The sequence below is a fragment of the Galeopterus variegatus genome, unplaced genomic scaffold (genome assembly GCF_000696425.1).
Source record: "Galeopterus variegatus unplaced genomic scaffold, G_variegatus-3.0.2 Scaffold4075, whole genome shotgun sequence".
Taxonomy (NCBI): domain Eukaryota; kingdom Metazoa; phylum Chordata; class Mammalia; order Dermoptera; family Cynocephalidae; genus Galeopterus; species Galeopterus variegatus.
This window is the reverse complement of record NW_007730186.1, coordinates 22,361-78,539: the sequence shown is the minus strand read 5'-3', so window position 1 is coordinate 78,539 and position 56,179 is coordinate 22,361. Positions and strand designations below refer to the sequence as shown.

The 56,179-nt window shown below is 44.6% G+C and overlaps 4 protein-coding genes across 5 annotated transcripts; 2 read left to right on the top strand and 2 right to left on the bottom strand.

The window, feature by feature from the left end:
• Window positions 1-11,721: 11,721 nt before the first annotated feature.
• BRD2 (bromodomain containing 2) lies at window positions 11,722-20,317 on the bottom strand. Of its 2 annotated transcripts, XM_008586667.1 has the most exons (12): window positions 19,589-20,317; window positions 17,704-18,007; window positions 16,974-17,111; window positions 16,112-16,250; window positions 15,814-16,028; window positions 15,340-15,714; window positions 14,692-14,820; window positions 14,252-14,497; window positions 13,863-14,128; window positions 12,926-13,230; window positions 12,589-12,711; window positions 11,722-12,481 (listed from the first exon to the last, which is right to left on the bottom strand). In XM_008586667.1, the coding sequence occupies exons 1-12, from the start codon at window positions 19,612-19,614 to the stop codon at window positions 12,345-12,347; spliced, it is 2,403 nt and encodes an 800-aa protein (XP_008584889.1). In that variant the 5' UTR covers window positions 19,615-20,317; the 3' UTR covers window positions 11,722-12,344. The 2 variants fall into 2 exon arrangements, with proteins under 2 accessions (XP_008584889.1, XP_008584890.1); XM_008586668.1 differs by lacking the exons at window positions 17,704-18,007; window positions 19,589-20,317 and adding an exon at window positions 17,358-17,467.
• LOC103602256 lies at window positions 20,295-23,555 on the bottom strand. The gene is made up of 2 exons (XM_008586669.1): window positions 23,433-23,555; window positions 20,295-20,926 (listed from the first exon to the last, which is right to left on the bottom strand). Exons 1-2 carry the CDS (start codon window positions 23,551-23,553, stop codon window positions 20,295-20,297), a joined length of 753 nt encoding a protein of 250 aa, XP_008584891.1. The 5' UTR covers window positions 23,554-23,555.
• A 14,420-nt stretch (window positions 23,556-37,975) lies between these two features.
• LOC103602254 (HLA class II histocompatibility antigen, DM alpha chain) lies at window positions 37,976-41,668 on the top strand. The gene is made up of 5 exons (XM_008586666.1): window positions 37,976-38,133; window positions 39,517-39,801; window positions 40,437-40,715; window positions 40,943-41,071; window positions 41,405-41,668. Exons 1-5 carry the CDS (start codon window positions 38,031-38,033, stop codon window positions 41,407-41,409), a joined length of 801 nt encoding a protein of 266 aa, XP_008584888.1. The 5' UTR covers window positions 37,976-38,030; the 3' UTR covers window positions 41,410-41,668.
• A 7,108-nt stretch (window positions 41,669-48,776) lies between these two features.
• LOC103602253 (HLA class II histocompatibility antigen, DM beta chain) lies at window positions 48,777-54,929 on the top strand. The gene is made up of 6 exons (XM_008586665.1): window positions 48,777-49,055; window positions 50,543-50,824; window positions 52,101-52,385; window positions 53,888-54,004; window positions 54,161-54,196; window positions 54,568-54,929. The coding sequence occupies exons 1-6, from the start codon at window positions 49,001-49,003 to the stop codon at window positions 54,582-54,584; spliced, it is 792 nt and encodes a 263-aa protein (XP_008584887.1). The 5' UTR covers window positions 48,777-49,000; the 3' UTR covers window positions 54,585-54,929.
• The last annotated feature ends 1,250 nt before the right edge of the window (window positions 54,930-56,179 follow it).

Sequence of the window (56,179 nt, the reverse complement as noted above, 5' to 3'; positions counted from 1 at the left end):
CTTTAAAAAAAAAAAAAAAAAAAAAAAAAAAGAAGTAGGGCCGGCCTGGTGGCGCACTGCTACAGTGCGCTGCTTGGGAGTGCGGCGGCGCTCCCGCCGAGGGTTCGGATCCCACATACAGACCGGCCGCTCACTGGCTGAGTGAGGTGCGGGCGCGACACCGAGGGTTGCGATCCCATTGCCAGTCACGAAAAAAGACAAAAAAAAAGGGGAAAAAAAAAAAAGAAGTAAAAGTAATTGAATTAAAACACTAATATTAAATTTGAATTAGATATGTTGATTTGAACTAGTGAATTACAAATATTATATATAATCCTGGCTCTAGCAAATGAAAGAGCCTAATAATAGCACAGTAGCAGTGAGCATCTTCAGTGCCCAGACTGTAGTTTCTAAATACCATTTCCCACTAAAAAGAAATAGAGCTTCTTGGAGAAGTGAGTGATTCCAGATCTGGGTCAAGAGAAATACAAAGCAAGTGTGGGTATCTTATTGTTTCAGAAAACAAGGCAGTGTTCAAAGACTAGTAGAGTCATGTCAAAAGAACAGAGCAGCTTTGGAAAACTTATTCTATTCTATGGCATGAAGTGTTGCCCGATTATGGAATCACAATAAAGCCAATTTAGATCTTAAAACAAAAACAAAAAAAGATATAGGACAGAGCAGCCAATTTGAAGGGGATCCTATTGGCCAAAATTGGGACAATTCAAGCATCAAAAAAAAAAAAAAAAAAAAATAGAATTAAACACACTGAGTGTGTAAAAATCCACGAGTCCCTATTAATAATCAAATAAAGATAAAACAAACAAGCAACAACAACTCTTTCCTATCACCACTGGATGTGGCATTCTAATTCCTAACACAGAAAATTAGTACTTAAAGAAAATAAGCATGTATCCTGACATTTCAGAAGACACTATTTCTCCATTAGGGAGAAAACTCTTCTTTTCAGATGAGTGTCAGATAATAAATATAGAAGAAATAATAGAATTAGGAAATCAGCATTTTGCAAACCCAATATGATCCTTGATTCAGGGAAGACATTATAATGTTTAAACCATTAGGAAAATGGATGATGGGGAACTGCAGAGTCACTTCATGCCAGAGTATGATGCCCACAGATTGTTTGCTCTTAACAAAAGGAAGAAAACACCTTTACAGAGGAGAGATCTGGCTGTCACCACCTCAACTCAGTGATCAGTCTCAGCCTCATCAATAAAGGGACAAGAGGACATTAAGCATATGCTTCCTGATGAGATGACATGTGAAGTACACAGCATCACCTATGAAGAATTATTGTCAAAAATCTTTAATCCAAATCTAATCAATCAAGCTTTTAGTTCAAAGTTCTAGTCTATAGAAAATACATTGGCTGGAGGAATAAGTCAAACAAAACCAAGAAGAAATAATTATACAAATTCAGAATGCAAGATATTCTATAAGACAACGGGCTTGGTCTCTTTAAATGATGATGTAAAAAGATGGGATGCAGTGGGATTAAAAGAGACATTACAATCAAATTTAGTGATGATTCTTGGCAATATCTTTGGGAGAAAGCAGATATAAAAACACTTTGACATGACACAACTGGGGAAATTTAACCATGAACTGGGCAATCGATGATATTAGAGAATTGTCTGCAGTTTTGTTCAGTATGATAACGGTAGTGTGTTTATGTAGCAAGACATCTTTATGCTAAAGTATTTAGGAATGAAATGCTGTGATATCTCTGATTAACTTTGAAATGAATTCAGAACACACACAAACAGTTGAAACAGATATGGCAAATTGTGACAGTAGTTGAATCTTGGTGATGGATGTTCAAGTATTCTTTGTAATTTCTCCAGGTTTGCTGTATATTTGGAAATTTTTGTAATTAGTTGTGTGTGTGTTTGATATGTTATGCCATACTTGAAAATGGAAGGAAATTAAATGAGAGATCATTGGATTCCTGAACCCATAAGGTGATATATATCACCAATTGAATGATTACTACTCTGTAATAGATATTTTATTTTATTTTTTTTATAAAAGGTGACCGGTAAGGGGATCTTAACCCTTGTCTTGGTGTTGTCAGCACCACGCTCAGCCAGTGAGCGAACCGGCCATCCCTATATGGGATCCGAACCCGTGGCCTTGGTGTTATCAGCACCACACTCTCCCGAGTGAGCCACGGGCCGGCCCTGTAATAGATATTTTAAAATTTAAATAAATAATTGAAATATTTTGTTTTAATTAAAATAAACATGATGTCATGACTTTAATTTTTTATTTCATTACATGGTTATGGCTATTAAATATGCACATAAAATCTGACCATTTCTTTCAGCAACTTTTTCCTTCATGGATTCAAAGTATAGACTCATTTTATCTTGGGAATCCTACAATGGCTTCATCAATATCTTATCCTTTGAAAAAAATGTTCTGCAGTCAAAAGTTACTGCAATACTGTTTATAGACATCTCAAGAATAAGTTCAACTGTAAAAATGTTAGGATGTTTTATAATTTTGTACTTTTCCCCATGTTTGATATTTTATTGCTAACCCCAATCAGAAAACAGACAAGATCAATAAAAAGTAAAACTGGAGAAGGTACAAAGTTTTCAAAATCTTACAGAGCCCCTGTCCTTTTTGTTCCTGGTGTATAATTTTAAACTCTCCTTTTTACATGGTCAATACAAGCCCAGACGCACACCTCCCCCCACCCCTGCAACCTGGTTCCCATAAGCCTCTTCCTTCACAAAGGTCTCTTAGCCGAGCCTGAAGGCACGGTTAGGAAGGCTGGTAGGTATGAATAGGCACCATTCAGGTAGTACTCAGTCCAAAGTGAATAACTTCCACTCAGCCTCGTTCCTCCTCATAATGGCAAAAGCCATCGTTGGGACTTCCCTCACCTATACTTGCAGAATGAAGTCATTCCATCTCTTCTTTGTGTCTTCACATTTACTAATAGGTCTTCAGCTAAGCCCAATTAATTAGGCTTGGTGAAAAAATAAATTTCCTACAGGAATTTGGGGCAGAAGCTACATTTAAAAAGATGACAGACAGAAAGATAGATAATCTGTGCATTTGGTGTGTTTGTGTCTAGCCTCATTCTTCAGTTCAGGTTGGTGGAGTTCATAATATCTGGATGTTTTTTCTAAGTTTCCCTTCTGAGTTCCTTTTTTTTTTCTTTCTTACAACCAGAAACTTTTGGTATAGAAGAATATAAACTTGGAAATCTGTCTGATCCCGTCTCACTGGATCTATGATCCTATGTACATTAAGTTAGAGTTTCCTCATCTCTAAAAAAGGAATAATAGTACGTATGTGATAGGAATGGTATATGGACTAAGAGATAACTTTGAAAAGTGCCCATCGAAATGCTATCTCCTATCAAAATGCCTGGCAGACAGCAAGATCTCAGTAAGTGTCAATTGTGTTTCCCTGGTTTTCTCCTTCTCTCTCAGCTTCTCCACACTCTGAAGGACAAACAAGTTCATTTCTATTTTGTTTTCTACCTGACTCTGAAGTTTGGGACCTTGGAAACCTCCTGCAGTAACACCAGCCACCCTCCCACTCACAGAGCTGCTCTCTGAAGCAGCTTCTCAACCCCAAGCTGCTCTCTCACTTGCTGATCTTTTTTCATGCCCTCGATTATTTGTCTTGGACACTCTCTGGCCAAATCACTGGTTAAATCGTTGTGTGTGGCCCTGCAGGGTCCATTTGCAGGACCAAGGGCAGTGATGGAAGAACATGAGAACACTGAGGACCAACCTGAAAGGCAGGAGATGAATTCAAAACAGCATATCAGTGGGTTAGGTCATTGTAGTTGGAAACAGGTCCAGAACAGGATGCAAAATTTTAAGGGGAAGTCTAAGCAGAGGGTCATGGCCAGCCCCAGCACCAGGTCACTGAAGACATTAGGGAACTGGGAGTCAAGAAAGGAGAGCTCCTATGGAAGGTAGAGGGTGAAACCAGAAACCTGACACAGGAACCAAAGGGCGCAGGGAGACTGGGCAGTTCCTGTGCTTTCTCAAGTCAAGAATGTAGGACAATATGTCATGGTAACTATGGATCTGGAAGAACAACTATCACTCTACTTTCCATCAAAGAGAACTAAGGGTCACTCAGGTAGAGATGCAGGACTTCCTGGCCCTTGTAACTATCACTTTGTTTTCAGTTTTCATTTCCCTGGGAGTTAAAAGCATACAAGCAAACTTAGAAAACCTTGAAACCTGCTTTAAAATTTTTTTTTTAGTGAAAAGACAACCAACAGAGGGGAGAAAATATTTGCAAAATATACATCTGACAAAAGAATAATATCTAGAATATACAAGGAACTCAAACAACTTTACCAAAACTTTAGCAAAAAACCAAATAACCCAATTAAAAAATGGGCAAATGGGCCGGCCCGTGGCTCACTCGGTAGAGTGCGGTGCTGATAACACCAAGGCCGCGGGTTCGGATCCTACATAGGGATGGCCGGTTTGCTCACTGGGTGAGCGTGGTGCTGACAACACCAAGCCAAGGGTTGAGATCCCCTTACCGGTCATCTTTAAAAAAAAAAAAAAAAAAAAAGGCAAAGGAGCTGAATAGGCATTTCTCAAAGGAAGATATATGAATGGCCAACAGACACATGAAAAAATGCTCAACATTACTCAGCATCTGGGAAATGCAAATCAAAACCACATTGAGATACCATCTCACTCCAGCCAGGATGGCTAATATCCAAAAGACTGAGAATGATAAATGCTGGCGAGGTTGTGGAGAAAAAGGAACTCTCATACACTGTTGGTGAGACTGCAAAATGGTGTGGCCTTTATGGAAAATGGTATGGAGGTTTCTCGAACAATTACAGATAGATCTACCATATGACCCTATTGCTTTGTGTTGCTTCATCCCCCAAGGATTTGTCACTCCCCTTCCCCTGGGTGATGGAGATGCAAAGGATTACTCAAAGCCCATCTCTTCTGAGCAGTGAGAAGCCCTGAAGTGGTTAACTTCCCTGGGAATGCTCCAGCAAGAGGCAACCCTTCCTTAGGAAATTAACCCCAAATTGGGGTTCTCTTCCTGCATTTATTTTCCAGACCAGGAAGTTACAGGAAGAGAACACAGGTGGGATTATAGTTTAGCAATATAGGCTGGTAACTCTCAGTGAAACAAGCCAGATGACATTCCAGTAGACAATTAAGTTGTCCTATCAACAACAGCTTGATCTTAGCAAACATTCCTTCTCCCTCCAGCAATTTTCCAGTATCTACACATATCAAGCAGTAACCTGTCTGTCCTTGAGCCAGCAACCTTGCTGTGCCACAAATTTTTGTCTTACACCAGAGACTTTGTATCCTGCGGAAAATTTCCAGTCCTCCGCAAGGTCAATATTTGAAACCACAAAGCTTTGGAAAACCAGGCCCTGTGAGGTACATTTGCTTTATATATTCCACATGACCTAGCTATTCCACTGCTGGGAATATACCCAGAGGAAGGGAAATCATCATGCTGAAGGAATACCTGTACTCCCATGTGTATTGCAGCACTATTTACAATAGCCAAGAGTTGGAACCAGCCGAAATGCCCATCATCAGATGAGTGGATAAGGAAACTGTGGTACATCTACACAATGGAATTCTACTCAGCTATAAAAAAGAATGAAATACTACCGCTTGCAACAATGTGGATGGACCTAGAGAAAATTACATTAAGTGAAACAAGTCAGGCACAGAAAGAGAAATACCACATGTTCTCTTATTTGTGGGAGCTAAAAATAAATAAATAGATAAATAAACAAACAAACAAACAAATAAAGGGTGTGTGGGGGGGTAGAAGATGTAACAATCACAACGATTCCTTGATCTTGTTAAGACAAGTGAACAGATATGATGTAGTGGGGGTGAGGGGGAAAGAGAAATAGGTAAAGGGTCATGAAAATCAACTACAATATATATTGACAAGTTAAAATTTAAAAAATTATATATATATATAAAATATATACTGAGCAAAAAAAATTTTTTTGAGAGAAAGAGATGAAAAGGTACAGGTAAAACTGTAAACCATCTCCTTTTTTGGAGCAACTTTGGATGAGAAACAAAAACTAGGCACGAGGACAAGGCAATAACCATTCTTGGAGAAACTCTCAGTGTCTCTGCAACCTCCCTTCATAGGGAAGCCGGTTCCAATACACATATTGCAGGGGCAGAAGAGGAGAACGTATTCATCAATTAACCAGTTTTACCTTCTCATAGTCTCAGCAATTATAATAGCAACGAACTCTCCGAGATCTGACAGTTGCAGCTAATAGAAGAGCACTTTAGTAACCCCTTTTTTATTTTTGTTTTGTTTTGTTTTACTTTTCTAGTACTGTATTATATGATAAAGGCACTGAATTGACTTTCTGATGGCTTTATTGCCAGATTGAAGCAAGCATCTTTTATATATCAAACATCTTAATTATAAGTGGCATTTAGACTCTGGAATATTCAGTGCCACTTTATAAGATACTTTTAATGCCATTCTATTAGTACTTCTAATACCAAGCACATTTTAAAAAAAATTTATGTATTAATTAATATTATTAATTTTTACATTCTATGATGTTGTTGTGGAGTGGTTTGGGGGAGGGGAAAGGGGAAAGGGGAAGGAAATAGGGTGGGAGAAGGAGGAAGGAGGAGGTGCAGAGTTGAGGCCTGTGGCACCCCCTCATTCCTGCAGGGGAGACCAGGGGGCTTCCAGTGGTGGCATGGTCATTGCTGGGCTAGGTGTAGATGTCAGGGGTAGATGTCAGGGGTGTGTGGCTGAAGCTCTCAGCCCCCATCACCCCAGCTCAGGGGCCCGGGGCTCTTCCTGCAGTGATTCGGTGGTCATCGCTGGGCTGGTTGCAGGTGTCAGGGGGACGTGAGTAATCCCTTTTTTACCCAAACAAATACCTGGCAAAAACCCTTTATTGCTGGAGCATAAACCCCTTTTCTCCTTCAACCTCAAATCAAACATTAGCTTATCTGAAAAGATTAGCAATATCCTCATTTGGCAAATGGATGTAAAAAGCACTTTATTATGTATCGATGTTAACTTGCTATTCAAGGACACAAATATACTTGAGGTTTGGGCTGTTTTGAAAGTTTGGCAAGGATGATGAATTCCTCTTACTTGACCAAGGAGCTACTCTTATCTTGACCACATTAGATTGAAGTGAGGTCTCAAAGAAAGTGACAGGCCTGGTACCTCAGAAAGAGAGGTTTTTATTGGCATGATGGGGACAGGGCACAGCATGAGGGAAGAAGTGGGTGATGGGCCCCTGGGACAACATGGGCAACTGGTCCAGGAAAGACGTGGACCAGTAGGAAGAGAGTTGTGAGAGTCCAGCCTGTTGGGGGCACTGTTAGAAGGAGCAGACTCAACAGGCCTCGACGACTGAACAGGGAGAGAGAGGGAGAGGGAGGGGAGAAAACTAGGCAGATCACCAGGTTCTGGTTCAAATGACTGCAAGAGTAATTACATGAGATAACTTCAAAAAGGTTAGTGGAAAAATAGAAGTAAAAGATGATGCAAATCTTTCCATGAACTTTTTGAAGTACCCTCGTACGTTAATGATCTTGGCTCTGCTACTTGTTTTCTGTAGAACTGTCATTAAATGTCTCTAAGCCTCAGTTTCATCATCTATAAAATGATGATGAGTACCTACTTCTTGAGATTATTATAACGACTAAACTGTAAAGTTCTCATAAGTGTCTGGCACAGAGTGATCTCTATATGAGTGCTTGTTACATAGACAGAGAACTCACTGAAAGGGACATATTTGGAGAAAAAGACAGGATCTTTTCTGGATATGTTGAATGCCAGGAGTCTATGGGACATTGCCATTAGGCAGTTGAAAAACAGACTTGGAACTTTGGCACAAAGTCTAAACAGAAACAGATTTTATTGCCTCCAGAGGAATGGGCAAATTTGCTTAGATATACTGTGAAAATAAGAAGAGGACCAAGGAAGGTATCATGAGGGACAACATCATACGGAAGGCTGAGGCAGAGGCTTTAGAGAAGCAGACTAAGGGTCTATCTGATAAGTGTGAGAGCCAGGAACACGTGGTGTCAGGGGAAGCCACCGGATGCTCCACAGGTCAAGGGAGGTAAGGACTAAAACGGCCTAATCTCCTTCTTCTATGGCCCTCTGGGTCATATAAGTGAAAGCCCAGATTTCACATTTCCAGAGCTGAAGTATAGGAAAGTAAGGAGGAAAGGGGCGAAGAACCTAAAGATGGAGGGGGGTGGTGCGGATGCAAAAATAATAGATTCAAGAAGTCATAGATAACGTGCCCAACAGGTGGCGCCAAAGACCCTCTGCGGCGTCCACGAGCGCCCCAGAACGGCCGCTCCTGCAAGCCTTGCTGGAGTCCTACTCAAAGCCGCCAGCCCGCCAGGTGGCACTCTTTTCTCTGTGCTAGGGACTCTGAGGGTTATGTACTTGTCTGTTTATGTGTGTCTGTGTCAGAGAATAAGTCCCAGTTATTTTATCTTCTACATAGCTTTCAAATCTATGTCTCTTCATCTACATTACTGCCTCTGCGTTCCAAACCACTGTTCTCACTTGCCGGGTCTAACTGCTCCAACTGCTTTCTAAATTATCCATTCTCAACTCCCCGCCGGCCCCAACACGATTCTCCTAGTGCAGTTTTTTTAGAGCATGTCTGTCTCCTAGCTCCCTACCAGCCCACAGCATTGGAAGTCTAGTGCAGTAGTTATAAATGAGGATCCGGGGGCAGGATTGCCTAGTTTCAAATCCCACCTCCAGCCGGCACCAGCTATGTTTGACTTTGGGCAAGTTGCTTAATCTCTCTCTGTGCCTCATTTCTTCACCTGTTAAATGGGGATAAGATTTTCCTCATAGGATTATAGTGAGGACCAAATGAGTTTACATGCTAAGTTTTTGAAACACTGTTTGGCACATAGTAAGCTATTAGTCTCTAGCATAAAAATTCAAAGCCTTATCCATATCGAAATGCCCCCTTGATCTAGCTGCATTTCTGACCTTATTTGAAAGCACTCCCCCTTTCATCCTTGGTGCTTCAGCACCCCCTGCATTCAGGCGGTTACCTTCTCAGTTGGTTTCTTCTTCCTTGATATAAACACTACTTCACCATTCCGAGGTGTCTGAACAGATCTGACTAGATCAGAATCCTCTCTTCTAAATTCTTGATGTATCTCTCTGCACATTGCCCTGCTAGAACTACTACTAATTTTTATTAAAAACTCTGATCAGTTGTCTAATATTGCCCCTTCCCCCGGCTCCCAGCATATAAACTAAGAGGTTAACGAACTGTCTCATCCCGCATGGAGACCAGCTAGTGGGATTTTGCAGACCTAGAACCAGGATAATCCAGGCAAGTGGAAAGCAGCGTAAGGTGGGAAATCTTGGTGACATTACAGCAGTTCCATTCTACCATTGTCACACCCTGTTCTCTACTACAGCCACTCTCTCATTGCTCGGGAAGACCTCCCTTGGGTTTACACAAGACCCAGAGAAAAACTCCATCCAGCCCTGGTCCTTGTCCTGGGAATCCCTAATGCTGGTCACTCATGGAAGCAGGGCCCTCCAATCGAAGTAGTCCTGAGGAATCCAAGAGCAGGAAGGTTGGCATGGGTGGGATTAGGGTCCACATGTTGAGGTGCAGTAAGGATGAATGGTCTGTGAAGACCAAGTCATGCCTGTATCTTGGAGTCAATCAGTATTATCACTCTTCCATGGGGGTTAATCATGGCACTCTTTATTGACACTCAGCAAACTACATGAGGACAAGACCTTGTCTTCTTCATCTCTCTACCCTGTAACCCCTGGCTTGGCAGTATCCAAGTCTATGAACCTAATAGCATTTGAAGCATTAAAGAGGAGCAAATGGTGAGGGGAGAGGGGAAACAAGCAGTAGCAGCAGTGCAACCCATGATTCTAAGAGTTGGGGAAGAGCATAGGAGGAAATAATGCCCACAGGACTCCTTAGCTGGTCCTTTTGGTTGTTCTGGAGACTGTTTGTTACTTTGGAAGTACTTAGTCAACCAAGACTCTGAAACTACTACAATGCCTAAGGGGGACAGGATGGGGTAGAGTGGGGGGCCTGAATGAGTAAATTCAATTAAGGAATTTACTCCCCTTTCCCACTCAGCCTGTCCTGCAATAAAGGATATGAGCCAGGCCTTCTCCATCTCTTACAGTATTTAGGGTCAACTGAGTTCAATTTATAGGGAACTCCAAGATGTGGTATCTGGAACCTACCTTTTGATGGTTACAATTTTTATTTTTCCAAACAAAGTCTTGAAAGTACAAAAGCAGAAGGGGGATCAGCCAGAGACTGACAAGATTATACAACTAGCCTCCTCCCCAAACTAATCCAACTCAAACCTTGCTCTAAAATGTAGTCATACATAGACATGCATTTCAATTAAAACTTCAACCTCAACGTTTGTTCCCATTTTTAGACCTTATAAGAAAAATACTTAAGTAACATAATTACTGCCCAATTACCCACTGCCTCCCAAAGCAAGCTCTATTTAATATTTATCACTTTGGAATTTACAACATCTTTTTTGACTTTTCCAAAAGGGGACCAGACCTCACTCATTGGTGAACTCCACAATTAAGTTAGCCAGAAAGCCCAGTGAAAGGTCTTTTCTTTAAAACTAAAGGCATTGCAAAAACAGTTAACAAGTGGTTCTCAAATCTGATTACCCAATAGCACCTCCTCCACTTTTGAAATTTTGTTCCAGGACCCAATTTAAACAAAACTCCTGAAGATAGGAGGGTTGAGAATTGCTGCTATAGTTCCATTTATTGCCACCTCCAAAGCCCTCACCACTTCCACTGGAGACTACCCTTGTTTCTGGAAACATTATTTAGAGGATAAACCATTTGCTTTACCACATATTCCTAATTCCCACTTCCAAAACTTCATTTCAAAATTCAGGTTTCCCACTTTGGCCCATTATACTGGGCCAAGTGCCTCACTACTGCATTATTAAAACTCCAAATTCCGGAACCCACACAACCCAGCTCCCTGAACTATGCAGCCCCTCTCCCCCTTAATCGACAGGGTATGTGGAAATGGCAGTTTTGCAATTTGAATTTGAAGAACTTTTGGAATACTCAAGTACCCACTGTTGGCTACCTCCCACCCCTTTCACATTTTAGTATGTTCTGGAGACAATTCCTACATCCAGCACCTAAAAGAAAATCTTAGTCTATCTCAAGTCTTGAGTTCTAGGCACAAACAAGCCATAGCTTGTTTTTCATCTAAACCAGAGCAAATTTAGGCTTAAAGATTATTTTGACGAAGACTCATTTTACAAAGGTCAGACACATTTACTTTATCAACACACCAATAGCCTACTGGTTTGCTTTAAAAATTAAAAACATAGGGCCGGCCCGGCGGCGCACTGCGCTAGTGCGCCGCTTGGAAAATGTGGCTGCGCTCCCGCCGAGGGTTCGGATCCCACATACAGACCGGTTCCCGCTCACTGGCTGAGCGAGGCGCGGGGGCAACACTGAGGGTTGCGATCCCGTTGCCGGTATGGGGGCGACACTGAGGGTTGCGATCCGTTGCCGGACACAGAAAAAAAAAAAAAAAATTAAAAACATAATCCAACTCAACAGCTACTCCTTTTTCTCACCTCAAGAATATTTTCCTCAAAACTCTCAAACAATTCTAATTAATATTCCTTTATAAGCTCTACAGAAACAAATATTAAGATAACCCGAAACTTGAATAATATTTTCTTTATTTACAAGTTAGAATCAACAGACAAAGAAAGACAGTCCAGGGGACCAAATGGGGAGATGACTGAAACCCCCAAGGCTCCAAATGGAGCGGAAGGAAAAAAGGAAAACAGTAGAAAAAAAAAAGACAACGTAAAAAAAGTTCCCCTTTCTTCCCTTCCCATGGAGGCTGAGAGGACCAAGGCCCCACCCCCCAGCCTTACCTAGCTTAAAATAAATTAGAACCACCAACTTCAAAACAAGGCCCTTAGAAGTGAACAGGACAGCTATGGCCTCAGGTAACCCCATTATCAGGGCCCTTGCCCACCCCCACCTTGTGTCCCTGCCCCACCTCAGTCATTTTGAATAGCGGGGCTCTGTGCCCTAGAGGTCACTCCCAATGGGGATGGGAACTCAAATCTTATTTTGTCCAAGTCTCTCCTTCAGTAAATGTCCCTGCATCTCTACCCCCTGCAGAGCCAGCTCTCCTACAGAGGGGGGAGAGTGAGATGAAGTATCACAGCAAGGGGCGGGTGTATGTGTGTGTGTGTTTGTGTGTGTGAAGGGGGGGCAGGGTGGTCTACGGGTCCGGTCCTGCGGAGCCTTCCTGCCCCAGCTGGCCTGGCCTCTTAGCCTGAGTCTGAATCACTGGTGTCTGAAGAGGAGGAAGATGAAGAGGAGGAGCTGGAATCTGAGCTGGAACTGGAAGCACTGAGGCGTGACACTGCTACTTGCTGTGCAGAGGATGATTCTGTTTTCTCATTCACTGCAGAACAAAATTAAGATTAAAAATACAAGTCTGTATCTTCATTTGTTAAGAAAAAAATCGAGAGCAGGATGCAATAAATCTGCATGGTATATAAGCATACTCACCTTTCTTGGGGGGCTTTTTGGTGGAATTGAGCTGCCCGCTGACATCTTGTAACCGCTTTTCTAATTCTCGCTTCTTCTCCAAAGCCAGTTCCTCCTTTGTCTTTCCCACAGGTTTCTTAATGGCTAGAAAAATACATCAGGATTCATTAAGCCTGCCAAGTGCATCCTAGAGTTATTGGCCCGTAAAGTTGCCAAATTTCTTTCTTGAACGCCAGGAGGCAACCAATACATCCTATCATCCTGAGAACTGACAAACACATACCACCCACCCTCCTTCCTGGAACTGTCTTCAGAACCACAGGATTGCTGGATTAACTGAACCTCAGTCCTTACTTACTGTAGGGCTTCCGGGGTTTCTTTCGTAGGCAAGATAGGACGTAGCGTTCAAGCTCTCTAAGTGTGGATGGTTTGAGCGTTTCAAAATCAATCTCAATCTCTTCTGGGTTTGAGTCACGTAAAGAGGGCTCCCTGGCTTGGATTATATGCACAACTCGACCTAGCTTCTCCCCAGGTAATTTGTTAATGTCCAGACTCAACTGCCGCTTCTCATCATAACTCATGGGCCGGCTCTCTTCCTCCTCCTCTGAATCATAACCTGCAGGTAAGGCAGGTGGGGCTGTCTTCGTGGCCTTTTTGGGGAGCCTATGGGAAAAAGAAAACTGTCAAGTGGAGAAGCTTTGTTAACCTTTCCCAACATGTTCCCACTGTTCAAACCCAGTAATCTGTATTTCCTGCCTGGACTGCAGCCTCTTTTTTTATACTAAGGCAAATGGCTAAATCAGAGATGGGCTATTGGGACATTATAGGAACAGAGCATTTTATTGAGCTCTTAAATGCCAACCATTTGGCATTTAAAACTTAATATAGATATACTGGCATGGATCCATCTTTGTGCTCCCCAAAGCACTATTTAACCTACCCCACCATGGAAAACAGATAAAGGCCTAGATTCATTCATTTAGAGGAATAAGCAAACTATGACCCAGGGAACAAATCTGGCCTGACACTTGTTTTTGTAAGTAAAGTCTTACTAAAGCATGGCCATGTTTATTTGTTTACATATTGCCTCTGACTGCTTTCACACGATACTGTCAGAGCTGGGCAGCTATGGAAGACCCTATGTCCCTCAAAGCCTATCTTATGTTACCTGGCCACTGAGAGAAAGTTTGCTGACCCCTGGTTTAGAGAAAACTTTGCAAGGAGTGGGAGGATAGCAATCCCTGGAGAGAGAAATATCCAAACTAGTATCTGCTTCCTACCCTGTTAGAACTCACTTGGTGCCATTTCCTCCAGAAGGTCCAAAGCCAGGAGGACCTAGTGTAGCAGCACTTCCACCTCCACTGCCACTCGCTTTCTTGGACTTCTTGGGCTGAGTTGGGCGGGGTGCCCGAGGCCCCTTGTCATCTTCCTCAACCCCAGCTCGGCCTCGATGCTTCTCTGCCTTCCGTTTCTTCTTCTTCTCCTTTTTCTCTCTCTTCCTCTTGGGCTTGGATATTGGACCCTGGGACAGGGCAGCCAGTTGTTCATGTACTGCCCTAAGCTAGAGGAAAACAAGAGTCAGACATGAGGAGAGAAAAATAAACTGCAAAGACTAAGGAAAAAACTAGAACAAAGACAGGGCACAAACCTCTTTACCAGTAAAAACTGAAGAGAAACAAAATACCTGTTCCTGTAGTTCTGCCAAGCGATGAGCCCTTTCCTCCTCTGAGTCTGAGCTTTCACTCTCTTCTTCTTCCTCATCCTCCTCATCCTCCTCCTCTTCCTCAGAGGAGCTCTCACTGCTACTTTCTTCACTGGAGGACTCTGAAGATGATTTGGCCAGGCCAGGAGGCAAGGCAGTAGAGACTGGTAAAGGTCCTGGTTCCAGTGGCTCATCTGGCATCTTGGCATAGCGGAACTCAAATACATCCTAGAAAAAGAGGCAGACTCAAAACTGCTGGTATATAGTACCCTGATTATACCCAGCCAACCACTGGTATAGCTCCAATTTACAACTACAGAATTAGGAGATCTTCATGTTGTGACTGTATGGCACAGACACAGATTTCTGTTAAATCTCTCCCCATACCCATTTATTCTTCAAACTCCAACCTTTACACTCACCTGTAGCTTTCGGGCCATGGCCACAACATCGTGGTCTGGGGGATTGTACTTATAGCAGTTGGAGAACATAAGCCGCACATCAGCAGCAAACTCCTGTGCATCACGGTAATCACGATTCTCCATCTTCCGCTGCAGAAGGAGGCAGCATCAGAAGCTGCACAGGCAGGGAGACTCACCTTTCCCTGCCAACCCCAAACACCACAAGAAGAGCTCTCTTTTGAGAGCACAGTGGGTATGACCTTAAAGATCTGTACCCTGGGGTTCAAATTTGAAGTCAAAGGAATTTAGGTGGGTTGAAGAAATATCTATGTCTACAAAAAGAAATCATTTCTAAGTAATAGGGGAGGAGAGGTGGCCTCGGACTATCCTTCCATCCTTTAACTTCCTAACCCAACATTCCAAGTAAATGGTATATAATTATAGATGAGTAGTGTTGCTCTGAAAAGAAATCCTACCTTTTGTTTCAAACTCCAATAAAATATGGGTTCTCATCAAATATTTAACCTTCTGCCCCATTACTACTTTGTAAAAATAAAACACCAAGAATCAAAGACTTCTGTGTGCCCGCAAGGAGACACAACTTTGTTTTATTGACCCCTAGGCTCCAATCGCTGCCTGAGCATCCCATCTGCCCCATGCAGTGGGTACCTTGACAGTGCTGAGGTCCATGGGGTGCTTAATGATGTCATGGTAGTCATGCAGGCCAAGAGCAGAAGCATCCACTGGTTTATAGAAAGGCCAGGCATAGGCAGCATGCTTCTTAGAAAGTAACTCCTTCAAAATGCCATTACAATGTTTTAACTGTTCTGATAGCTTTCCTTTCTTAGAGCTCTGGTGTTGTTGCTGAGAGTCAGGCAAGTCTTTGCGTGGGGGCTTGATGGGGCGGCCACTCTCTCTGCGCATAGGGGGAAGCCGTGCTGCCTTAGGCTCAAGACCCCCTGGAGGGCTAGCTGGGGAACCAGGAGCAAGGATGGCTGTAGGTGTAGGTGTGGTAGTATCTGCTTTCCGCTTTACCCCTTTTTTCTGCAGAGAAAAACAAGATAAGAGCCTATTACCCCAGGTCTGTCTCATTTAAGACCTTTCCCTCCCTCTTTACCCCCAAAGAAATCCACAGATCTATACCTTGGCAAGGGGCTGGGCTGGGGGAGCTGCAGAAACAGCAAGGAGTGGGGGTCCAGCAGAATGCAGGGTCTTGAGAAGGGGAGAAGAGATGACTGATGGATGGGGAATGTTCAGGACAGTGGTAGGTATCTCAGGTGGTGGAGTATACAGAGCTGTTTGTGACACAGAAGAAACAGCAGGCACCTGGTGGGCACTGGTAATACTGCCCTGGAGTGCTAGAAAAAAGAAGAAAAAACATTTAGTTTGATTCTTTTTCCTGTCTTTAGGTCTCCATTTACAAAACTGCCAATCTTCTTACCTGCCAACTTGGCCCCCTTCTTGTGGCTGTTTTTAGGGATGGTCACCACAAGCTCTTGTTCCTCTTGTGGCATTGATGCCACCTTCTGTAGAAAGATCTTTTCCAGTGTTTGTGCCATCAGGACAATATCATCAGTGGGCTAGAGGAACACACACACACACACACAAAAGGTTCAAATGCCTGCAGCAAACATACCATCTTTCCCAGAGAAATTCCTAAGCCCCAGGTCATCATCACCACCCCCATAGATGCCTTTGTTATCAAGTGCTAAAAATTACCTACACCAGGCCACTAATTGCCACTCTCTCTCTCAACTCCATCTCACAAAATACAAGAAAAAAAGCACATGGTCTCTTAAGAGTACAGAAATAAGGGAATGAAAGCTGACAAGAAAAACAGATCCTGCTCTACTCAGGTCTCTAGAGCTTTTTAAGAAACAGGGCCACCATCGCCAAGTATGAAGTGTTCTATTTAAATAACCTTTAACTCTGGAGCTCTGAAGTCACTTCACTGTGTTCAGCAGTATCATTCTGGAGCTCAGATTTTTGAGACCCTGACTACCTAATACTTTCAAAAGCAAAGGACTGGGCCGGCCTGTGGCTCACTCGGGAGAGTGCGGTGCTGATAACACCAAGGCCACGGGTTCGGATCCCATACACGGATGGCCGGTTGGCTCACTGAGTGAGTGTGGTGCTGACAACACCAAGTCAAGGGTTAAGATCCCCTTACTGGTCATCTTTAAAAAAAAAAAAAAAAAAAAAAAAAGCAAAGGACTTAAACTATTTGTAAACAAAATATCTAGCAATAATAATTGATAATGCCTCTTTCCATCTACTATACGAACAGACAGAGAAAAACTTACCTTGTTATAAATGTAACAGTTGGTGAACATGGTGTTAAAATCCTGCATACACTCTGAGGCAGCCCAATAGTAATTGTTCTCAAGTCTCCTCTTAATAGTACCCATGTCCATAGGCTGTTTTATAATTTTGTGATAATCCTAAATGAAGAAACGCTAGGTCAGAACCAATGAAAGTATGTACTCTCCTAGGGAAGCTACTCACCCCAACACACACACATCCCTTTATGCATCAAAGAAATATAGTTCCCTAAACTGCGGCCCCAATGAAACTAGTGGACAGAAAAAAAAAATAGAATAGGATCCTTAACACCCACAGGGAGGTCCCTACTGCCTTTCTCTACCCATCTCCCACCCACTCTGAAACTTCCCATCCTGTGACATTACCTCTGGGGCTGGCTATCCATGGGCTGCATGAGGGAAAGGAAGAAGCTAAGAATTTTGGCCACCGTGGTCCTCTCCCAACCCGGGGTGGGAATCTGTAAAATGGAGCCAGGGCACAAAAGTTAAGGAAGGACACATGGAGGGCACAATGAGAGATGCCAAGATAGCGATAGCAAGCAGTTGGATCAATCACAAAGGACCAAAAATCGAGAAATCTGGTGGCTATCTTCCCTACGGGGGAAAAACAGGAACTCCCTAGGGGCCGCAGCATCTATACTAGGCAGTCCACCCCCACTCACACACATTCTTGCTCATTCCCATACCTCCTCACACCAACTTCTCTACTCACCGGCAAGCCCAGTTTGACAGCATCCACAGGCTGCCGGAATGGCCATGCAAACTGATGTTTCCACAGAGCCTTCATCACCACCTTGTGTAGGTATTGCAGCTGGTTGGTAACCCGTCCCGGCTTTTTGGGATTGGATACCTCTGGGGGCGGTGGGTTGGCAGGAGTCAGTTGCAAAGCGGGCACTGAAGCCATCGTGGGGCTCTCAAATCCCTCGTACAACAGAGAGGGCTTTCGAATCCTTTTCCCTGGTGCTGCCGCCTCTGGTCCCAGCCCCAGTAACCCTGCATTCCCTTCCCCAGGGAGCCTGCAAAAATGGGAAACAAAAGCAGATGTGATAATCTTATGGAAATCAGGAAAAAATGCAATTGGTCCTATGTGCCGGATAGATCCAGGCTTTAGAGCTAATGAAATAGTTAACACTATTCAAGTGTGTCTCAACCAGAACCAATATCCCAACACTGTGAGCTTTTACTGTTGGCTCTGCCCTTTTTCTTTTTAGTCGACTCATCTAGACCCCGCCTCTGAAAAATCCGATGAACTGTTTTTTTAACTAAAAACACAAAAAACTCCAAAACAGTTTCTGATAGGGTACGTCTTCTGAGAATTACCTAAGGGAACGGGGCTTAAGCAAAACGAGTGGAGCTGAAAAACTCAAGGCCCAAGTTTCCTCCTCCTCACTAGGGGTTTGGTGGTTGCCATGGTGGTTGAGCCCAAGGGAAGCCGGAGAAAAAGAGGAAGAAAGACAGCAAATTAGGGAGAAAAATTTCATAAAATAATTGAGACACCTAAGACTCCACCTGAGTAGGAAATATCAGCATCCTCTACAAGCTCTGAGTAGTTTAACACCACAGCAAAAAATGGCCTAGAAACCTAACGGAAGAACCACCCAGCTCAAAAAGAAATCCAATCAAGAAAGCATTTATCAGACTTCACAGTCTGAAATAACCCCACCGGCCAGTCCCCCCCAATTGTTTACACCAAATCCAAAGTCTCCCTCCAAGGAACTGAAAAAAAGAGTTGCTCAAAGTCAAGGTCTGCAAGACCCATCCTGACAGTGAAAGTCCCCTCCACCCACCCCGCTAAAAAATACGATTCCACCAACAGTTGCCACTGTAACAACCCTGGAGACCAAAGACCGACAGTGGTTCAAGTTTACACTCCCTCTGGGGCTCCTCCGGATCAGGTGTTTCCCACCACCTAAGAATTAAGACACTACAACCGAAAGCTTATTGTTTACATCCAGAGCTGAACTACAGAAGCCTTAGCTCCACCCTCCCGACTTGAATGAAACTCCACTGCTATCAAAAAACGTACCCCACCAACAAACACCACAGGTAACAAACCACCGACCCAATCTCTTAAAGACAAACTAGAATTTAATGACCTACCCTAGACATTAGGAACCCACAAGCTGGGAATGATCTCCTCTACCCTACGCTGTGAATCCCCGTTACCAGTCCCTGAAACTATCGCCATGGCAACCTTAGCTAACACACGAGGGGTGACCATGAACCTCTCCCCGAGACTGACAAGTTGTCGCTAGACACCAGACCCACCACCGAAGACCTACTGCCCTCTTCAACTGTCCACCCCCACTACATTCCGCCGCCAAACTAGCTCTGCTTGGCTGGGTTAAGATGAACCAAAGCGGCAAAAACAGTGCGTACGTAAGTTGACAACCTGTACTCCCCCCATACGCAGTATCTGGGCCGCCGCCACCGTCCCAAAACTGTCCCTCGACCCCCTCCCGCAAGCCCAAGTCAACAAACAGCTGTGCCGCGAAACAGCAACGCGCCCAGTCGTTCGGTATGGCCCCCCGAACACGGAGGCCTCCGTGCTGCTGCCCCCAACGCCCCCTTCCCACGCGCGCCTCGCGGAGACATACTTGTGGGGAGTCACGTTTTGCAGCATCTTGACCGCGGGGAACCGGCGCTGCCTTCAGACGCGGAAAGTCCGGGTGGCCTCGGTTCCCCTCACCACCCGGTCCAACATAACCCGGGAAGTGGGGGGAGGCCCGTTGCCCCTGGCCCTCCAGGCGACAAAGCCCTCGCTCGGCCGGCACGAAAACAATCTCCTCCGCTGCCTCTCGGAGAGCTCCCGGCAGCTTGGCGCGCTCCGCAGACGACGGACAGCAAGAAAATGGCGGCGGCCTCGGCTGAGACGGGCGAGCGAGTCAGGGGGAACGAACTCTTCAAACCCAAAGACGGTCCCAGACCGCAAACACCGTCGTCAATACAGCCCGTTGTTGATCTGCAGGGGTTCCCGCTTCTGGTCGGGACCGTCCGGAGCGGACGAGGTCCTGTTTCAATCCCGGATGGAGGTGGATGAACACGAAAAGTGGTTTAGGGAGCCGCCGCCTCCATCTTTGAAATCCTCTTGAGGGCGGAGTACAGGGGGTGGACAGACTCCGAGGACTGGGCGGGGCCCGAAAAAGGGGAGCTTCGGGGGCTTCTATGGGGTCTGCACTGTCCACAGGGACCAGTCATAGGCCGAGACGAAGGCCATTTCCAAGCGGATGGATGTGGATTGCAATGGCGGCCCCGGACGACGCAAAGGCTCTGTTAGACGTAGGCAGTATCCTCCAGCTCGTCCTAGAGGCCGCTCCACTCCAGCGCGAAATGGCGCCGTAGAGCCCCGCGCCAGCCCTTTATATATAGGCGGGGGGGAGGAGCTTCACTGATCATGCGCGCCACCCTGCTCGAGATTTCCCCCACCCCTTCTGCGCGCGCTCGCTCGCTCACGCGCGTGAAGCAGCAGAGTCGAAGTGGGAGGAACGTCTCTCCGCGGGAGCTTTTTCTATTGGTCAGCCGAAGAAATGACATCATAAGCTTCATTTCCAAGCTGTCAGTCACCAGGCAGAAGAGTGCCGCATAGACCCGTAGGGAAGCGGCAAACCACATCTTCGAGCCAATTGGATGCGCTGTTTCGGCGACTCCAGGGAAAAAGGAAGGTTGGAAGGGGTGCAGGTGCCATCTCTCAAGGCCTCCAGCATCCTTTTCCCGCATCTCCTTCCAACAAAGTCTCCCAAAGTCTTCCAAGTACGGCGCAACTGGAGACTGCCAAGCTCGGGGAAGTTTTGCCATTCGTAGCTCCTCCATTGGCCAGACCGCAGGGGAATGGGAGGGGTCGCGTGGGCGTAGCCGGCCTCGGCCCGCCAGGGGTGTGGCCGCAGGACGCCTGGCGGGTGGTGGTTCTGGGCAATGAGGCTGCTGCAGTGAAGAATCTGAAACGAGGAAGAAGACGCCATCTTAGAAGCCGCGGCCTGCTCCCGTTTGGTGAACAGTTAAGGACTCCCAAATGTAGCGATAAAAGTATCTAACGTTCCCGTGCTCCACGATCTAAAATACAGGCTTGCCAGAATCTTAAAATCCGCCCCCCCCCCCACGAAAAACAATCTAAAGACAAAGGCAAAACACTCATCTGTGAACTCCCAAAAGCTTATCAAGGCCACCAAACCTAGAATACGCTCCAGCAACTTGCACGCCCATCCCTCCTCATACCTTCAGTTACCAACACAAATACCTGCTTGCTCGACAAAACCTCGACAGCCTTAGCCTTAGCGGCGGCAGTGTCCCCAAACGCACCCACCTACCCGGTGTAACCCACCACCACCCCACACTTCATCCTGACGTCCGGCTCAGAGTGGAAAAAAAAAGTCCGGCCAGGGGCTAATCAGGACAAATACCCTCCCCCTCTAGGCGAGCTCAGACCCCCCCCCTCAGGGTCCCTCCGCCGCGGGGGCGGAAGAACCCCCCCATCCCCCACCAGGGTCCGGAGTCCTCCCCACGGAGCGGCTCGTCCATCGGTCAGCGCCAGGGAGGAGGGCGAGCGGAGGAGGCGGCGGCTGCGGCTCAGACTAGCCCTCCCCCTCCTTCTCTCCCCTCCTCCCCTCCCCCCGGGCCGTCCGCCTCCGAGGAGGGGCAGGAGCCATTTTGGGAGCTCAGTTTCGCCCCCTCCCCCAACTCTCTAAGTCTTCCTCATAATTTGGTTATCTGAATAGGGTTACAGACTATGTATGAATAAAGAACCAGACGCCAAGGTCAGGATCTCCAAAGCAACTCTAGGGCTCCCCCCGCCCCCTTATAGGACAGTTAAAGGATTCCCCCCACCATATACCTGGGCTTTGGCGGGGCGTCCTTCCTCCTCCCCCCTTCTCTCGCTACCAAAGGAGAAAACAGGCTTGCGTACATATCTGGGAAAGAAAACTGATGTAGGTGAACAAAAATAAGAGAAGCTTCCCCTTCTCCTGCGGGAAGAGTTCATAAGGGCCTAGGTGGGTAAGCTCCAGCCACGCCACCCTCCCTCCTTCGCAGTGGCCCTTGAGCCGGAACCTCGAACCACGGTTACTGCGTCTAAAATGGCCACCAATCTCCCGTCTTCTTGACAACCTGAATAGGGCAAACCCGGTAGGGGGAAGTGCACATCGGGCAGCGTCCCCTTCCCCCCCGATAGGGATCAGGCCCCGGCCCCCAACAGTACACCCTGCCCCGCCCGGTGACTGCAGGAGGGAGAGCAATGACACAGCAAGTTTGCAGAGGCCTTCTCCCCTCCCCCTAGTGGCTCAGCCTCCCAAATCTGCTTTTCTTTACCCGGGGCTTTGCAGGTCAGGACAGAGGCACATCAGGGGCCGGCCAGGGAAAAGAAACTTAGGAGGCTGTGAAAATGCTGGGCCTTAGAAAGGGAAAGGGCAGCCAGACATTACTCTCATTTATTTCCCAGTTTTCCGGAAAATCACTGCTGTCCGATCCCTCCCAATACTCCCTTCCCCCATGAGTCACAGAGGGAGGCTACTGCTACTCAGTAATTTGGAAAAATAACTCTTCCCTCCTTTCCGTTCCCTCCCCCGCAGTACACAAGGAGAGAACTGTTCAGGGCTGGGGGAGGGGATGAAGGAGGCAAGAGAAGAGGCCACCCTGGAGAAACCCAAAACCTTGGGAGCTGTGAAATCATTCCATGTCCTGAGCCTCCCTCTTGTCTCGGGCCACGCTTCCTACCCACCTCCCAGCACCCACCTTGGGCCTAATTTCTGTTCCCAAGTGGATCCCAAGCCCTTCCCCAGCCTGAAATAGACACATGTTCAGGTAAGAACTTACAGGGGCACAGGGGCAACTATGGTTTTTGCAGAAGGCCCCACAGGCCGTGTCCACGTGAATGCACTCAAATTCGATAAGCAACTCGAAGCGTAACCGCCAGCATGCCATGTGACGACTGCGAGCTTCCTACCGCTGACACAAAGGGAGCACAGAAATGCTCCTTCCAGAGTCTCTGGGGAAAAAGAGAGCTGGCGCCTGGACACAATCTCAGTTCACAGCCTGGGATGCCAACTCTAAAAGCGTTCCCATCCAAAAGTAGGAACTACAGCCACCACTTCCACTCCTCAGCCCACCAGGTCACCCCTCGGCCGCCAAAATGATCCCCTCTCACCTGGCTCCGGGCTCCTGTGCCCCCAGGGGAGGAATGGAATGGGGGTAACACATAGCCCCCTCGCCCCTTTGCCCTTCAATTGGTATGGAGGCGTGAGGTTGGCCCTTCCCCACCCCCTACCAAAGTGGCGCTCTCCTGCTCACCTCCCTCCACGCTCCCATTGGCTGTAAAGTGTTTGAAAGACAAATTGTCCCACCCTCAGGATTCTTTTCTGAACCCCAAGAATCCCCCTCCCGGACTCCCCACCATTGGTTAAGCACTTGAACGACTGACAACATTCCCGCCCCGCAAGGACCTCTTCTCACCTGGATCCTGAAACCTTCCAGTGGGGGCTCCAGTTTTTGCCCTTGGCTTGGTGCGGGGGGAGGACGTAATCCGGGGTGTCAACCCCCCCGGAAACTGAAGCTGTGTTGGGGGAGGGGGCATAGCCCCAGCCCCTCCCTTCCTGACCAGGCTGGGGGGTGGGGAGAGCATCGGGGCCGCGCAGCCACGTCAGCAGCACCCAGATTGGCTGACCGGGGTCACGTGCCTACCGCCCCCTCCACCCCCCTCCCTGCACGAGGGCCAGTTTTCCAAACATTCCTGGGGGTCGCGTAAGGGGCCAAAGGGGCGTATGGCCCAGGCCTATCTCCCGAAACCCAGAGCACTCTAATGCTGCTGCTTCTCCATATCCTGCTGTCGTCGACCCCGTCCCCCCCACTCGCCTCTCGGTACGGGTTCAGCATGGCTGCCGCGTCCCCACGACATCCACGGCGCAGGCGCAAGGGTGCCACAGACTTGGGGGAGGGAAAAAGAGTGCCGGAGGCCGCGGGGAGATGGGTAGTGCGCAGGCGTCCGGGCCAGTACCGCAGCTCCCGCGGCGTAGTGCGGGCGCGCGCAGTGGGTGGGGCGGGAGCCGGCGCCGCGCGCCGACCTCAGCGGCCCCTCCCCGCTGTCCTCGGCCTCTCGGGGTGGCCAGGTTTGGTCTTTCCTTGGCCGGTATGTGGTTCCTCTTGGCATGTCCTGGCCTGAGTCCAGCGGAAGCGCGCGCCGCCGGGCTGTCGTCAGTGAAGGAGAATGGGGCCTGGACCTGGAGATGTGAGGGTGTGCAGGGTGGGGCCCATCCCCTGGTGTAGTGTGGCGCGGCCACGGTAGAGGGAGTTTATCGGCCTGTGCCTGCCGCGGCGTGATGAGATGCGGACCGTAGATGTGGGCGTTTTGTTCGGCTTTTTAGTTTTAGGCAGCTCTACAATCTCTCGTGTACCTTGAACCTACGCCAGACTTGTTTACTTCGTTGAGACCTGTCAGTTCCTGGACTCCTCTGCCTTCTACAGAATTTGCCAGCTGATCACTTTTCCCTCTACTTATCTCGGGTCGACCATTTGAGTTGAAACTCTTGGACTCCTAAAGCTTTGCCTTCAACTCTCAATCTCGAATCAATTTAATAACAACTTAGGGATTGGTAACAAAATATTATGATGATTCGGTTGCCACCTAAGGTATCCTTTAATTTGTCCTTAGCCCGTAAGCTCTCTCGTGATCTCTCCAAGTGCGGCCCAAATTTTCATTCTACAGCCCCTAATCTCCACTCCGCAAAGACAGATTATCACTTCTCAGCATAGAAGGGCTTCCTCGCAGAACTCGCAGCTTCCTATCTCCCACCCATAAACTAGGGCTTGTCTGTATTCCTTTCCCATTTCACCAAGGGTCCTCCCTTTTGTTTAAGGAAATACCTTTTGAGCTGTTGTAACTTTTGTTACCCTGAGGCTATCTTCCATTCTCTGCTTTTTGACATTTTTAACTTCTCTCTTCTGGTTGCCCAGCCAAAAAAAAGAAAAAGAAAACAACCCTCTCAATATTGTACTTCATTATGGACTTATTTATCTGTCTTCTCCCTTTCACAGCCAAAACTTGAAATTAAAAAATTATACTTATCATCTAAATTCTCTCACCTTCTCCCTCTCTTTTTTCTCCTTTCCCCCTCTCTCTCCACATCCCCATTTGTCAGGCTCGGACCACCAAAACTCTTCTGGCGGACGTCACCAACGACTTCCTAATTGGCAAAGTCAGGAAGCACTTTTCAGTTCTCACCTTATTTGAACTTTCTGAAGTATTTGACATTTGATTATGCTTCTTTCCTGACATTCTGTATACTCTTGATTCTGTGACCAGTCTCACCTGTTTCTTTTCCTACTTGTCTAACTGTCCCTCCCTAGTCTCCTTTGTGGACTCTTTTTCCTTGGCCACTTCCTATGTGTTTATGTTTGCCAGGAGTGTGCCTGTTTGCTTCTAGTTCTATTCATCTGCTCTAGGTAACCTTACTTAGTGGCTCAAAGCCTCTCAAATCTGTGTCTTTAGTTCAGACAACTGTCTTAAGCTAAACTTCCTATGAAATATTCCCACTTGGCAATTTTCGGACACTTCAGCGTGTTCAAAATTGGTGCAATCTGTATGCACTCTAGTCCTGCTGAGTAATGGCAGCTATGCATTCACAAAGCTTGGACTCTGAGCCCATTCTTGATTTCCTTCCTCACAACTTTACATCCACCAGACTGTTATCATTTTGCCTCTTAAATATCGATTGAATCACACTTCTGTCCTAGTCCCATCACCCGAGCCACATCAACAGTCTCCTAAGTGATTTTCTTATCTCTAGAGCTGCTCTATCTGATACTGTAGCCATTAGCCACATGTGGCTATTTGAATTTAAATTAATTAATATTAAACATTTTAAAATTTAGTTCCTTAGTTACACTAGCCACATTTCAAGTTCTCAGTAGCCACATGTGGCTAGTGGTTGTCATTTGGGACAGCACAGATTATCGAACATTTCTGTCACCAAAGAATTTCTATTGGACAGTGCTGCTCTAGACTTTTACTCTCTGCCTCTGGCACAATACTGCCAAGAGTGAGCTTTCCAAAATATAGCTCTGGCCATGTGTTGTAGGCCATTAATTCCTCATTGCCTACGATAAAGTCCAAATTCCTGTGCTTGCCAGAACGGTCTACCTCCCTCTCCAGCCTCATGTCTAGCCACTTCTTCTTGGGTCCTCTATTTCAGCCATACTGAACTGTTTCTCAGACACACCATTTTGTTTCATGCCTCTGTGTTCTACACATATGCTCTCTCTACACGGAATATGCTTTTCCCCAGTCTATCTAAGCCCAAATACTACCATCTCTGATACTCCTACTTTTACTGCCCAAATTGAGCTGACTGCTTGCTTATTCCTTGGTGTCCCTTCCTCTTATGATTGCACCTTTCACAGTGAATGGCATTTGTGTGCTTACATGTTTATCTCCACTAATAGACTTTGATCTTGAAAGCAGGGCCATGTTGAGCAGATACACAATGTCTGGCCAGCATGAGGTGCTCACAAATCGAGCTAATGTTGAAGTGAATTGATGCTTTAGTAAGTATATGACTTAGGTAAGATTGTTATGTATATGTGTTATGGGGCACCATGCACAGTGTTGGAGAATAATCATAGACAAAATCATTGCCTTCAGGTAGCTATCTGAGACACTGAAATGGTGTGAGGAAATACAGAAGCAGAACAGCACAGGTTATTTTCAGCAGTGCAGTACAATCTGACCAGAAATAAGTTACAGGAAGTAGAGCAGAAGAGAAAACTGGAATGTAAATTTATTTGTGGAGGCCATATTATGGAGGGTTTCCAATACTATTAAGTTTGGACCCAGTTGGGAGACACTGAAAGTTTTTGAGCAATGACTTGATCAGAATTATGTCATTAGATAGGAACTCTGTCTTCCAGTGGCTAGCATTGTACCTGTTAATAAGCATCAAATAAAAATATTGGGTTGGAAGGACATGTGATTAGTGACAGCTAATGTATATTGAGTACTTAAAATGTGTCAGGCACTTTTGTAAGTGTTTTACATGTATTAACTCTTTTAATCCTTATAACCCTATGAAGTTGATACTGTTATCACCCCCCCGCTTTTTTGGCAGCTGCCTGGTACCTCTCCCCCTACCCCCCATTTTTAAATGAAGTAACTGAAGAAAGAGATGTTAAATCATTTAGCCATGGTCACGCTTTTGTAAGTAGTAGAGCTGAGATTAGTACCCAGGCAGTTTGCCTTAGGATGATATGTTATCCTGGTTGCTAGGCATAGTAGGGAGTTTAAGATCCAGGTTTGAGGTTGGAGAAAAAAAGATTAGGAACAGGTAGATTTGGTTTAGGGTAAAGGATTGAGCTTTGGGTTAGATCCTCATACAGGGAGCAAAATAGGTAGTGGAACCAATGGAAGAGCATCAAATGAAAAGCAGAGCCACAAAATGTGAGGAAGCCAGATCAAGAAATGGTTCCAGTGAGGATTTCATGTTTATTGAATGTGCCATGCACTTTGGGGGCAGTTTGATGAAGACTTTGGACCTTGTCTGACAATAATGTTTGTAAATGCATAAAATACAATATAAAAGACAATTATCAAAATACTTAAATACATGTGTGATTATCTGGTAGTATATGTTTCTATATTAATACAATACAGTATTTCTTTATTAGTACATTAAATAACAGGATTCTTTGGCAGATTTAACAACTCCCAAAATTGTGAAGTAGAGATATTTTGATATGTTTGTAACAATTATAATGTGATATGAAAATATTAATTAATGATGATTTCTATTGATGACAATATTACAGGTACTGCTAGTACTACAAAGATTTATTTTCTACATATATAAAATTAAATTTCAGTTAGAGTTTATTGAAAATAAAGATGATTTTATTTCTATCCATGTTCATATACCTTTAAATTCTATGGTGTGTGGTCTGCAGGTTAAAAACTCCTTTTCTGATTGGATGAGAAAGTGAGACCCTGTAGATAGGTGTGAGAGAATGAAGAAGGGGGAAAAACTCACTGGGTTGGTAATTGGGGGTCATTACATACTGGAGAGCAGTTTCTATAGTGTGGGGAAGGAGTCCAGAGATGGAGGACCTGAAAACCCAGACCAAGTAATTCAGACTGAATATAGTAGAAAGGAGAGAATTATTTTTTTTTGAGAGGGGTGGTGAGAGCTACCCCTTGTAGGAAAGTTTATTTGTAGGAAGACTTATTTGTAGGATTTGTTTATTTGGCAACTGTTTTAGTCCGTTTATGTTGCTTATAACAAAGTACACTGAACTGGGTGATTTATAAAGAAAATGAAATTTACTTGCTTACAGTTTCTGAGGCTGGGAAGCCCAAAGTCCATCTGTTGGTGGCTACTGAACCAGAGGGTCTCACATTGCAAGATGGTGGAAGCAGAGAGAGCAGAGAGAGAAAGACAAACTCTCCTCTTCTTTTAAAGCTCTTAGAACCACGCCCCTGACCACCATTTTTAATCCATTCACTACTGCATGATCCTACAATCCAACCACCTCTTCAAGTCTCCACCTTTTAATTACCATAATAGGATTTCCCACCCTCTTAACAGTCACAGTGGGGGCTAAGTTTCTAATACATAAAACTTGGGGACACAATTCAAGCTTCTGGGAGTTTTGGGGGGACTTAATTCAATCCACTACAGCAACTATGGGGTGGCTTTGGAGAGACTGGAGGTAGGTCGGTTAGGAACCTAGCAAACATTCACACATTAGATGAGAAGGAATAAAGTAATTGCAGCATCAGAACTAATTGCACTTAGAAGAGAACTCAAATTTCTCACTGTGGTCCACTAGGTTTCATGTGATCTTACATCTGCCTGCCTCTGGCCTCATCTGTCCTCTCCTAATTACTACTTATGTTCCAGCCACACTGATCTTCCTTCATTTCCTTGAAGAGCCAGCCAATTGCCTGCCTCAAGGCCTTACACATGCTGTTCACTCTGCTGGAACACTCTGTTTCCCATGCTCTGCTTGGCTAACTTCTACCTGTCCTTCTGATTTCACTCAGTATCACTAGGTTCCCCACACCAGTTAGTCTGTCTTATGGATCTCAGTTCCTTTCCTGTATAGCACCTTTTAAAATTTGTTTTTATAGATTTGTATGTTTACTTGTTTAATGTCTCTTTATTTTCATTAGGCTGTATTGATGATGGCAGGTGCCTGGTGTACAGCATACTGCCAGGCACATAGGGAGTGGCCAATAACTATTTACTAAGTAAATGAATGAACCTTTTTGAGCCACAGTTTTCTTGTTTATATAGGGGGGATAATAAATTCTAACCTTGTAGAGCAGGTGTGAGGATTGCTACCTCATCATAATGTAGTTAAAAGGGAAGGATGAATATAAATATAGTGATATACATTGAGCTGGGAATGAGGGTAAATGTGGGAGCTGGATGGCTAGGTTTGCTCTGACGTAGGAGGTGACAGGGAGTAGGAAGAAAACGGTAGTTGGCAAGGAGCATGGGAAGGACCTAGAATGGCATGGAAAGAGTGGTGCGGTGCATAGGGAAGGCAGTGGGGGCGAAGTTGTTTGTAGAGGAGCCCATAGATGTGCCTGGTAAGATTTACTATTGAAATGTGTATGCTAGAAGAGATGATCCATTACCATCTAATACTTGAAGGCTCTTCCAGTCCCAGTTCTAATACTTTCAGTGACCGGCAGCCCATTTGTTCATCAAAAAGCAGTTCCTTGTTGGTGGGCTTTCTTGGCAGATGCTGGGAATCTAGAAAAGAATAGGACACGATCCCTTAAGGACCTCGCAGTGGAGGTGAGATGACGGTGAAGCGAACATAAATAGAAGAGAATAATATAATTAAAATGATAATAATGACAGGCACAGGATGCTGTGGAAACATAATGAAGAGGCTACTAGTCTCAACCCTGGGTTCCAAGAAGGCTTCCTGAGGGAGGTGAGACTTCATCTCAAAGGACATATAGAAGTAGGTATGTAGGGTCCACATTATTAAGGGTCACGCCCGGGAAAACGGATTACAGAGAAGCATTGAAGGTTTTTGTGCAGTATAATATGATCAAATGTGCATAATAAACAGATTCCTCTGGTAGCACTGTGGAAAATAATAAGATTGGAGACAGAAACTAATTATAAGAAAGTTTCAGCAATACTGAAAACAAAATCAAACCAATGAAGGCCTGGACTACTGGGAATGGAAAGAAAAGGGAGGATAGGTTCAAGAGATATTAAAGATGTAGACTTGACAGGACTTGATGAACAATTGGATGGGAAGATGGAGCTGTCAAGAATCACTCCCAGATTTGTAGCTCAGGTGATTGGTGGACAGTCATGTTATTTACTGAGGTCTTAAATAATAGGAGTTGGAAGATGTTGGGAAGGGTAGGTGATGAGTTCATTTTTGTAAATCTTGAGATGGAGATACACTCAGGGTAGCAATTTCTAAACTTATTTGCCTATCAAATGCTTAATTAGAATTCATTATTGAGCCATGAACAGTGGTTTATGAAACATAACATAAAATAGAAAACTCACCAATTTTTTTCTAACCAAAGGCACAGTTTAAAAACTGCTTTTCAATTGAAACTCCCTCCTCTTAGATATTTTTGAGATAATTGGGGGAAATGGACGCAGATTGGGTAAATAAAATTAAGCAGTTGTTTTTAATTTTATTGGTTGTGGTAAGGCTATTATAGTTATCTCTTATAGACAAGCTTAGAGGTATTTACTGGTGAAATATAATGACAGATTTTTGTTTAAAATACTCCCGAAAAAAGTGTGCAAAATAGGAGAATATATGAAATGAGAATGGAGGAATTTTAGAATATTGAAAATTGTTGAAATTGATGACATTGGGGTTTATTAGATTCTTTTGTGTATGCTTGAAATTTTTCATAGCAAAATTTTTAAAAATTTTAATAATTTTAAAATTCAGTGGTTCATAGTATATTCACAGAGTTGTGCATCCATCACTACATCAATTTTAGAACATTTTCATCACCCCAAACAGAAACCCTGTACATTTTAGCTATCACCTCAGCCTGAGGCATCCACTAATCTACTTTTTGTCTTTATAGCTTTGTCTATTCTGGGTGTTTCTTATAAATAGGATCATATAATATGTGGGTTTTTGTGACTGGCTTTTTAAATTTAGCGTAGTATTTTCAAGGTTCATCCATGTTGTGGTATTGTGGTATAATATGAAATACATAGTGTTTGGTCTTTGTCCTCAGTCCTGTCACAGAGCTCCTAAAACCCTTGGAATTTCACAATTAAAAAAAAAACAACAAAACTTATTTTAGTCATAGATCCAAAGGAAATTAGTAGAATATAAATATTTATTAATAAATTAACATTGGATCATAAATATAATTTGAATATGCGGTAAAACATGACAGACCACAGATCATCAAGTATATGACATATATCACCTGAGCAGTTAGTTGGGAAATGCTGCCTGAGCATTAATACACAGATTTAACCTCATGTTTATGCCTCAGATGATCTTATACAGTTGTCTGGGATGCCATATGTTGAAGATAGCAATATTGAGGTGGTTGCATGGTTTATAATGATTCTTTCTTCTCTAGAAATAACTCTACTATGAAGAGGTGATATTGTGGCTGGCCACAGCTAATGGATCCAGTGGTGTATACCTAATACAAGCTTAGCCAGTCAGATGATCTCTCCCAGCAGTGTGAAACTTGAGAGATAGAGGGGTTGGAGGCCTTTGCAGGTGAGCATATTAATGGCAACTCAACTGCTACTGCTAAGGTCCCTGAGGTTATCCTTCCTGAGGCTAGCTTATTCAGTTCTTTTTTTTTTTTCCCTTTTTGTCTTTTTTTACTGACCGGTAACGGGATCGCACCCCTTGGTGTTGCGCCCGCACTGTGCTCAGCCAGTGAGCGGGAACCGGGCTCCACATGGGATCCGAACCCTCGGTGGGAGCGCCGCTGCGCTCCCAAGCGGCGCACTCTCCAGTGCGCCGGGCCGGCCCTTCAGTTCTTTTTTTTTTTTCCCTTTTTGTCTTTTTTTACTGACCGGTAACGGGATCGCACCCCTTGGTGTTGCGCCCGCACTGTGCTCAGCCAGTGAGCGGGAACCGGGCTCCACATGGGATCCGAACCCTCGGTGGGAGCACCGCTGCGCTCCCAAGCGGCGCACTCTCCAGTGCGCCGGGCCGGCCCTTCAGTTCTTTTTTTAATTCCATGAGCCAGATCAGTATCTTTCCAATAAATCCTCATTTAAAAATTTACATTAGCCAGAATTGGTTTCTGTTGCCTGCAAGTAAAATAGTCTTATTGAATGTAATAAATTGTTGCATAATAAAAATTATTATGTAAATGTGTTTAGTGTTTTATTATGTCTATGTTGACATAAATTTAAAAATACAAAATTTCTACAATCAAACTTACGTGCTTTTTATTTCTTAAGGAAGACTATTATCTTGTAAAGAGTATATTTTGAGAACTGCTGTTGCACAATGTCCAAGTGGAGGTGACTGGAGGCAGTTGGGTGTATGGGTAGTGTGGAACTCAGAGCAATATCTGAGCTGAAGAGGTAGATTTGGAAGACATTAGCGAATGGGTGGTAGCTGAAGGTTTGTGGGGGTGGATGCAACCATCCAGGGGAAGTGTATAGTGTAAGAAGAGTAAAGGTTGAGGACAAAACTCCAGGGAACACCAGTACTTAAAAGGTAGCTGAAAGAAGGGAGTCCATGAAGGAAACTTAAAAGGGGATGCCGGAGAACTGGGAGAAAAAACTAGGAGAGAGTGCCATCAGGGATGCCAAAAAGTAGACTGATTTAGGAGAGTATGGCCAACAGTGTCAAATGTTGCAGAGACTGCAAAGAGTCCATTTGATTTAGCAAAACAAAAATACTGGTGAACAATTTCATTGTTGAGGGTTAAGGATTAAATGGCAAGTATGAAAGTGAGGACACAGTTGCTCACAAAGTTTTCAAGAAATTGGACTCCACTGGGAAAAAAAAAATAGGGCAGTGCTAGAAAGGGATGGCCTTCTGGATTTACAGGTGATATGCTATTATTTTCAGAAGCATTCATATCTAATGACAAAGTAGACAGTGAGTTACCATGATGCAGAACTGGCTGCCTTCTCCTTTCTTGCCCACGATTATCACTTCCCCAAACTGATTAAAGACTATTTCCGAGATATCTATGATGGAGGTTGTTGGGAGGTTCTGGCAGGAAGAAAGATTACATAGAGGGAAGAATCGTTATAAATGTTTGAACTTGTTACCATTTATACCGGAATTATAGAAGGGAGAGAAAGGAGTTAACCACACTTTGCTGTAGTCTTGGTGATGGGTGGTAATATTTCTTCTTACTCTGGTCTTGTCCACACTCTGCTCTCTGTGGAGAACTTTGGACCCCTTTGCCTTGTTCCTCCCACCCAGAGTAAATTGCAGTGTCTACTATACCTCTTCCTCAGCCCTCCTATCCAGTCTACTTTCTCCTGTTCTTCCCCAGATCTTTCAAATAATCTTTTTTTTTTTTTTTAAAGATGACCAGCAAGGGGATCTTAACCCTTGACTTGGTGTCGTCAGCACCACGCTCTCCCAAGTGAGCCAACCGGCCATCCCTACACAGGGATCCATACCCACAGCCTTGGTGCTACCAACACTACACTCTCCCAAGTGAGCTACGGGCTGGCCCTCAAATAATCTTTTCTATCTGGGGTACAATCTGTTCATTAACTGATTGACATTCCTATAAATAAGGGGCAATGGGGCTCTTATTTGAAGGGTGAGTTTATTTTGGGTTTTCATCCCAATTCTGTGAATGCACAGAATAGCATTCAACAAACTATGGTCTGTGAGCAAAATCCAGCCCACCACCTATTTTTATATGGCCTAAGAGCTAAGAATGGTTTTTACATTTTTAAATGGTTAGGGGAAAAGCAAAAGAATACTTTGTGACACATGAGAATTATGTGAAATTTGAATTTTAATGTCCATAAATAAAAAGAGTTGAAGGCAAAACTCAGGGAAACACCAATATTTAAAGAGTAGCAGAAAGAAAGGAGTCCACAAAGGGGACTGAGAAGGAAATGCTTCAGAAGTGGGAGGAAAAGCTGGGAGAAACCTAGGAGCACAGCCATGCTTTATCATTTACATTATTGCCTATGGTTGTGTGCCACAGTTGAGTACTCATGACAGTGACAGGGTAACCCACAAAGCCTAAAATATGTACTATCTGGTTCTTTACAGAAAAAGTTTGCTGAGCCCTGATTTAGAACTCTAGGTGTCTGTGTGTTGTATGTCTCCCCCTACAGTCCTGGTGGTGTCATAAACTTCCTTTCTAAGGTCTTAAGGGCCTGCATCTCCCCACTGCCAGAAGTACTGATGGATTAGTCCACAAAGGTTGGGACATTGGGAAAATGTTCCTTTGTTTTTTGGAGTGTTACAATGATTTCCAAACTCTACCCCTATTTGGCACCCTGTCTCCCCGACACAGACACACACACATACATATGCATTGCTGTTCCAGAATATCCAGGAGGTCATGGGGTTTTTGTTTTTCTTTTTGGCTGTTACTGCTGCTGTTATTTGTTTATTAAAAGGGAGGAAGGCTTTTGAAAGTCAGAGGAACACTGATGAGCCATATTCACATAGATTAATTTCTCAGATTACTTAACTGCCACATTAGATCTTTCTCACTGTCTCTTCCCCCATCCCCTCTGTCTTTCTCTTCTCTATCAAACTTGAAGCATGTACACTGACAGTTTCTTCCTCACCTCCCACTTACTTCTCAGCCCACCACAATCTGGAGTTGACTCCCACTACAACTGCTCTCAGTAAATTTGTCAACCATCTCATAATCACCAAATCTAAGGACGCTTGTCAGTCCTTCCTTGGTGTCTGAGTAATTCAGTAATGCTGATCTCGCCCTCCTTCATGGAACACCTACCTCTTTATTTCTCTGATCTGCTTCTCCGTTGTTCTTCTAGTTCTCCAGATTCTCCTGATGCCTCCAGATTCTTACAAATTAGCATATTTCTGTGTACTGCTTATTATCTCTCAGTGCCACACCCACCATCCTATACTGTGTTCTGAACTGCTCACCTGGGAATCAGCCAACTATGTATTTCCCAGCCTTCCTAGCCAGCTGGCTTCCTGTTAGATTTTGCCTATAGAAGGCAATGGCGGCAGATCAGAAGGTAGCAGGAACCCAGAAGCTTCCTGCTTCTGCCTCTAACAGTGTGACAGTGGCTGGCAATTGCTGGTAAATATAACAGGAGGAAGAATTGGTGATTCTGGACTCCAGCCTCTTGGGCAGAAGTACCTTCTCAATAACTCTAGCCTTGATGGAGGTGAGACCTTTTCAGTAGCTCAAAACTGACTATGACAGTGTGTCCCACAGGGCAGCAGCAGGTGTAGGTATGGGTTCCAGCTCAGGGACATGGCAGCTTCTGATTTTCAAATATCATTCTTTCTTATTTGCACTTCCAGCCACCCCGCTTCTCCCCTTTGCACTTCTTATCCTTTTAACACATTTGTAACCAATTCTCTATATTAAATTCTCTCAGTCTGAAGTACCTAGAGTGGTTATGTGTTCCTGACTGGATCCTGGATGACAATTGGTATGAAGTTTGGTGTTTGAACCCATGCAGATGTATGTCCTTGTTTCACTTCCTGCTCCTTCTGCAGTCTACTTGCGTGATCTTATCCATGGCCTCTGCTTCAGCATTTGTGCTGATGACTCCCAAATCAGGTTCTTCAGCCCACACCTGGGATCCATACCCATACATCTCGCTGCCCCCTGCATGGCTCCAGCTGGATCTTCCACTGGCATTTCAAATTTGAAAGGTACAATATCAAACTCATTCCTTTCCTCTTTAAACCTACTCCCATGGCATTTTTTTCTGCTTCAGTTCAGTCCATCACTGACCACCCACCCAGCCACTCACACTAGAAACCTGGGTGTTTTCCTTGACTCCTCCATCCCCTAGCTTCCCACATCTAATCAGTAGCCAAACCCTTTAGATTCTACTTCCTACTTATCTCAATAGTCTATCCCCTCCATCTCCTGTGATTATGACTTAATTTAGGCTCTTATCATATCTTAATTAAGTTATTGCTACATTGCTACAAGGAGGGTGGTGTGTGTGTATGCAACTTTTTATCTTGATATAATATGCTATAGATCTTGACCAGCAGTTTTGCCTCAATTCTAAGGTCCAGTCCATTGTTTGTAATATCAGAACAATTTTTCTAAAATGCTAAAATGATTGTGTTCTCCCCAGGTTTAATGTCTCTATCATCTACTAAATAAAAGCCAGACCCTCCTTGTAGCTTAACAGGGCCTATGTTATCTGGTTCTTGCCTGAATTTCTAGCTCATCATGACACTCCCTGATATGGATTGAATGTGTTCCCCTAAGGTCCATGTATTAGAAACTAATTCCTACTGTGACAGTGTTAAGAGGGTAGGAATTTCTATTATGGTAATTGAAAGGTGGGGCCTTTAAGAGGTGATTAGTTTGTGAGGACCATGTCCTAGTGAATAGATTGACGGTGTAATGGTGGTAATGGATGTGATTCTGAAGGCTTTAAAAGGTGAGCAGTTGAGAAGCTTAGCTCTCATTCAAGCCATCCACCGTGTGACACCCTGCGTCTCTGTAGAGCCACCACCAAGAACAAGGCCCTCACCAGATGTGTTCCCTGAACTTTGGACTTCTCAGCCTCTGAAACTGTAAGCAGTAAATATTGTTTCTTTACAAATTACCCAGTTTCAGGTATTTCTGTTGTAAGCAACTGAAATGGACTAATACACCCCTAGCCCCCCACTCCCTATTACCACAGGAACACATGAGCAAACTTCATACAGCATTCATGTCAGCTTCATAGGGGTCTCCAAAGGGAGGAGTTCTGGATGCCTTTCATCTTCACACATCTGCCCACTCCTTGACCTGGAATATTTTTCTCTTTCCTCATGTTCTGCTAGTCAAACTGCTTTTCCTTCAAGGCTTTTAGAAGCCTGCCTGATTATGTCCCACCTATCCCTGCTCCCAATAAAATTAGTAGCATCGGCCCTCTGTATCTTTGGGTTCTGCATTTGTAGACTCAATCAAACTCAGATGGAAAACATTTTGGGGGGGAAAAACCCACTAAAAAATAACAGTACAATAATAAAAGTAGTACAAATGAAAACAATACAGTTTAACAACTATTCACATAGCATTTACATTGTATTAGTTATAAGTGATCTAGAGATGATTTAAATTATTCTTGAGGATGTGCTGATGTGCGTAGGTTATATGCAAATACTGTGTCATTTTATATAAGAGACTTGAGCATCTGTGGATTTTGGTATCCAGGTGGGTCCTGAAACCAATCCCCCATGAATATCGAGGGACGACTGTACTTTCAAAATACTTGGCACAGTTTTGTTTGAATATATTACATTGTTGTGTAATTATTTATTCATTGACACCCACGCCCTCCCCCCTCCTCCCCTTTAGAGTTTAAGCTCTTTGGAGGCAGGAATATGCCTTATTCATCTTTGTATTTCTAGCACTGGACCCAATACCCAACACTTATTAAATTTGCAATATACTTCTGCAGAATGAATTAGAACTAATGCTTGAAGGAAAATAACCTTTATGAGAAAGAGGAGGGGGGCCAGGAGGGAGGAGGGGGTGGGCTCTGAAGAGTCCTGGGGGTTGCAGTGGGAAGGTGTGCTTCACTACCACAACATTCTGCCACCAGGCGGCACTGCTCTGAAGAGCCAGTTGGTACAATTACAGGCAAAACTAAAGCAGGAACTCCACCAGGAGGAGACATTCCTCCACTGGCCTTCCCAGCCCAGTTACTGCCACACTCTTGCCTGGTCAAAGAGCCAAGTCTTCAGAAGGTTGCTGGATCCAAGTCCCTCCCCAGTGACTGATGATGTTAAACCCTACACTTCTGTGATTGGTTTAGCCAGAACAACAAGGGCAGCTATTGGAAGTGAGCTGGGCAAACATGATCTCAGGCTACTCTCTGGGGGAGGGAGTACAGGGACCCGGGTTGGTTGAGTCAGTAACTCCTACATACTATGTGGTGTGAAGATATGGATCATGGGCAGAACCAAGGAGCTGCGCTGCTACAACTGCTGCAACTTCTGTGGCTGCTGCCCTACTCCTGGGCCATCCCTGAAGGTAAGATAGAACCGCTCCTTTACTTCCATCCTGACAGTGTTAGAGCCTAGGGAGCCCACCCAGAGCATTAGGAGAGCCCTGTGCTTTGTAAGCAGTGGAAAGTATTATGAGATAGTGGAAATAGCAGAATTGGGAAAGATAGCTACTATTTATGGATGGTAAGCAATGTCACAGGTGCTTTACATGTTCCATTTAAGACAATCTCTTCAGGCCGGCCCGTGGCTCACTCGGTAGAGTGCGGTGCTGATAACACCAAGGCCACGGATTTGGATCCTATATAGGGATGGCTGGTTTGCTCAGTGGCTGAGCGTGGTGCTGACAACACCAAGCCAAGGGTTGAGATCCCCTTACCGGTCATCTTTTTAAAAAAAAAAAAAAAAAAAAGACAATCCCTTGAAGCAGAGATTATGAAGAAAAAGAGACTCAGAGATTAAGTAACTTGTGCAAGTTCACACAGTTGAAAAGTCATAGAACTAGGATTTGGACAAAGCAAATGTTATTTCCACTCCTCTACTCAGGATTCTACTTTGCATTCTCATCAACTCACCTTGTGATTCCTGAAAAGTCTCTTAACTTCATTGGTCCTTAGGATGGGGCAGAATGGAAGAATAATCTCTTGCTGTAAATGTGTATTATTCTGAGTGTATTGAGTATTGGGTAGAAGGTTTCCTGCCGGCTAGGGGTTCCTGCCATGAGTTTCAAAGAAGATGGATTATTTCCTGTAGCTATGGGGTCACTTACCCCAATCCTGACATTGTGAGGTCTGGAGGGTTGAAGTAGAAGACATTTTCAGGGAGGCCTGTTGCTAATGAAGTGGCTGAAGAGAAGTCCGGAGACTGGTTTTTCAGTTTACTGTGTGTGTCTGGGAATAGGGTGAGGCAGTGTCATTGATGGCTTGGGGAGGCCATGACCATTCCTTCTTTCCTTCTAACATTGGGAAACCTGTCCATGGCCTTCATGAGTCAATATGGTGGCCATAAGCAAATTGGACAAAGGTATCTCCTTTGGGAGGATGCAGTGCTGCACCAAGACACATGACTTGGTGAGCAGAGTGCAGGGTGGATTTTGGCCTCCACTTGCCTCCTTGGCTGGGTGCCTTTGTGCAGTACACAAACACAAAACCACCTGAATGACTATGAATCTGTCACTTTAGACAGTAGACCTTTTTTACTTTTTACACGACCTTTTATTGGGAGGGGAGGTTCAGCGAGATCCTATAATTTCTTCTTCACCCCATTGGGAGGGGGAGCCCAAATAACAGACACAGAAGGGGGTTATACCATACCTCTGCCTGTGCTCCCTGAAGCAGGCCTTGCTGTTTTCTAAGTTAAAGAGGAAAAAGAAGCTGCCACCTTACTGAATTCTGCCTTGTCTCCTTTGTAGAATCTACTCCAGTGTGGCGGGATGACCTGCAAAACCACACGTTCCTGCACACGGTGTACTGCCAGGATGGGAGTCCCAGCGTGGGACTGTCTGAGACCTATGATGAGGACCCCCTTTTCTCCTTTGACTTTTCCAAGAACACCCGAGTGCCTCGCCTGCCTGAATTTGCTGACTGGGCTCAGGATACGAGAGATGTCTCTGCCATTTCATTTGACAAAAGGTTCTGCCAGATGATGATCCAAGATATAGGCCCACGACTTGATGGGAAAATCCCAGTGTCCAGAGGTCAGGAGTTTTCTGGGGAGATAAGGGAGGAGGGTTGCATTCTTAACCTCATCAATCTATACACTGAGCTATTCCCCTTCACACCCACTTTCCATCTCTAATGCCTTCTGGTTCTCCCCTAGGACCTTTATTTTACTACCACCACAGTCTACACCCTGTGTTTTGTTGTGGGCAGAAGACAAGTGCCTAGCATGTAGTAGGCATTCAAAACTATTGAATTTGATGAATTCAGGAAGAACCAATTGATGCCTGCTGAATAATTAGCACATGTGTTACTATGCTGTGCAAGATGGAAGGAGGGAACAGAAGTATCTGGTGATGTGCTTGTGCTTTAACAAGAAGTCAGAGCATGATTAGATGCCAGTGGGAAGTCTAGACAGGAAGCGCTGTAGGAAGTCAGGGAGGTAGAGGCCAGAGTGCCCTGCATCTGGCTCTGCTTCGGTTCTGGCTGGCTGCGGTTCTTGCCTGGGAGAAGACCTCCCTCAGGGTCCAGCTCCACCCTCATCTCCCTCTCCTGAAGCCCAACCCACTGGCTCCTCCTCTGTCCTCTCCTCCGTATGCCACGCCCCCTCCAAAACCAGCGGTAGTGTCTAAACTAGTCTCATCTTTCCCTCAAACTTCAACCTCCCCACCAGGGTTACCTATCGCTGAGGTGTTCACGCTGAAGCCTCTGGAGTTTGGCAAGCCCAACACACTGGTCTGTTTTGTCAGTAATCTCTTCCCACCCACGTTGACGGTGAACTGGCAGCATCATTCTGTCCCTGTGGAAGGAGTTGGGCCCACTTTCGTCTCAGCCATCGATGGACTCAGCTTCCAGGCCTTTTCTTACTTAAACTTCACACCAGAACCCTCTGACCTTTTCTCCTGCATCGTAACTCATGAGATTGATAGCTACACAGCAATTGCCTTTTGGGGTGAGAACCTTCTCCCTGGAAGTCTGGTCCTTTTGGGGGAAAAAGGGATAGACCCATAGGAAAGTCCTTTCTCTACTTGGACTGTGTTTAGTCCATTTTTACTCTAAGCCAACCTCAGTCTCCTGTGCCTCAGTTACTCCCTTGTCATCCCAGATGCCCAAGTCATTCCCCTCATGGGAGGTTCCCCAACCAGGTCTCCAGGCTTACCTGCTTCCCCTTCTCTCCAGTGCCCCAGGATGCACTATCCTCAGATCTTCTGGAGAACGTGCTGTGTGGTGTGGCCTTCGGCCTAGGCGTGCTAGGCATCGTTGTGGGCACCATCCTCATTGTCTACTTCCGAAAGCCTTGCTCAGCTGGTATGTCATCTGGTGGGGTGGGTGAGCCATGGGAGCCAGATACAGTGGTGCATGTGTGCATGTGCCAGGATTATGCTGTGGCATGGGGGGATGCACAGTGATCCTTAAGCATGTCTTCCTCATTGGAGACCTGGCTACAAACACATGGGTATGGGTCACAGGAATGGCTTTGAGTGGGAGAGCAGTGATATGGGAGCTGTAGGAAAGGTGCTTGGAGATGATTTGGGAACAAGGAGAGATTGATTTCTGTAGGGTGTGCTGCAGGCAGGGTGAGGCCTTTGTAGAGAAGGGGGATCCCCCTGATGGCTTTCCTCCATCCCTCTCTCTCCTCAGACTGATTCTTCTGACCAGAGTTTGATGCCAACAACTTCAGCCATCCAAACAGAGGGTGTTCAGGTTTCTCACATCCTGCCCAGGATCTCTTCTTCTCAGAGCAGAAGTCCCTGGGACTCCCCCTGGGTGTGTGTATATGCGTGCACATGTGTGTGTAGGTTTCCCAGCTGGGGGCTCTGCTGTCACTGGGAGCCCAGAGTGTACTGCCTGTCGCAACTACATCCCTTCCCACTTCAAGACAATAAATCTCATTTCTTAATGTCAGTGTGTCTTCTTTCTTAACTCATGATATTTGTTTCTGGATATCTCAACTTGAGTGGGTTGTCATTTCAAATTTGGCATGCATTAACCTGAACACAGCTTTCCCTCATTAGGTGGAGAAATAGGGAAAACCCCTAACTCCTTAGCTGAGCTCCTGTTCCCTGGTCTCAGCACCACATGAAGGCTTTTACTCAGTATGTGCAAAATACCTACAAAATAAAGGCAGAGCTATTTTCTGAAAATCTGCTGACAAAATGGTTGAGAAAGTTGCTCGTGTTTTTTTCATGTGTTATTGTTTGTGTGAATATTTATGTCTAGTATAGGCTGCCTTGAATATATAACTCCCTTCAACCCTCACCATATCTGGGAAAACAGGAACTCATGGGTGGGAAGAATAAGCCCCAGGTGCTGTTCTAACTCAGCCATGTCAGTTCTGTGAAAATGGTATCATCGAGCTCCTGAAGTGAAGCAGGAACAGCCTGAAAGGGCAAAGAATTCACGTGTCCTTCCAAATGATCTGTTCTTTGGCCTGAGTGAACCGTTTGAGGAGAACTGTGATGGTGCTGTCTTGGGTGGATAGCGGGAGCAGGTGGCACATGATCACTGGTGGTAAATTCCTTTGTATACACTTTCCTTGGAGTCTGGGTGTTGCTTTGAAGGACGGGGTGGCATTAAGGTTAAGCGTGAAATTATTTTGCTATTGGTGAGGGATTCTCTGTTCTTCACATTATACCAGAGTCTAATCTAAGAGAAAATATCCAATTCTCCCTTAGGGAAGGTGGCACTTCCTCTGAACTGTCTCGTTTCTAAGAGCAGCATGTGTGCTATGTAAGAAATATGGGCTCTGGAACTAGACTTCTGGGAATTCAATTGTGACTGTCAATTTTTAGCTGTGTGTTCTTGGACAAGTTACTTAACTTCTCTGTGCCTTGGTATCATTTTCTGTAAAAGGATGATGATAACAATGGTGTTCACCTTACAGCGTTGTTGTAAGGCTTAGATAAGTTAATATCTGTAGAATGCTTAGGATAGTGTTTGGAGCATTAAAAAAAGGTGCTCAGTAACTTAGCATTATCACTATTTATCTTGATTTTCACAGGAGAACTTAGTATTGTTGATTTCTTTCTTTTTTCTGAAACACACTTTGAATTTACCTTCAAGTATTGTACTTTCTCCCTCTGAGATGTTTTTCTTTTTATTCTCACTTTACCATTCTAGATCTGTTCCTTATTGATTTCTAGTTTTTCCTAACTTCTCTCTTTTGATTTTCCAATTTATCCAGAAATTTCTTGCCAGTTGAACCTTAAAACTGCTTTTACTATGCTGTGTGATCTTAGACAAGTCACTTCTCCTCAAATTCCTCATCTGTCCAACGGTGGGCTTAGATGAGATGTTCTCTGATCAAGCCTTCTATGATACTGTCATTTAAATATTCTAGAGGCATTCAGGACCTTCTCTAGTCTGGTGTCCCCCTTCTAATAAAAAATATTACCCCCTATTCCCATCAGGAATCCTGTTATGAAATGAATCTGTTTTTCTCACTCTTCCTTGACAGTACCAAGTCTGTTTTCACTTTAGGGCATTTCCCCCTGCTGTTTCCTCACACTGGAATGCCTTTTTTACTCTGCTCAGCTTGTTCCTATCTTAACCAATGCTGTAAGTCCAATTCACATTCAACCTCTTCCAGGAACCTGCTCCTAATCCTCCAGCCCTGATTGATCTTTATTGAACTTTTCCAAGACTTAGAGCATTCAATCCAGACTTTTCTCAAGAATACGCTGCCTTGTTTCCTATGTTAATTTTTTTCACCAAACTAGATTGTAATTTCTGTAATTCAGGAATAATAAACAGTTTACACTCCCACCACCAAAGCAAGGTAGCTCTCATTTCCCTTTATTTTCACTAACACTTGAGATTATTTGACTTTGAAATATTGGTAAAATGGTGGGTGTAAAGTGGTACCTTATTGTTTTAATTTGCCTTTTTCTCATTACTAGTCAGGCTGGGTATCTTTTCATAGCTTCCTCTCTCTGTGAATTGCTGATTCATATCTTTTTATTTTAAAATTGCATCTCTGTCTTTTTCTTGGGAGTTTGTGAGGATATATATATTCTATATAGTAATCTTATGTCATTATAGATACTGCAAATGTCTTCTTTCAGTTTGCTCTCTTCAGTTAAATTTATATACAATTCCTTTCCTGGGTAGAATTATTTAATTTTGGCAGTCAAAGCCCTTATGGTTTGTATTTCTGTGATCTTAAGAAATCCTTTCCAACCTCAAAGCAGGAAAATTACAATTTTTGGTAGAATTTATAAAGTGATAAAGTGATGCTCCATTTTCTCAATGAGACTATTTTAAAAGTTTTTTGGCCAACTTCGATATATAAAGTTTTAGGAATACAGAAGTTATAGGGAAATAGTCAAATGGTTGCTAACTACCTTTATCTAGTTAGTAAGTCACAAATTTAAAATCTCATATTTTAACGTAATATATTAATAAAGGCATATTGCTGTTTCCACCCCCACATTTCATAAAACAATTTTATTCTAATTCTTCTCATGTATTTATTAATCAAGATCATTTTAGGATAATGTATCTTCCCCAAACAGCTTTGAGAGAGTACTCCTAATTTGGAAAAACAAAAGGACTTATTTATGAGGTAATTCTCTCTTTCCCGATGAATAGTTTCAAGTAAAAAAAAAAGCTTTACCCTGTGTTTATCTGGTCATATACAATATTCCACTATGCTTTCTTTTTTTAGTGTTACTGTTTTCCTTTCATATTTGGATCTGTATGGATCTGGAAACTTTCTATATGGTGCAAGGATACAACTTTCTTTTCCCTCAAATAGTAAATTTATTTTCTTAATACCATTTACCAAATATTCCATTTATTCCCAAGGATTTTATATTAAGCTCCCCAGTATGCATAGATTTGTTCCATTTGTTTGTGAGTTCCTATGTCAGTATGACCTTGTTTTAATTATTATGTTTAATTATTATGACATTGTTTTAATTATTTTAAATATGTGTTACTGTCTGGTAGGGCTTAGTCTTTATCAAAATTGCCTAAGGTACTCATGGACTTTATTTCTATGTACATTTTAGAATCAGTTTGTCAAATTCTCCCCATATCTTGCCGTGATTTTGGTTGGGGTAGCATTTAGCTTAGAGATGTAGGGGGAGATTGACTTTTTTATTATCTTAGGATACGACATTTGTTAATATGGTATCTCTCTCCACTTCTCAGGTCTTCGTTTATGTACTTTAATAAAGTTTTCTCTTTTTTTCATAAAGTTTTTATACTTTCATATGCTAATTACTAAATATGTTTTGGCTTTTTATTGTTATTATAAATTGTAGGGAATTTAAAATTATTTTTTAGTTGATTATTAGGAGTATAGGATTTAGAGTTACAAATCCCAAGTTCAAGTCATTTTTCTGTTACTCAGTATCTGGGAAAATCTGGGCAATTACTTAACCTTCCTCTGTTTCCACTTTCTCATGGGTGAGACGAGATGACATTTTTCAAAAGTCGTGGTGGCAAATTAGGTAGAATATCTCCTAGTAGTTAATGTAATTTGGCTGTAGGTTGAAAAGATGGTGAATTATCTACAGGAACTATAACCCAAGGGTCAGGGTCTAGAGTAGTGAATCCTGATGAGGGAGAGAGTTTGTGAAGAGAGATGACATAAGGGGTAGTAAGGTGGGGGTTGGATAGACTGGGCAAGTAATGTAATCCTGGCAGGGTGCGGGTGTATGGGGTTTTGAAAAGACATTGAAGGAAGTAACACATGTGGTCTCCTGCTATTGGTTTTAGGTTGCAAATGATTGACTGGTTTAGCAAGTTTTGTGTTTATAAAATGAAGGCTTGAGTTAAAACCATCTGCCCTGAAGAGGAACCTGAGAACTCACATGGAGCTACTTTAGGAAGTACCTAGAAGAGATTTATCATTATGGCTTGCTCTCAGGAAAAGCATGAGACCTCATTTGTGACTTCCTTCAGTGTGGGAGAACAGTGACATTATTGTAGCTCATTTTTGTTTTAGCCAGCTCAGGCTTCTTGCAGGACCCCCACCTCCACCCTACTCCCCAACACCTCACAGCATTGCCAAGCTTGTGGAGCTATGTGCCAGGACTTTAATGTCAACTGCTGTCCTCTTCTCTGACATGAATCCAGCCCAGTATTCAAGGCTCACCTCCAGGCCTCTTCAATAAAGAGGACTCCCAATCTATCATGCCCATGATGATTTCTCTTTTCTAAGTCCACTGGCTTTATTGCTTACTTGCTTTAAGATAAGCTGTTCTCTTTATAAGTATTTGTTCTCACTCCCTAACTAACCCACAAGCAAAGTGATGTCGGGGCAGAGTCCTTATCTCCTAGCTCTGGGTATTCCCTGTAGTGCTTTGTGCATAAATACTGGGGTTAGTCCACTGCAGGCATGTGGTGGCCAGGTCAGGGGAAGAGGCTAGGGGAAAGGAGAGGACTCACTCTTTGGGCCCTTGTGTAGTGGCAGTGAAAGAAGGACAGCATGTGGGAACCTGGGTGGGGTTCCATAACTTCTTCAGTCCTATTGCTACAAAAATGATTATCAAGTAAGCAACGATGGACAGGGCAGTTGAAAAATTCTTTTGAGTTGGCTGGAGATGAGAAAACAGAGCTATATCTGTACAAATGGTAAGGCTGGTAGGAGGAGAGGAAGGAAGGAACTGCTTCACTGAGCACAGGTTTTTTGTCCTGCTTTATTCAAAAAAGTTCCCTCAATCTTCACAATAATAGAGAAGTGAAAATTTCTCCTACCACTTCCTGCTGTGGCCTCACAGAAGGTTGCACATCTCCTCTGACTGCCAGAGCAGAGACCTAGACATGAAAGGGAACCTGCCGAGCCTCACTGCCACTGCCTAGAGCCACACCTGGTAGCAGCACAGGAGCACAAAGCAAGCGATCCTCTGCCAGGACCAGGCTTTGTAGACATTGAAAAGGATTCCAAGACCTGGTTCCTGCAAAGTTAGGCTCATGGCGAGGATTGCAAAGGGGAAGTGTGTGTGTGAGGGGGGAGAATTCACATAGTTTTGAAACTGTCAGAGCAGAAAGTGGAAGAGACGGTGGTTCTAAGAGCAGAAGGAACTCTGAGGACAGGAAAGATAAGTCTTGGGTGGATTGGGTTGCGGATTGTGACACTTCTCTTTCTCCTTGTCTCTGCAGAGGTCCCACTAATTCCTTTTGTCTGGGATGTCTCAGTTCCAGGATGTAGTGAAGGTGTGGATACACTCAAGAATGTGTGTGTGCGCGCGCATGGATGTGCGTGTGCACATGTAGGAGTTGCATAGAAGAGGAGTTAAAGCTTCTAGACCTTGGGTGTGAATCTCTGGACCTTTTCGAACTTCTAAAATGAAGACAATTAATACATCTTTTTTTTTTTTTTTTTAAAAGATGACCGGTAAGGGGATCTTAACCCTTGACTTAGTGTTGTCAGTACCACGCTCACCCAGTGAGCAAACCGGCCATCCCTATATCCGATCCGAACCCATGGCCTTGGTGTTATCAGCACCGCACTCTACCGAGTGAGCCACGGGCCGGCCCAATTAATACATCTTTTTTTTTTTTTTCGCTCACCCAGTGAGCAAACCGGCCATCCCTATATCCGATCCGAACCCATGGCCTTGGTGTTATCAGCACCGCACTCTACCGAGTGAGCCACGGGCCGGCCCAATTAATACATCTTTTAAGATTAAATGAGATGGCATATAATGGACCTAACTAGCACAGTATCTTTTACAAAGTAGAAGTTCAACAAAATTTGGACCCCCCACCCAATGTTCTGCCCACTTCAACGCACTTGATGGTTCATTAGAGGAGTCAGAGAGTATAGAACCAAGGTGGGTGTGAGTGTGGGGGTGGCTGGGAAGTATGGGCAGAGCTTCAGTTAATGTTAATTAGTTGCACAAAATGAGTAACTTGTTTCTGATATTGATCTTTGTATTCATTTTTGGTACATGCTTTTTTTCCTTTCCTTTTTCTTCATAAATATCAGATTCTCTTGGGGTCAGGGACTTTGAGGGAGGGCAGATAAGTCTGGTGTCAAGGGGCTCCCTCTTACTCCTCTTTTGTTTACTCTTAAATCAAGTCCAACAGCTTTTAGAAACTAAGGTGCAAAGAGGCAGTCCTGAAGCTGATCGAGGAGCAAAGGAAAGCCAATATAGAGTTTTAAGTTAGTGATGGAAAAATCCATTAATTGTGTAGTTCATAATGGGATAGAATAATGAATTGCCATTTAAAATCTGTCTTTTCCAGGGGGAAAAAAGTAGAGAAGCTTTATCTCATTTTTCTAGTGGCTTCATAATGCAGGGATCTGCCCCAGGACAGAGGGAGCGGTAGGGGAGACACACAGGGGAGTGTAGAGTTTGGGTGGAAACAGGTGATCTTTGGGCACCAGCCCAACCCCAGCTATTTGTCAAGGAGTTTAAGTAGAGTTACCCTGGGGTCTACCCTCTGACATAGCTCACAGTATAGGAGGATAGGGTTTCCTGGCTCCAGAAAGCAGTTATTATAGCTGCGGAGGAAATGAAGCCTGACTGTCTAGAAAAGAAGAAGCAGTGGAGGCTTATGGAGGGGTTCTCCAGGCCCCTGTCCCTGATCTCTACAGTGGATTGTTTATTAACTCCCTTACTCTGCAGTCTTGCTTTGAGGCCAGACACCTCTGTACTCTCTCTGTGCCTCCTTCCTTCTCAGCAGCCCTGCCTCTGCCACCTGCCCCAGAAGGGCCATGTGTCCTCCATCTCCTGGGTGACAAGACAGATGAAGGGTTTATGTAATATCTTCCTAAGTAACCTCCCTTTGAGGAACAAGAGAGCTTATCTGGGTCTTTTGGGAGGGCACTGAGAGGAAAAAGTTAAACCAGTGGACAGTCCTGGGCATATTGGGATATTCTCTCCACTGATCTAGGGAGATCCACCTACAGACTGGTTGTTGCACAGAAAAAGAAGAAAGAGACTAGGGCAGGATGAAGTTTACCTAGTAACTGATGATGCTAGGCTGAGCCACTCAGTGATTTGTTTCTACCTCTGTCCCCGCCTACCCAGCCAATCTGACAACTCTTAGTTTGGGACACAGGACTCAGATGGGCTGGAAGGAACATGTTTAGTATCTAGGGGCTGGATAGCTGCAAGTTACTCATCTAGTGGGGAACAAGGGGCCTGGGCAATGCCATATTCCTCTCAGTGTCTGGAGATCACTCCCCCGGGCTGGAGCTTCTGAGGCAGGCAAGGATCCAAGGCCCCTGGAAGAGCTGGTTCAGGGGACTGAATTCCCTGCGTCTTTGCAGAACAGAGCATGATCACACTCCTGCCACTGCTGCTGGGCCTCAGCCTGGGCTGCACAGGAGCAGGTAAGGACACTCCTTCCTGGGACCTTCTTTTCTCCTGCTCCTGTTTTTGGGGTAAGGGTACTCAGTTTTATTAATGAATTTGGACACCCCAGACTAGTTTTTCTCCCTACTGTATAATAGCACTTTATACTGCAACTTTGTAGCAATTTTAATAGTAATTAAGCTGTACAATTATATGTGTACACATTTCTGTGATGAAACGTGGGCAAGAACAATGTCTATTTTGTTCACTGCTGCATCCCAAGCTCCTAACACAGAGCTTGGCACATAGCAAATGTGTTATAAACATGTATGAAGTGAATATTTAATAAAATTGCCAGCACAGATCAAGGCTGACTCCTTCTCTTGACCCCTTTTCTCTCAATAATTTGCCTTACCGAATGTCTGCATTGTGGGTAAATTGTCATGTTCAAACATGCAAATGATCTTGGGCCACTCCTTTCTCTGTATTTAAGAGGAAATTAGATCCAAAAACTTCTCTCCTACTACCATCTATTCCCTTAAATCGGGGCTCTCAGAGACTGCAGTGTGTGAGCTTGGTTAGTAGATGCTGCCTGAGGCAAGAAATCTGGGCCAGACTAACTGCGTGTAACCAAGGCTTGGCTTCCCAGCTGAATACTGTGGAGGAAAAATCAACTGATTTTTTCTTCTATATGATCACCCTCAACACTTCTGTGACAACGTGTGTGTTTTTTTTTCCCATGCCAACCAACTCTATACCAGCTGGGTATCCTACAGTTCAATTCAGTTATGGCGTTAAGGGCTCAGTCACACAAGACTGCCCCTACTTCAGACGCCAGTAACAAGTCGTAGTTCCCCAGGTTACCCACAACTTCTGTCCAATGTGGCTACAAATCAGAGGTTCCCATGACCCCCTCCTTGGCTTTGATAATTTGCTAGAGTGACTTTCAGAACCCAGGAAAACATTTTACTATTACTGATTTATTAGAGAGGATATTTTAAAGGATACAAATGAACGACCAGATGAAGAGGTACATACGGCAAGGTCTGGAAGAGCTCCGTCCCTGTGGAGTTAGTGTGGGCCACCTTCCTGGCTCATGGAAGTGTGCACCAACTGAGATCTCTGAACTCCTAGTTCAGGGATGTTGATGGAAGCTTCATTGAGTTGGCATGATTGTTTATTAACTCAATCCCTTTCCCAGAGGATGGGGGATGGAGCTGAAAGCTCCAAGCTTCTAATATGACTTGATCTTTTTGGTGACCAGCCCCCACCCAGGAGCCCACCAAGGGTCACCTCATTAGAATAAGGATGTTCCTATCATCCAGGAAATTCCAAGGGATTAGGAGCTCTGTGTCAGGAACCAAAGTCAAAGACGAATATTAGATCAAAAGATGCACCTAGCATCCGTATCAGGAAATTATAAGGGGTGCTGTGCCAGGAACAGGGCAGAGACCAAATACATATTTTTTGTTATGTCATACTAGCAGAGGACATTGACCTGCTCTCCCTTCTCTGGCTCCCCTAGGCAGTTTTGTGGCCCATGTGGAAAGTGCTTGTCTATTGGATGACGATGGGACTCCAAAGGATTTCACATATTGTGTCTCCTTCAACAAGGATCTGCTGTCCTGCTGGGATCCAGAGGTCGACAAAATGGCCCCTTGTGAATTTGGGGTGCTGAATTTATTGGCCAAATACCTCTCAGAGTACCTCAACAAACAGGAGCAACTGCTCCAGCGCTTGCGCAATGGGCTCCAGGACTGCACCACACACACCCAGCCCTTCTGGGGATCACTGACCCACAGAACACGTGAGGAGAGAGGGGTGCAGAGGGGCTTCTAGGAAGCACAGTCAGGAGAGAAGGCCAGGGAGGACCCCTCGGCAGGCAAGGGGCTTGAGATTTGTGCAGGAAAGGAGCAGAAAATGTGTGGACATGGAACATAGAAATAGGGGGGATTGAACCTTAAGGGGAACCAGGTGGTTGAGAGTGGTGGAACAGGAGGAAAGAAAGGGAGGTGATGTTTGAGCCCCTGAGGAGCTACGTGTATTGGGGGAGAGAGAGCAGAGGCCAGGGCACCTCAGGAGGCAGATCCAGGTTCAACCAGGGCTGTGTCAGAATAATCAGGATGGCTTTTCTCAAAGTGTTCATGCCTCTTTATCCCAGATTTTGATGTTCTAGATCTGGGGTGGGCCCAGGCACGGGAATATCTGGAAAGGCTCCCAGGTGATTCTGATGCATTCTCTCTCTCTCACCCTTAATCCCTTGCATTGAAAATGATGAGGTGTGTACAAGTAATCTTGAAGATCTCCACAGGACAGAGAAGTGTGTCTTAAGATGTGGTTTCTGAACCACCTTTCTCAGAATTGCCTGGGGGAGGTGCTTGTTAAAAATGCAAGCCCTTTGGTACCACTCCAGATCCATTAAATAAAAATATCTGGGGATGCAGTCTAGAGAATCTGCATTTTAACACAATTTCTTGGATTTTTACTTAATATTTTATTTGAAAAATACCAAGGTGGAAGCAAGCAAGAGGGTCACGTAGGAGAAAGCACTAGTAAATATGGCAATGTTATCACAATCTCATTAATTTAGACTATACTAATTCCAAATTTAAGAGAGTTAGTCCTGAGTTAGGCTTGTTTCTTTAAACTATCCAAGGAGAAAAGGCTTTATTTAGCACATTAATTTGTTAAACAAGATTTGAGGAAAATTTTTTCCCGCCTTTATAAATCCCAATTTACAACTCTGGGTTACTGTTAGCTCATGTACTTTCAAGCTTACGTACTTGAAATAAATGCAGTAACTTGTGAAACAGCTTGCAGTTCAGACCTCACTTTTACTAATTGTAATCAAACATAATTTTGGAGGAGAAAAGAAAGAAAGGGGCAATGAAGGAATGGGAGAGAAAAAAGAGTGAAGCAGTAGTAAATTCTAACTCCTCACTTTCAAGTGGTAGCATTGGGGGGTGGGAGGGGACACAGCAGGTTGACAATATCTATGAAGAGTTGAAATAGGAAAGAAACCAGGTTGGAGGAAAAGCCAGAATGTCACCTCCTTCCTGAACATTTTTTTTCCTCCTGTTCAGGGCCACCAACTGTGCAAGTAGCCCAAACTACTCCTTTTAACACGAGGGAGCCCGTGATGCTGGCCTGCTATGTGTGGGGTTTCTATCCAGCTGACGTGATCATCTCATGGAGGAAGAATGGAGAACCCGTCATCCCTCACAGCAGTGCCCCTAAGATTTCCCAGCCCAATGGCGACTGGACATACCAGACCCTCTCCCATTTAGCCTTAACGCCATCTTATGGGGACACCTATACCTGTGTGGTGGAGCACATTGGGGCTCCTGAGCCCATCCTCCAGGACTGGAGTAAGTGTACGGCAGGTGGAAGGAATTAGGGTTGAAATAGAGAGATATTGGAAGCTGGTTATTGAAAAAAGAACACCAACATTTTGGCAGAGGGAGTGAGATGTGGATAGGTACATGGTGTATGATAGAGAGGGAGGCGCTGAGAATGGGGAGTGGTTATGGAGAAACTTACAGAGGGCTCACGACCAGAGATGGGGCAATGGGATGAAGGAACGGAAAGAGTTGGTGATTGTTACTGTTGCTATTGCAGTGCAGTTGACGTTGCTGTGTCTGTGTTTGAGGGTGGGAGGGGAGCATGATTGTCCTAAAAAGAGAATGTGGATTTGGTAACTATATTTTTAAAACCAAAAATTGTGGTACATTATTCTAGTCTCCTTAGATTTCAACTATTCTGGTGTCAGGTCAAGAATGGGAGTTGAGGAAATAACGAAGGTTGAAGAAGAAAGGAGACTTTCTCTTGGTGTGGGGCAGTGCTGAATTTGGGCTGCTCTGTCAAGTGTAGAGGGGTAGGAAAGCCATAGCTGGTCGACGCTGGTGTGCATGCTTGGGGGCCAGTGGATAAGGAACTGATTACCTCTGCTTGAACTCCGGGACTGGGAGTAGCCAAAGGTCATAAGAAAAGTTGCACACAGATTTGGGCATTCCTGGGAAAGAAGAGGAAGAAATGAGAAGGAGGAAGGGTGTCTACAAAGGGCCAGGGAACAGGATCCCAGGTTGACTGCTGAGACCAGGCCTCCCTTGTGGCGAGTGTTGTATCTTGCTAGGCAGCTGGGAGGGGTGTGGGGAACAGAGAAGCGAGTGGAACTCACGTGCTCACTTGAGCTCTCCTGGGGAAAGTCTTCTCTACAGGGTGCACAAGAAGTTTCCCTTGAATGGTTGAGTGCTCATTTTATCAGGGGAAAGAGTCTGAGTGGGACATGATTCAGAATAGGACCCGCTCCAGGAAGCAGTGGTGGGGGGAGGGTGTGTGTACTATGGAGTGGAATGGAGACAAGCTCTGTAGGGACACATGGGAAATCTAGGTGTAGAAGACACACAGGTAGTAGAATTACTCACAAAATGGAACCACTGGAGGTTAGGAAAGGCGGAAAGCCATTTTAATAGGAAGATGCTCAGATGGAGCAAGGAAGGGAGCAAACATTGTCACCGTGGGGGCAGTGGAGAGGGGAGTCAGGAACCCTTTATCCTGGCGAGGTGCCCTTGGGCTGAAGGAAGGAAAGAAGATGCCTTGAGAGGTCCCACTGTACTGGAGAGGATCTGCGGTACTAACTCTGGGGAGGTGGGTTCCCCAGGCTTACTCTAGGAGTAGAGGTCCATAGGATGGGGGATTTGAGGAAAGGCCATTTCCTTGGGAAAGGCCATTTCCTTGGGGTTGGTATGAGCTGGACCCGTGGGGCTGAGATAAAGGACCTTTGAACCTGCTGAGAGGAGGTTGTAATAAATTAAGTTGCTCTGGGAGGGGGCAACAGTGATTGGTTCTAGCAAGTTTCTGTTTTTTGCAGCACCTGGTCTGTCCCACATGCAGACAGTGAAGGTTTCTGTGTCTGTGGTGACTCTGGGCCTGGGCTTCATCATCTTCTCTCTTGGTTTGGTCAGCTGTCGCAGGGCTGGTATCTCCAGTGAGTGACCCTTAACTCCTATCCCCACTCCCGCTCCCCATTTCTGCTTACTTTCTGTGTGCGATTGATTCTCTCATTTCTAGCCTGTTTGCTGTGAATAATGCTAGATACTTTTGTCCACTAAGACTGGTCTAATCAGGTATCTTCCTCTCCTAGGCTACACTCCCCTCCCTGGATCCAATTATCCAGAAGGTAACATATCTGTTGGTCTCAATGCCAGCTGGTCCTTTGGAAGGGGTGGGGGCTAGAGGGGGTCAGTGTTGGGTTCAGCTAATGGTGCTTATAGTAGGGGTGATCTTCCCTGAAGACCTAGCCAAGGGCATGATTTAAGGTACCGTTGTTTGGATTAGGAGCAGGAAAGAGGAACACCTACCTTCTCCTCTCCTACCCAGTGAAATGTCTGTGGGGAGGAGGCTGAAGGTGGTTCCTTTGAATTTGTTGTTGGTGAACTAGAATTTCCAATATTACTGTGTTAAGGGCTCTGGCATGGGATGGTTACAGACACAAATGATGGGGTCAAGTTGGGTTGAAGCCTCACTATCTCCATTTTATTTCTTCTGCAGGACGGCACATTTCCTAGGGCCAGAACCCCACAACTTCTACTCCAAGTGAGGAAGAGATTCAAACTTAATAATGCTACCATGCCTCCCAATATCTTCAAATCTCCCAAATTTTCTTGGATCCTATGGTTTCTCCATCCAATTCTTTGAATTTCCCAATCCCCACCACCACAATGTAAACCTTAGCAACTTGGGGAAACTCATTCCTAGGAATATTCTGTAACCAAATTATTGTCCAAAGCTGTATTTCTGGGGTGATAAAATGTGGGGGAGGGGGTTAAAGGGCCTCCTGGTGGCCCCCCTCTGCCACAGAGGACAGTGAGTCACTGCTGATTGTCTCTGAGAAATAAACTCTGGTGGAAATACTGGTTTTTTACATCTTTTTTCCTGGGGCCTGGGAAAAGAATATGGGCCGAGCAGGGGCTGAGGTTGATTTTCTCCTACTTGAGTGGAGGAGTCAGTGCCTCCTCCCATCTTCCCATCTAGACACAACAAAATTTGGGGCAGTTTTTTGATTTATAATTCATGAGAAGAAATTAAACAATAGTGGAGTGGAGTCACAGAGTAAGGGAGAGGAAGGGGAATAACAGTTCAGTCACCTCGTAAAGGATCTTACGAGGACTGAATGAGTTCATGCTTGTAAAAGGCTAAGCATGTTGCCCAGCACGTAGCGAGCTTGCAGTAGTGACGTTAGCTAGTGTCAGTTGTACCAGGTGCTTTACGCGCATTATTTCATTTGATCCTCATCACAACCCTGAGGTGGACCCCTCAGATAGTCAGGATTCAGGGGGTTAACTTAACTTCAGATCTGAGTTCTGGAAAGTAATTTCTTCCATACCTTGAGTGGGGAAGAGAACATAGCTCGGCTGCTTATCTTGTCCTAGGCACTGGGATAAGTGTCTTATGTCTGTACCTCCTTCTCTTCTCACAATAACCCCATAAGGAACAGATTGTTTTCCTCCATGTCACAAAGGAAGTGAGGTTCAGAGAGGTTAAATAACTTGTCCAAGGTCAAAGAACAGATTATCTGTAGAAAGTCTACCTGAGCTGGAAGTAAGTAGATTACTTAATTCTCATGCTAGTGAACACACTTCTCTAGAGGGCCACCCTTTTATTCCCTTCTACCCCAACCCCCAAAGGCATCCACTATTCGGGGGTAGGTTTCACACTGGAAAAGAGCACACTGGCTGGCTGTTTGTTTTCCAGTGAAGGGCGCCACCTGCTGGACACAGAAAGCTGGGCTGTGGAATTGTTTTGGAGTTGGGTACTGAACTAAGGTAAGGAAAAGAAACCAGAAATTGTTTGCATTTGCATTTCCCTGATGCTGAGTGATGTTGAGCATCTTTTCATGTGTCTGTTGGCCATTCGTATAACTTCCTTTGAGAAATGCCTATTCAGCTCCTTTGCCCAATCTTTAATTGGGTATTTGGTTTTTTACTGTTAAATTGTTTGAGTTCCTTGTATATTCTGGATATTAATCCTTTGTCACATGAGTAGTTTGCAAATATTTTCTCCCACTCAGTAGGTTGTCTTTTCACTCTTTTAATTGTTTCTTTTGCTGTGCGGAAGCTTTTTAGTTTTTTTTTTTTTTTTTTTTTTTTTTTTTTTTTTTTTC

Excerpts from the sequence above, each read along its gene's own strand:
- LOC103602253 (XM_008586665.1), top strand. The coding sequence starts at position 49,001 with ATGATCACACTCCTGCCACTGCTGCTGGGCCTCAGCCTGGGCTGCACA. Across the intron at positions 52,386-53,887 it reads GCCCATCCTCCAGGACTGGA|CACCTGGTCTGTCCCACATG; the intron begins GTAAGTGTACGG and ends TGTTTTTTGCAG. Across the intron at positions 54,005-54,160 it reads TCGCAGGGCTGGTATCTCCA|GCTACACTCCCCTCCCTGGA; the intron begins GTGAGTGACCCT and ends TTCCTCTCCTAG.
- LOC103602256 (XM_008586669.1), bottom strand. The coding sequence starts at position 23,553 with ATGCCCCCTCCCCCAACACAGCTTCAGTTTCCGGGGGGGTTGACACCC. Across the intron at positions 20,927-23,432 it reads TGGAAGGTTTCAGGATCCAG|ATTCTTCACTGCAGCAGCCT; the intron begins GTGAGAAGAGGT and ends TCCTCGTTTCAG.
- LOC103602254 (XM_008586666.1), top strand. The coding sequence starts at position 38,031 with ATGTGGTGTGAAGATATGGATCATGGGCAGAACCAAGGAGCTGCGCTG. Across the intron at positions 39,802-40,436 it reads GAAAATCCCAGTGTCCAGAG|GGTTACCTATCGCTGAGGTG; the intron begins GTCAGGAGTTTT and ends CCTCCCCACCAG. Across the intron at positions 40,716-40,942 it reads CACAGCAATTGCCTTTTGGG|TGCCCCAGGATGCACTATCC; the intron begins GTGAGAACCTTC and ends CCTTCTCTCCAG.
- BRD2 (XM_008586667.1), bottom strand. The coding sequence starts at position 19,614 with ATGCTGCAAAACGTGACTCCCCACAA. Across the intron at positions 18,008-19,588 it reads CAAAACGTGACTCCCCACAA|GCTCCCTGGGGAAGGGAATG; the intron begins GTATGTCTCCGC and ends CCATTTTTGCAG. Across the intron at positions 12,712-12,925 it reads GAAACCCCGGAAGCCCTACA|CCATTAAGAAACCTGTGGGA; the intron begins GTAAGTAAGGAC and ends GTATTTTTCTAG.